At 34.9% G+C, this 72,089-nt stretch overlaps 7 protein-coding genes and 3 pseudogenes across 7 annotated transcripts; 4 read left to right on the top strand and 6 right to left on the bottom strand.

Moving 5' to 3' along the window:
* Positions 1-2,397: 2,397 nt before the first annotated feature.
* Positions 2,398-4,835, top strand: LOC120201268 (chorismate mutase 3, chloroplastic-like). Its single transcript, XM_039201908.1, has 6 exons — positions 2,398-2,658; positions 3,112-3,340; positions 3,434-3,520; positions 3,889-4,032; positions 4,266-4,358; positions 4,465-4,835. The coding sequence occupies exons 1-6, from the start codon at positions 2,483-2,485 to the stop codon at positions 4,705-4,707; spliced, it is 972 nt and encodes a 323-aa protein (XP_039057839.1). The 5' UTR covers positions 2,398-2,482; the 3' UTR covers positions 4,708-4,835.
* Positions 4,836-5,143: 308 nt separating this feature from the next.
* On the top strand, positions 5,144-8,710 carry LOC120201253 (annotated as a pseudogene).
* A 318-nt stretch (positions 8,711-9,028) lies between these two features.
* LOC120201256 lies at positions 9,029-9,961 on the bottom strand. The gene has a single exon (XM_039201899.1). The coding sequence runs from the start codon at positions 9,959-9,961 to the stop codon at positions 9,029-9,031; it is 933 nt and encodes a 310-aa protein (XP_039057830.1).
* A 1,511-nt stretch (positions 9,962-11,472) lies between these two features.
* On the bottom strand, positions 11,473-12,366 carry LOC120201257. The gene has a single exon (XM_039201900.1). The coding sequence runs from the start codon at positions 12,364-12,366 to the stop codon at positions 11,473-11,475; it is 894 nt and encodes a 297-aa protein (XP_039057831.1).
* A 298-nt stretch (positions 12,367-12,664) lies between these two features.
* Positions 12,665-13,541, top strand: LOC120201258 (annotated as a pseudogene).
* A 2,665-nt stretch (positions 13,542-16,206) lies between these two features.
* On the bottom strand, positions 16,207-19,783 carry LOC120201269 (protein argonaute 7-like). Its single transcript, XM_039201909.1, has 3 exons — positions 19,357-19,783; positions 17,915-19,151; positions 16,207-17,811 (listed from the first exon to the last, which is right to left on the bottom strand). The coding sequence occupies exons 1-3, from the start codon at positions 19,688-19,690 to the stop codon at positions 16,353-16,355; spliced, it is 3,030 nt and encodes a 1,009-aa protein (XP_039057840.1). The 5' UTR covers positions 19,691-19,783; the 3' UTR covers positions 16,207-16,352.
* Positions 19,784-37,769: 17,986 nt separating this feature from the next.
* Positions 37,770-41,338, bottom strand: LOC120201259 (annotated as a pseudogene).
* Positions 41,339-42,956: 1,618 nt separating this feature from the next.
* On the bottom strand, positions 42,957-44,523 carry LOC120201270 (alkane hydroxylase MAH1-like). Its single transcript, XM_039201911.1, has one exon. It carries the CDS (start codon positions 44,410-44,412, stop codon positions 43,000-43,002), a length of 1,413 nt encoding a protein of 470 aa, XP_039057842.1. The 5' UTR covers positions 44,413-44,523; the 3' UTR covers positions 42,957-42,999.
* A 994-nt stretch (positions 44,524-45,517) lies between these two features.
* On the bottom strand, positions 45,518-46,313 carry LOC120201254. The gene has a single exon (XM_039201898.1). The coding sequence runs from the start codon at positions 46,190-46,192 to the stop codon at positions 45,731-45,733; it is 462 nt and encodes a 153-aa protein (XP_039057829.1). The 5' UTR covers positions 46,193-46,313; the 3' UTR covers positions 45,518-45,730.
* Positions 46,314-48,671: 2,358 nt separating this feature from the next.
* Positions 48,672-50,187, top strand: LOC120201271. The gene has a single exon (XM_039201912.1). It carries the CDS (start codon positions 48,687-48,689, stop codon positions 50,100-50,102), a length of 1,416 nt encoding a protein of 471 aa, XP_039057843.1. The 5' UTR covers positions 48,672-48,686; the 3' UTR covers positions 50,103-50,187.
* The last annotated feature ends 21,902 nt before the right edge of the window (positions 50,188-72,089 follow it).

The raw sequence follows: 72,089 nt of genomic DNA on the forward strand, positions 1-72,089 counted from the left end.
ATTTGTATCTGTGGTATTTTATTGAGTTAATTGCATCATGCATCCTTCAATTATGACATTCATTTTAAATTAGTCCCTAAACTTGCAAGCATTCCAATTTCATCCCTATAATATGACAATCACTAAATTTTTTCTCAAACTTTGAACATTTCATTTCCATCCCCAAACTATGATCTTATTCTAAATTGGTTCCTAAACTTTTTGAACATTTTGATTTCATCTCAAAGTATATGTATACACTAATTACATCCATCGTTAATAAAATCGTTAGGTCAAATTATATTATTATATGTTTGAGAAAATAAAATTTAGGTTAAACTATGATTGGAATTGATTACATATTTGCAGTGGCATATCCATAAATTTAAGAATAAGGGTCTAAAATTTAAATTTTCTTTTTTAAAAATAATGGTATGCAAATTATTTTATTTTTTTTCCCTTAACACATTAAACTAAATTTAACCATTTTTCTAAAATAATGGGGATGCACTTGGCCCTTATGGGGGCTTAATGCATCTACCCCTACATATTTGGATGAGCTTGGGGGATAAAATTAGAAAATTCAAAAGTTTGGGGACCAATTTAGAATGAGAGTCATAGTTTGAGGACTAAATTGGAATATTCAAAAATTTAAGTACCAATTTAGAATGAGATTCATAGTTGACGATGAAAATGGAATTTTTTTAGAGTTTAAGGACAAATTAGAAATGATGGTCATAATTTAGGGGCATTTTTTGCAATTAACTCTGTTTTTATATATACTTATTTTCCCTTTCTTTAAATTTCAACAGATACACGTGTTGAAATTAAAACCGTGGCAAATCAGCACAATCGTTAACTTCCTCCAGGTGTCGAGGTCCCATTGAGTAGCCTAATCAGCTGCAACCGTTCCTATATTCGCTACGATCTCTGCACGATCGACGGCTCCACTATCTTGGACGCCGCATCCTGAACATTCTTTACAGCAGACCCCACCAGTTCCGTCCACGTGGAGAAAATCGAGCCATACCCGAGAAAATACGAGGATTACATCATGGGCCAAATCAAAGAGCTTACTCTAGTCTCTGGCCCATCAAGCCCAAAATGCACGATCCGACACGAGGCTCCGGCCATTGTATTCAGTGTGGGAGGGTATACCGGAAACTTATTCCATGCCTTCAATGACGGATTCATCCCCCTCTTCATCACCGTCAATTCCATCTACCCCGATCGTGATTTCATCATCGTCGTATCCGAGTACCATGATTGGTAGCACAGTAAGTATGCAGAATTACTTAAGGTCCTTAGCAAGCAACGGATTATTTCCCCCGAAATGGATAACGTCACCCATTGTTTCCCTTCAGCCACACTAGGCCTCATATCACATGGCTTTATGACCATAGACCCAACATTGGTCTCAATGTCTAAAACACTACTGCATTTCCGGGACCTCCTAGCAAAAGCCTATAGCCAAAACCCTATCCCCTCTCCTCCCCTCGGCCCGAAACCCAGACGTCGGCCCCACCTCGTTCTGACATGCCGGGGCAACGACGTGTGCATCGCGAAGGATATTGAATCAAGACGAAGCGATTCGAGTGATGAAAGAAGTAGGGTTCAACGTCATCGTATTCAAATCGAACCGTTACATGTCTCTTGATAAGGCATGTGCATTGTTGAATTCGAGTCACATGATGACTGGGGTGCACGGATGCATTTTACGGGAGAATAATTAAAGGGATAACTCGAAGTACTTGGAGTATATTAGGGTTGAAGAAAGTAGCATGATTGAGAAGTATGGGAAAGATAGCGTACTGCTGAAAGATCCTTCGACACTTCAGAAGAAGGGGTGGCCAACAGAGATTATGGACATGTACTTGAATAACGAATGTGAAACTTGATTTGGTTAGGTTTAGAATAAGCTTGGAGAGTGTTATTTGATGGCAAAGAAATTCAAGCTCAAGGAAGATATTTTTTTTTTCTTTCTAATATTATTTTTATGCAGAAATAATTTAAAATGTCATTAAGTACTTGATTCAATCGGTCGGAGTTGTTTTAATTTGAATAAACGACTCGGATTTGAGTTATTGAAAATGTTATAATGTTAAATATTTGATGAGAAAATAGTCATTTTTATATTCATAACGATTAAAGGGCCACTTGAGAATACTTATGAAAGCATTTTTGATAGAAAAAATTATTCGGAACACAGAAACTTTCTTAAATAATTCATTTTCAGTCAAAAATTCATATTTGAAAAGTCATTATTGACTTAAATTATGAAGCTGAAAAAACGGTGTTTTCTACGAAGCCGTTTTGTTAACCAAAATAGTAGAGGGACGGAAATAGTAATTTGACCTATTAATTAATAAATAGATAAATAGAAGGTTCCTAGGTTCGCACTTGAAAAACTGAGCTGAAGTCATTCGTTATAAACGAGTGAGTGAAGCTGTCCAAAAAAAAAAAAGAGAGAGGGATTTATCAGACTGTTCTTTCGTGCGCATCAATGGAGGCCAAGCTGCTTGAGTTACCGTTTTCTTCCATTTTCAATCAAAATGCCGCAAAATCTACAAGACCCATTTCTCTTTTCACGCCCAAAAAAGCTCTCAAAATCACTGCATCGAGTTTCGGCTCAAATGTCTATCGCTCTATCGGAACTTCTTATTCTTCTTCAAACATAAGGTAAGAACTACCATCAAAAAGGTAATTTTTTTCCTTCTTCTTTGGTATTTGATTTTGTTCATTCGTTCTGGAATTTATTGAATAGTTCATGCAAGTGAATTTATAACTGTTAGATCGAAAATGTTTCCATCTTTCCCCCCCTTTTTTGTTGAAGCTTTACATTTAAGTCTGGATTAGGAAAATTCCAAGCAGAGTTTTATTGATTAACATATGCCAAGCAAGGGAGAGCTTTGTGAATTGTGATTGTTCATTCGTTTTTGTTGCATTTTTTGCTTGATTGAGTTTCAAGTAAAAAGTTACTTTAGTTTTGTTAAGTGGAAAATAAATCCTAAACTTTATAGTTTATGATTAATCAGAGGAAAATGAGATAAATTTAGCCGAAGATAGTCGAATTTTGTTTCAATCACCATGGTTACTTGTAATGCATATGCTTGCATATTTTTTCCCATACAGGTTTTCGAAGAAGCCTAGGGTGGATGAGAGTGAAAACCTTACTCTCAACAGTATAAGACGGTCCTTAATTCGACAAGAAGATAGCATAATATTTAGCCTTTTGGAGAGAGCTCAGTACAGCTATAATCCAGACACATATGACCATGATGCATTCTCCATGGATGGATTTAAAGGGCCATTGTCTTTGGTCGAGTTCATGGTCCGGGAAACCGAAAGGCTACATGCTCAGGTTGTGTTCTTTTATGTGGAGAAGATGTTCTGTGAATGCCTGGATGGATTACTTTATGTGAATAACATTCTGGTTATTTTTCTATGCGAATAGGTCGGCAGATATAAAAGTCCCGATGAATACCCTTTCTTCCCATCATATCTACCGGAGCCAATGCTTCCACCGTTGCAATATCCAAAGGTCAGATTTATAGATGCTAACATATAAATTCTTCTTCAGCAATTATCCAACTTTATATTATTTAGGCTTTGTGGTCCTACTTTATAATAAATTTGGAGTTCAATGTTTCGTGTCCTAATGCCAGCATCTTGTGCCTCACGAAATCATGACTGATATCATCATTTTAAAGAGTACATCCATTCATAACGTTTTCCTAAGATTGAATTACAGTGTTAAAGTAGTCCATACCTGAAAAACTATCAATTGATTCAATATAATGAGCTGCCATTGGATCTTTTAAATATCTTGATACCTTATTGATTGTTAAGGCTGTGTGTGTTAATGGACATATCCATTAACTGTTGGGCATTTCTTCCGTTTGATACTAGGTTTTGCATCGCTGTGCTGGTTCAATTAACATAAACAATAAGGTTTGGAATGTGTATTTTGCGGAGCTTCTACCGAAATTAGTTGAAACCGGAGATGATGGTAATTGTGGTTCTGCCGCTGTATGTGACACAATGTGCTTGCAGGTATACCTTTAAGCCATTCCGTTCATCATCTCTTAGCTTCTCTGACCTCCTCTCTCTTTACTATCGTGGAGGGTGGAATAATTCAGAATTTCCTTCATTTTTCATTATAAGTCTCCTTTGTTTACTTTGTTCCTATCATAGTTTTAGGGAAGCTTCTCCTTCTCTATTCGTGCTGAAAGGAATTTTCTTTTGGAAGCCTTGGATATTTTCAACCTTTTCACTCTTTTTCACAGGTTCTTTCAAAAAGAATTCACTATGGAAAATTCGTAGCAGAGGCGAAATTTCGAGCATCACCTGCAGCGTACGAGGATGCCATCAGAGCAAAAGTGAAGTTTCTTTCACATTTCTACCACACCATCCTTCTTGTTTGGGATACTTCGTATTCACAATTAACAATTTTCCTTCATTTCCTTTGGAATGTGCACCTAACAGGACAGGTCTCGATTGATGGAGTTACTAACGTACGAGACAGTAGAAGCAGCAGTGAAAGAGAGAGTGGAGACAAAAGCTAGAGCATACGGTCAAGAGCTAAACTTTCCGCTGACCGGAGTTGCAGCATTTTCAGATCCTGTATACAAGATCAAGCCAAGTTTAGTAGCCGATCTCTACGGCGATTGGATCATGCCGTTAACGAAGGAAGTTCAAGTCGAATACTTGTTGCGACGGTTGGACTAACGGAAAGCTTCAACCACAGGGTGTTTGAACATCATTACAACTTTATCATGTTAAATAACAGAGTTTCAGTTTTCTAATTTATAGCACAGATTTCTCAGGAAATTCCCAGTAATGTTCATCTAACAGCAAGGGGCAACCTCTCTTTCCTAGACTCTCAATTTTAGTTGGATTTACATAGTTTTTCAAAGCCTTCTAGAACAATGGTTGTCATTGTCAACTTTTGAGCTGGAGAATGAATAAAACTTGATCCCACCATGAGAGGCTACATTCATCTTCTAATCATAACATCATCATATTATTAAGCATCTTTGGTCCTTTCCTTTCCAATTTTCAATCTTTTTGGCTGCTGAGAAAGTGACTGAAGTTATAACATTGAAGACTTTGTGTCCCATTACAATAAATTCATTTTAAAATGGGATGGTTATCACAAATAAACATGAAAAGCCTTCAAATAGCAGAAAATCTGGGGGAAAAAGACTACATATTAGCACTGTTATTCTTCAGCTTCTCGTTTATCGGTTTCAAAAGAAAATTTTCTGGATGGTCTTTGTCTATCGGTTCTGCATTACATGAAAGAAGACAGAGTTCTAGTCTGGGAGGAAGTGTGGCAATTGAAGGCTATAAATCCGACAAGGTGTGGTTCATGCTGGAGTAAAGAAGTCAAGGCCCAAGGATGCTTACGAAACACCCCGGATGTTTTTTCATCACTGCATTTTTATTCTGGGGATATAAGGCTAGGGATGTAAACAACTCGAGTCTAGTTCAACTCGATTCAAAATATTCATAACTGAGTTCGATTCGATTCGGAAACTCGCGAGTTTAAAATTATCGTGTTCGATTCAAATTCGAAATAAAAAATTGAAACTCAACATGATAGCTTGAGAACTTAAAATTTTCAAGCTAGACTCTAAATCAAAATTTGAAGATTGTCTCAAGCTGGGGAAAAATTATACATTCTCAGACTTAGTTTGATTGAAAGTTTGAAACTCAAACTCGAATAAAATCTTAAATACATGAAAACATTATATTGTATTTTTCTTAAAATAACATATAAATATTAATAATATTGATAATTTAACTTAAAAAGATTAAAACTTAATATATTATTTTTTCTACTTACTTCAACCTTTATTTTGTGCAAGAATTAGAAAGGTGAAATTGTGATTTTAATCCCTCTATTGTGTTAAAATTCAAGATTTATTCTATGTGTTTTAGTTCAGAATAATTGTGAAAAACTCATATTTATGCATTCATGGAGCTAACGATTTCGGTGTTAAGTATGCATGGTTTAGTCATTTCTATAGTCTTGTCTGCAAGTCCTACCTAATCCTATAATTCCATGAAAGTGTTCATGGTGTAGTCGTTTCCCAGGTCTTATCTATACAGTCTAAGTATGCAATGTTGAGTCATTTCCCGAGTCTTGTCGACAAGTAATGCTGTATGTAATAGCAAGATCAGCCCTTATCACCTTGGAACTTTAGTGACTATTTTTTCCTTTTAGATTACATGTTGCTTCGGCCTATATATTTGGTGTTTGGCAGCTGATCCTGCGGATCCCGGAGTTGTCAAGTCGAAAAAGTATCTCAAAATTCCTGAAAATAGAAAGTGTTCCGGCCTAGGTGGGGATTCAACTGCGTCCTTGCATGGTGACGCCACTACTTCAGCTGGAGGAAAAACTCTGGAAAAGGATGCCGCAATGTTGAAATCTAGAGAAACAAGGCTTCGTCGAAACAATCATCTCGTTTCCTGTGGATTTTCTTTCCCTGCGCTTTTATCTGCAAACGCTGTAGCTAGAACGGAGAATCTTCTGAACAACAGATGAGCGAAGATGGCATGTTCTATTGCAGTTTGTGTGAAGTCGAGGTAAAGAAGCATCTGGCATCTTCTAAATTCTATCATTTCCTTTTCGGCCTTTATCCGATGAATAATTACATTGCTTTAGTTTATGTTTATTCAGTTCATTACTCTTGGCAGGTTTTCAAATATAGCAAGAACTGCAGAGTCTGCGACAAATGTGTCAACCGTTTTGATCATCATTGCAGGGTAGTGCGGGATCTTCATTTGCAGGATGCGTTATCCACTTCATCAATGATTCTGCTAATGCTTGTTTTTGTTCACCTGTGGTTTTCAGTGGCTCAACAATGGCATCGGCCAAAGGAACTACCGACAATTTTTCACTCTGATGGCTTCTGCTCTTCTATTGGTAAGCTTGTTACTCATCTTCACCATTTGTATCAAAGCCCAAATTCATGAATAATACCTGTGCCACATGACATCATGAGTGATCCCTCAGTTGCCAGAAACGAAAAAAACCCGGAGTAAACCTTTTATTTTCTAGCCATTTTCATTTTAACTGATATTGACAGGTATTATACATGATTTGTCCACATTGGACTTGAGATTGCAGCTTATTCTACAATGGTCGACCTGAATCCTTGTAGTCGTATGCTGTTCCATCGATCGGAAGCAGTTTTCTGCGGATATTTCAACAAAGTTAGGAAGCAGTTTCTCTTTGATTCTATTCATTATCGTGGTTGTAAGTGTTGCGTTAATATTAATGTTAATCTTTATTCCCCGGTATCGTTCGATGCTATGCAATGCCGATTCTGAATTCTTATTATTTTTAGCCGTCATGAGATTCATCAAACGAATCTATAACTATTAGCATATTTCAATTCAAAACATTAAGCTAAGCAGTAAAATTTCTTACTTTTACAGGCATTATGCACTGTTTTGGCTATGGTTGCTACGTTACCTATTGCACAGTTTTTCTTCTTTCACATTCTACTCGTGAAAAAGGCAAGTCTTTCGACCTTTTCCCCTTACTATGTGAAGGATGTCTTTGTTTCGATACTCTATATTCTTCGTAAGTCGAATCCTAATGAGTATAAAGCTAATTTGATGGTTCTTGAATGTGTTTCAGGGAATCAGCACATACGATTATATAATAGCTTTACGAGAGCAGGAGCAAGAGCAACAAGGTGTTGGTGGTCACCAGAGTCCGCAAATGTCCCCGGCTAGCTCACTTACTGGATTAAGTAGTGCTAGTTCCTTTTCGACTTTTCCATAGGGGTGCATGGTGTACACCTCCACGGCTTTTCCTCGAAGATCAGGTGATTTTAACAGACCGTTCCTTGTCAAGAATTAATATAGATATCGAATTTTATGCTATATAAAATAATTTACTTTTAGCTGAATCACTGAATCAGGGAGCTGTTTGTATCTTCGACTAGTTTGATATTGTTCCTCCCGATACTGGATCTGTGAGTTCATATGGGGAAAAAATGGTAGGGGAGGAACCTATTAAGAAGAAGAATCCGGGAGCGGTTCAGATCAGTCCATGGGCATTGGCACGGTTAAATGCAGAAGATGTTTCGAAAGCTGCGGCTGAAGCTAGGAAAAAGTCCAAAATCCTGCAGCCCCTAGTGAGACATGAAGCCCCTTCGGGGGTAGAAGCAGAAAGTAGCTTCGGAAGCAGTGGCCGACAAGTGTTCTCGGGAGCTGGTAGCAGAAGGCGAGCATCCAAGCGGGTTCGTCTCCCAGCTGACCTACCCATGGAGTCCTTAACGAGCATTTCCTCTAAAGCTACTGACAAAGGTTTCAACGACACATCGAGCTTGGCACCTTCAACTGGAAGCACGAAGCGCTTTCCAAACCAGCCGAGCGATGTCAAGCTATCCTGGGATCGTTGCCTCTTCTCCCGAGCGCAGTATAGACTCGCCAGATATTCATCAATTTCGGGTCTCCTCATCGGGAGCTGAAGAATCAAGACGACTAACAGGTTTACCTGCTGTCAATATGGCTGCTCTACCTGCTGTCAATATGGCTGCTCCCAAGGGATTTCCTTTGTCGAGGTCTACTAGTGACGGGTATGAAGCATCGGGCGGCGAAGATAGTGATCGAGTTCCTTCGAGAATTATACAGAGATCATCAACAAACTGGAGCAAATGTTCTTTTCGATCCTGAACAGGATGAGAGTTCATTCTTTGATTTATGGCTGTAAAGGGCAACACTGATTTCCATCAGAGGCAAGACTAGCTACGACGAATCGAAGAGTCGGTCTTTCGGTACTTGCATATGGGATGACGAGAAGGAAGAAGATGGTTTTCGATATGTACTTTGCTGTAACACTTCATTGTACTTAACTATTGAACATTCCTAAACTTCTGGTAAAAAAATGTGCAGATGTTTCAGTATATGTGGAGTTTTCTTACAGATGCAAAGAGAATCATCACACAATTTTCTTACAGAACAGTAAACAAAACAGCAACAACGGAACACAAACAAAACTCAAGAATCTCCTCTCTTTTTTTCATAAAGCTTAAAAGATTGAAGCAACATGAGGAACTTTCCCATCATCAAAAGGCAAACATACATACTCTCCTGCAAATTCTTCAGCAAGCTCTCCATGTCGAGCCTTGGAATATACATAAAAAACTGTATACGCAGCCAAAATATAAAGCAAAAGCACCATGTAGAAGGCGGTAGTGACGACAATATTCAAAATAAAGCCCCAATTTTTCCATTCATCACCAGCTGAGCCTGAATTAGCAATACCATATGCCATAAATGATTGCAACATATTGATCGAAATGAAGAAGCCAAAAAACAGTAAAATCTTAAAAGCAACCCCTTTCATTCCCTTAACTAAAATTTGACTTCGCTTTAAAGGTTCAAGTCCCCAGCTTGATTCAACTACGACAATAACATAAGCAAAAATCCAGTTCACTTTTAAATAAAGTGAAATAGACGTGAGGATGATCAGATAAGCAAGACAAAGGAGGATTAAGAAAGGTGAAGAGTGATGAACTTTGAAGCCTAAATTTTGGGTTGTTTTGACTAAAGCAAAAAATACTAAACCAAGAACCAAACTGATCCCAGAAACGATGAGGGATTCTACAAAGGCAGTTGAGATGAGAGGGAAGAAGGAAGTAGAAGCTGCTTTAATGGCGGATAGAAGCTTGACGGGTTGACCATAAAAGCCGTGGAAAACGCTGTGAGTGATGGAACCGACTGCGAAGATAGAGAAGAGGGAGAGGATGAGGGTGTAAATGAGAATGGAGATGAAGGGTTTAATCGGAAAGAAGAAGAAGATGGGGGGATTTTGTTGATATATAAAAGGATAGATGGATAAGAAGAAGAGAAAGGGAGGAGGAAGAGGACTGAGGGAGCTTGGAAGTGCCAGGTGTGGGCTCTGAGTATGCGCCTGGATTCGGAAGCCGATATTTGAAGGTGGAGGTGGTGGCGCTGCCATGGAGGAAGAAGGAGGATGATGTTTGTGGCAAAGCAAATAAGATGATTTTGTCTTTATTCTGAGTTTCCATGGGAAAATTGGCTTTGAGAAAAGTCAGATTCCATGCATTCAACGTAGGAGAAAAGTCAGGATACGCCATTACTGGCCCACTTAACAATACTTATTACATATAAGGTATAATTATACTGTCAATCCCTAAACGCTTTACGTACTTGAAATTTAACCTTGCTTTTACTTTCAAAACATTTGGGCAAAAAACATAAGAGGTCCTTGTACTTTTGATAAAAACTAATTGACCCTTATATATTCTTTCTTTAAATGTAGCCCTCCAACTCAGAAAACAAATCCAATGTGACCCTTTGACCAACATTTTTTGTCGTTGACCGTTACGGTACTGATGTGACAATTCACGATGTTGACGTGGTAATCCATTCTGATATTAGTTTGATCATATGCTCACGAGCTGCTCAACTCATCAAGTACCCCTAGATCATGCTCTTGTTTTTCCTATAAAAACTTGCTATTTTTTTTCTTGAATTTAATACATACATTTTATTAAAAAATAACAAATACATGTACTAAATGCATAATGTTTGACAAATATAGATGTTAAATTGATTAAAAATCACATATATCACATTGTAAAAGTGAAAAATTCAAGTACCAAATGTGTAACATTAGAAATATAAAAACCAAAATGATTAAAAATACATGTACCACATTTATAAAAAAGCGATAAATTTTGTTCCCAGTATTTGTACTTTTTTTAATATTTGAAATTGAACTTCTTTATTTGTATTTACATAATTTTCTCTTAAAGAAAAAGTAAAAACAATCAAAGGTCCTTGTAATTTTTAAAAAAAATTAATGTGACTCTCGTATTATTTTTCTCTTAATGGAGCCTTCCAACTTAGAAAATAAGTTCAATGTGGTCCTTTGACCAACGTTTTTTGTTGTTAACCGTTACAATGCTTGCATGACGATCCACGGTGTTGACATGATAGTCTATAGTGGTTGATAACGTGACAATAAGTTAAATTAGTAACTCATACATTACATATAGATTGACACAACAATACCGTGAATTACCACGTCATTACCGTAATGATTAAACGACGAAAAACGTTGTTCAAATGATCATATTGAGTTTATTTTTTAAGTTAGAAGACCATATTGAGAGAAAAAATAATACGATGGCCATACTGATTTTTTTCAAAAGTACAGAAACCTATGATGCAATTTTTTCCAAAGAAAAATCACCGACAGAAAAATAGAATGCATTTTCCATAGAAAACCATTCCTAAAAGATAAGTCAATCGCCCTCATCCTCCACCACAATGACATCTTCTCCGACGACTCATTCCATTAACATTTTATTAATTTCTTACAAATCCGACGCAATTTCGTGTTACATTTGTCCACACATCTGTCCTTGCACAGACATAAAGTAAAACCAGAAAACAAATAAACAAAACATAAATGAAACTGGAAAATCTCCAGTTCATCAAAGCTTAAACGTTTGAAACGACTCGATCAGGGACTTTCCCATCATCAAAAGTCGTTAAACTTACACACTCTTGAGCAAGCTCTCCATGTCGAGCCTTGGAATACATATAGAAAACTGAGTTTACGACCAAATTATAAAACGAAAACAACATGTAGTATGAGGAAGCGGGAAGGGTGACAATCTGTATAAGAAATGTCCAAATTTTCAATGTATCACCGGCAAAAACAACCCATCTTAACATCGAGCTCCAGGCACCAAGCCAACAGAAGATGCTCAAAACCAGAACAATCTTAAAAGCAACCCCTTTCATTCCTTTGACCAGAATCTGACTTCGTTTCAAAGGCTCAAGTCCCCAGCTTGATTCAACCACGACGATGAGATAAGCAAATATCCAGTTCACTTGTAGATAAACCACGATAAACATGAGGATGATCACGTGAACAAGACAAAGGAGAGTGAAATAAGATGAAGGGTAATCAACTTGGAGGCCTAGAAGTTGGGTTACCTTGAATAATGAGAAAAAGGCCAAACCAAGAACTAAACCGATCCCAGAAATGATAAGCTGGGTTACAAGCCAAGTTGAGAGGAGGGGGAAGAAGGAAGTGAAAGCTGCCTTGACAGAGGATGAAAGCTTGACGGGTCGACCGTGAAATCTGTGGAAAACGCTGTAGGTGACGGAACCGGCGGCGAAGAGAGAGAGGACGGAGATGGTGAGGGTGTAAAGGAGATTAGAGATTAGGGTTTTGATGGGGTAGATTTGACAGTAGATTAAGGTGGAAGAGATGGGGGAGAGAAAGAGGAATACGAGAGCATTGAAGTGGCGGAAGTCGGCGCTGAGTATGCGGTTGCTTTCGGATCGGATGGTCCGGAGGTTGATGTTTGACGGCGGCTTTGCCATAGCTGAAGGAGGAGGAGATGATTATGGCCAAGCAAATGAGATGCTTCGTCTTTATATTGTATGGAAGATATGATCCGGAGAAAAGTCAAATGGGATTGTTTCAACATAGTGGGCCTTATTAACATTATTTTTAATGAGTTCACGTGATCTATTAGAATTATGATAACCTAAGTCGTTCTAAAATGTTTCGATCAATCGTCAATTATAGTTATCCATCGAAATTAAAAATGATGAACCGTGGTAACTCATTTAATCCTATCAACACAATCCAATTCTTCCATCTCCCTGCAGCAGTCGAATGGTAACTTGGCAAGTGAATCCAGGTTTTATGATCATTGCAGCTTTGTTAATTTGCCCAGTATCTGCAGTCCTCGTGTGACTTGTTAGTTGATCATTCCATTGTGAAGAGATTAACTGTTAGGCTTTTGTCAGTTGCCAAAACCTGTGGACTCCCATTGAGGCTTTTTATCAAACAGTCGTCGCAAAGGTTTGCCGAGTCGGCTGTTTCCGCGGAAATTTGCTTCCCATTGTCTTCGTTATCGAAGGCCGCAGTGATTTACTGTGTAGACTGTACTTATTCGAGGAAATCAGCCAATGCTTCGAAGTTATTCGTGATAATTCTGAAATTTTGGAGGCGGCTCGTTCTCACATACGTGTGGATGTGTATGGTTATTGTTGCTTGTGTGACCACTTTGTTTGTTTTCCTTGTTGCGGCTTGTAGCCTACTATCTGTTCTTGGCTTTACACCTGATTTAATTGTGTATGTGATGATACTGATGAGGTTAGTATTCTCGGTTGCTTTGGCCTATGCAATTGTTGTCTGCAATATCGGAACTGTAATCTGTGTGTTGGAGGAAGTTTCGGGACCACAGTCGATGCTTCGGGCTGGTGTTCTAATCAAAGGGCAGACTCAAGTTGGTCTTTTGATATTTCTTAGATCTACAATTGGTTTAGCATTTGTAGAAGGGTTGTTTGAACTTAGGGTAAACGCATTGAGTTATGGAGATGGGTCTTATAGGATCTGGGAGGGGCCTCTGCTGTTAATAATGTATTCGTTCGTGGTGCTAGTCGATTCCATGATGAGTACGGTTTTCTACTTCAGTTGCAAATCTTACTCTATGGAAAACTCAGACGGGGAATGTCAATCGACGTTGGAAACATCATAACCGCGTCCGGTGGATTGTGCGGCGTTCAACGACATCATTGTGTCTATTGTTATGTCATCGACCAATATTTATCGAGTTGCTAACGAGAACACAGCATACTCGCCTACTCGGAGTACCGACAAAGAGTATTGTTTCTCATTAGAACTCCAGCAAGAAGGGTTTTGCAGCTCATGATATACTAAAGATGATCCCTCGAGCCACTAGGCGAGCCTTATACCTTTCGATCGAACCATTGGGCCCTTGTAAACCCACTTGCAAGATATGAGTTTGGGTTTTGCAGCTCATGATATACTAAAGATGATATTCCAACTCTTCCAAAGACATACAGGGTTCAGGTGCATAAAATTTCTCGTGACCTACAAGCTCATATACAAATAATTTCATTCAAAATAAATGCATATTAAGTATTAACCAATTGATGTAAGATAGAATTTCTTTATTTGAATGGTTCCATATCAAGTTGTTGGACCTCTTTCACGCTCCATTTTCTCTCCTTGTTTTTGCTTTTAAAATGCTTAATAAATAGTGAAACAATAGAGCCTGGGTTATTGATCGAGGAGGTAGATATTGAGCACTGAGAGCAACATTGGAACCATAGGTGAAAATAAAGACAATATGGGCTTATTGGCCCATATGAACCATATGCTACCTGCACATTTGAACCATAGGTTACTGAATATCAGGAATCTTAGGGGGGGGGGGAAGGAACATTCAAAGACTGAAGGGTGGTGTAATGTTGTAAGATTTAGGGACAAATGAAAGAGGGTTTGGGGTGGATTGATGGGACCACTAATTTTGTTTTGTGTTGCATACCTAATTTTGATGAACGAGTCTTTTAATATATATTTTTTACATATATAAAAATTAAAACTCGAAATTTTATCTAAACGATATCAAACTGATTATCATTTAAATCAAACACGTTAATACGACCGCTATGTTTATTTGATTTGTTTTGTAAGATCAGCAGAGCAATAAGGGGATGGAATCAGTGACCGACACAATCAAATTCCACTGTTCCACTCCAGGACTCTACCCTATCAGAGCATCAAACCATCAACTCACCTCAATTATCGCCTTTCTTATAATTTCAACCTTCAATTATGCTACAAAATATAATATATTCCTACTGAACTATAATCTGTGTTTAATATTGACCACGTATATAATTTTAGAAGGTATATTTAATTAAGAGAAACGAAAATTCTTTAAAATGTGACCGATAAAATTGACAAATCTGTTATTATTAGTAGATTTTCTAATAAGATATTTCGTAAGAGACAATTTTAAAAATAAAAAAGACATATTTAATGAGATAAAAAAAGTATACTAAACTTTTGTCGACTCCAGCAATGTTGTTTGATGTCTCTAAAGTTTAAACATTATAAATTTCATCCCTTAACTTTAATTTCATCTTTATTTTGGTTATTAACTTTTTTTTAAATTACTCTTTAATTTTTGGATCCATTTCATAATTTTTAAAAGAAAAATGTATAGTTAAAATGATTTAAGTATTTAACGCCGGAGTGATAAAAAAGAGTAAATTTAAAATTTAGTACCTAAACTAATATAAAATTTAGTGGATAAATTAAAAAAAAATAACTTTAATGACCAGAATAAGAATGAGAAGAAAGTTGAGTGATAACATTGATATTTTATCGAAAAAGAATTATTGTCGTTCCGATGAAATGCATGCTTCATTAACCTCACACGTGAAGGATATGGTGTCCACGTGTCGAAATCTAGTGATTTACAAGGGGCCCACATATGTATTATTTCTTCATGAAGAAACCCTCCTCATGTCCGGTTTCAGAGGGCAGTGTCCTTTCTGTCTCTTCTGCCCAATGGTTTAGCTATATTATGAACTAAGAGGTCCCACCGACGGGTTCATACCTGATTCAATCTGATTGGATCATATCTTTTCAAAAAGTTTTAGGTTTGGTTTGGGTTGAGTTTATTTTAAATTATGTTTGGGTCAGATCGGATTTAAATTTAGGATAAAAATATCTTATTAGATTGAAAAAAAGTTATAATTTTACTTTATATATTTAGAAATAATTATAATAATATACATCTATATATTATTTTCTTTTAAATAAATTCATATTTTTATTGAATAAAAATAATATTTTTAATAAATATATTATTTCAGGTCAGATCGGATCGAGTTCGGATTATATAAATAATCGGGTCAAATTCATGTCGGGTGGAAGTGGCATGTTTTTTGTCTCGGGTTAGGTGAAAGATTTAAAATTTTCAGGCCGGGTGGACCGAAAATCCTACCCGACCCATACCCCTCCCTACTATGAACAACAAAAAATGGGCATTACAAAAAATATTATAAAATTTTTTATAGCATTTTTAATCGTATTTTTTTTATCTTAAATTAGATTGTCTTTTTTTATAACTCCCCTATTTAATTAGTTAATTAATTGGTTTTTTTATTAAATATTCAGTAAGTTGGATGATTTTTGTGAAATTTTTTATGTCATTGGTTTTTTTTATTATAAAAAGACATGAACAAGTCGTATAAAAAGGATGAGTTGTCTTTTTTGTACGTTTCTTCCTCCCATGTAAACAATTTCACAAAAATCATTTTTAAATAAGAATAAAATATACTAAAGGTCATTGAACTACTAATACAATCATTTTGGTCGATAAACTTTCAAAAATTATAAAATGATCATTGAGCTTATCCCTTTTGTCTTGCTGCTATGATACATATACATACATGCATACATAAACCTTATATATTGTTGGCCTATATATATATACGTAGATTTTCATGCACTGCACTACACATGCAAGGAGTCTGATAAGCTAGCAGTAAAACATGAGCTTCTTAACATTCTCACTTAGTTTCGGTAGAGGTGTAGCCTTCGGAGGAGTTGCACGCGACATTGCTTTAGAATTTCTAGTGAAAGCTACGGTTTCCGATCGCTCGAGGTACAGTCTGCCTCTATATGCAGCCAAGTGAGCGTAGTATGCCGGAGGCACCAAGGAAACTGGTTTGGTACACCTTGCAAAAGTGTAGCACAGATTGTAAACCAGCTTCTGCAGTTCGTCCGAAGTGAATTGGTTTTCATCCCACAATGTGTGGTAATGTGTCGGTCGGCTAGTACCCTTTACTCCCCAATGACTACAGAGATAGAAATCGAATTCCCTAGGATGAGTTATCACCGTATCGACTACGGTCCCGGGAGGAATGTTTTCTTCGGATGGTTGGTTCTGATTGGAAGAAGGATCGGTTTCGGATTGGAACAACCTTGTGTGATGCCTCTTCTGAACTACAGAAAAAGTAATGGGAGGATTATAATCCGGAAATCTTGAACAAGCCTCTTTAACAGCTTGTAGTTCCTCTTTAAGCACCTTATAGAATTGTGTTTCGCTTACACCGTCTCGAAAGAAGATTATTCTCTCGGGTAGCTTGTTTACTTCTTGGTAGAAATCATCGAGTAGCTCCCCTGCCATTGCAGCAAGATCCTGAATGATTTCTTGCCGATGCGTTTGTGATCTCATTCTCGATACATACTTGTTCGCTGCGGGCCAGTTCATGCTACCAACCACAGCAGCAACTGAGGGGCTGCAATCATCGAGCGGGTGAGGATGAGTCACGTCGGCTCCCATGAAGATCACAGGCTCATCTGGCCTGAAAATTCGTGGAATCTGAGAAGGTAATGAGTTGTACAATGCAACAGTGGAACCTCCGACTTTGGCATTGATCTTAAGGGCTAAATTTGCCAGAAATTGTGAACTCAATCTCCCAAGGTTCGGGTACAAGCAACACTGGCTCACGATTCCAACGCTTGTCTCGGCTATTCGCTTCAAATCCGCATACCCTTTGTGCTTTTTCTCCATTATACATATGAGCAGTTGGAGATTGTTCGAGGCAGCTCTATGGATTTTCTCGAGCTTAGATTCCAAGAGGGTCACATTGTTAAGCACCTGTGTTGATTCAAACCGGGGGCTGACAACTGTGCTTTTGTTAAGGAAGATACCAAGCTGCTCACACCTTTGAGATAGCTGGTTTGTGAATTTAGGAATGTTGGACTTTTGTTCTTGGCTGCCTCCGAAACTTATAAGTGCCCAACGTTCGATCCTCGTACCCTGAAAGACATGGCTGTTGAGAAGGTTCCACTGCCGGTCCCGGCGGGAAGGAATGATATCTCTTATGTGTCCACCGTCGCCGAGCTTAAGTTTGGGAGGTTGAAGAATTCTCCCCTTCAACCGAGTCATTTCTCTCGAAACATGGAGTTTGAATTCTTCAGCCTGGTTGCCACTGTCAATAAAATGTTAAAATGCTTAGAAGCATACAGTAAGAAAACACTTATACAATGAAGAAATCTAATGAATCTTTCCCAAACTGCAGGCTGTAGCATTACCTTGTAGGCCCTGCCGGTCCCTTCACGATTCGTTCGATCATGGCTTTTCGTTCTTTCGGTGTCTGAGAACCCATCTTAAGAATCCTTGCAGTCTGATCATCAGAAAGCATCCCAAGAAATTTCTGGCCTTCACAAATCATACAAAGCTCCATTGGAAGATAGCATGGTTTGCTCCTACTGATCTGCAAGCATGGCAAATTCCGGAATTGTATATAGTAATTATAGTGATCCTTGAAGTAATTCACAAGCTTCAATTTCTTCCCATCCCTGTCTGCAAAGTAAAGGTTTTCGGTAGCTTCTTCTGTTAAGCCGTAAACTCGATATCTCTGGACCGTTTCTCTATGGCAAACGAAAATTCGGATATTCCTCAATGCCTTCTCCACTTCTTTCCTTTCTTCATTGGATAAGCTCCTCGTTTTCCATTGAGTAAGGTCTCCAAGGAAGTCTATACGCTTCTGCAAGTAAGGGATTACTCCAATACTCTCATGGAAGGCAGTGATGGAGGAATCAACATTGAGAACGAGCCCTTGTTGTGTCGGTCGAAGACTCTGAAAGAAACCTCTGCATCCGATAGCTCCTCCTCCGATTTCCTTAGTACCTGCCATCGAACTCGAATAAAACGATCTACCTACAGATATACACTTCTCCATTGGACTCTCCCTAAGAACAACGTCCAAAGCATGTAGATAATCTTGAGGGAGTGGGATCCAATCGTCACATTCATTGCTTATGTAGCTACTCAAATCCTTTCCATCAAACCTGGAGACATGCCTGATATTAACTCGAAACACTTTGAGCTGATTCCGGTTCCGTTCGAAGCCGTTCGTTTCCCCGAGAGGCAAACCCGAATTCACAGTGGGAATCGGAAGACTAACAAAGAACTCGAGCTTATCACTTTCGAATTCAATAGGACTATATAAATTCTTTCTACCGTCATATGCTGGACGAGCACCAGAAAACAAACCAGAGTTGGTTTCCACCAGTTTCTCTTTGATCATTCTAGCAACATCCTTGGAAGGATTTGGAGATATCTCAACATTGTAATGGTAAATTTTCAGAGAAGGATCAAATTTTACAAGGAAATGGTTGGCAAGGAGAGAAATGACTGGCCCTTCTACACCACCAAAATCTGGTCTCTTTACAATCACCAGTGCTGCCTTTTTAGTACTAGTACTCAACTTTCTTCCATCACTTGCTTTAGATGGCAAATTTTTCCTCCATTGAATCCCCTCTGGAGCTGCTGAAATTTATTAAAATAGACAAGTTAAGGACTTGAATACAAATACTTGTACATGAAGTTTAAACAAACAAAAAATATCTAAAGAAGCTTCCAAGAAATTCAAATATAATATCATTTCCAGCTATAAAGTATTCATTTTTGCATCGAACTTTAAATGGGAAGGCCAAAAAATATCCATTTTTTTCAAAATCTTTAGAGTCACCTGGTGGTGCCATTGTTAGAACTGGTAATTGTGTATCAGAAATAGAGGAGGTGGCAATAGGAAGACCATTAGCCTCACATGAAAGATCCTTCAGCAAATGGGGTTTTGTCCGAAAGGTTTGGTTTTGAAAGAGAGGTGGGATTAAAGCAAGCTGCAAAGGTATTGGAGGAGGCAAAGGAGCAGGATAGTAAGAGTAGCCATGGAAGGGATCAGTTGAGTATTGCAGCAATGGATGCCCATGAGGGTTGTTTATCAAGCCTTTGAAAGCCCCGGATTTGGTATTGTATTTCTTGCTGCCATGGTGCTCTCCTGTTTCTTCCATTGCTTGATTCATTTAGTTTCATGAGAAAGCTTGCTTCTTGATGATGATGGTGATGAAATTCAAACACGAAAAAGGAAACAGCTGGGGGCTTGGGTCATAAAAGGAAGTGAAAAGGGCATAACAAAAAAAGGGTAAAAAAGCTATTTGGCCATTTGTATTTGTACAGAAGGATCTGTGTATGAAAGATCATTTGCAGAGATTAAGGCTTCTGATATTATACTCTTAAATGATCCCATTGACTACCTATCACACACATTAATCTAATTTTTTAGCTCTAAAAAAAACAATCTATTTTTTAAAATTAAATCCGGACATGATCTTAGGGTGTGTTTGGTTCAGGGAATATAAGATTATCAGTGGGAATAAAAGATTATCAGGGAATAAGATTACTGAGAATGTTGTATTTTGTGTTTAGTTTAGCATGAATGGAAGATTACTGTATTTGGTTAAAGGAATAAAAGATTATTAGAATATATATTTGACCAAATTGTCCTTATTATATATTTGTATAATATTTCAAATTGTAAAATTTTTATATTTTCTTTAAAAAATTAAATTCATAATATTTATATAATTTTTTTTACAAAATTAAAAATATAAAAAATGTTTAATGAAAGGGTAAAATTTTTTTTAACCCCTGAACTTCATATAAAATTTTAATTATAGATTTTTTTTTGTAAATCTAAAATAATTTAAGTATAAATTTGTAATTTAACCTTCGTAGAATTTTTATTATTCAATGACAGAAGAAGGATATTTTTGAAAAAAATAAAAATTTAAGGGCATTTTAGTCCAAAACGTCGGTAATGTTACAATACCTAAGGGAAGGGAGGTAATGACATTCCCGGTAATATATCCCAAAAATCTACTATTGGTAATAAAACATTACCGGGAATGAGATTCCCGGCCAACCAAACATGGGAATATGGGATTCCCATCCCATGTGAATCCCACAGTCCTTGAACTAAACATCCCCTTAGGTTATTTATGGGATGAAGTATAATGTAATTTTCCAGACGTTCTGAGAAGACTCTAAGGAAAGACAGATTAATTTAAAGTAGAAAAAAGTACGGTTGAAAATATTATAAAATTTATAATATTTTAGATTGGACGAAATCAAAAATGTTTATTTTTTTTAATATTTTTCGATTGAAAAACCTTTCTCATAATATTTTTAATTCAAATAAAAATGTTAAAAAATTAACATTTTAAATTACTTTCAACCTAAAATATTATGAATTTTATAATATTTTCGACTATGCCCATTTTTTTTACCGTTCTTTAATCTTAAATTAGATTATCGTAGTAGATAATTACGTCGGGTTTTAAGGTTTAGAACTTTAGATACGATAAACAACTTTGACAGTGTATTTCTTTTGTCAGCAATTATAGCATCTTTTGTCAGCAATTATAGCAGCATGTTGCGTGATTAAGCTTACTGAAACGATATTGGATGGATGAGAATTAGAATAAAGCTTAAAGTCAACTGGTTGTCTAGTTCGAAACATTAGCAATCAAAACTCAATTAATAAAAATTCGATTTTTTATTTTTTTTGTAAAATTTAATTATAATATAATAAATTTTAATATTTTATCTTATTATAAAATATTTTAAGAGTCTCGATTTAAAAAGTAACACATGACATTTACTTTTTTAATACGTGTTCTATCGAGAATATGATTTGAGAAGTTGAGGATGCAGAATATCGTTTCACAATAGGCACTTAGAGGGTTTTTGGATAAAGGAATGTGATATTTCTATGGGAATGAAATCTACATTCCCATGTTTGGTTTGCCGGGAATCTCATTCTCGGTAATATTTTATTACCAATAGTAGATTTTTTGGGGTATATTACCAGGAATGTCATTACCTCCATTTCCTTAGATATTGTTGGATTACCGGTGTTTTGGACTAAAATACCTTTAAAAAAAATTTCTTTCAAAAATATCATTCTTTTGTCATTGAATAATAAAAATTCTACGAATGTTAAATTACAAATTTATCCTTAAAATATTTTAGATTTACAAAAAAAAATCTATAATTACAATTTTATATGAAGTTCAGGGGTTCAAATAAAATTTTACCCTTTCATTAAACCTTTTTATATTTTCAATTTTGTAAAAAATATATATATATATAAATTTTATGAATTTACATTTTTTAAAGAAAATATATAAATATTTTCTAACTTGTTAAAAAAATAAATATATAGTAAGAATAATTTTATCAAATATACATTTCAATAATCTTTTATTCCTTTAACCAAACACGGTAATCTTACATTCCTGCTAAACCAACCAAACACAAAATACAATATTCCCAGTAATCCTATTCCAAGGTAATCTTACATTCCGTGAACCAAACGCACCCTTTAAGACAATGAAAAATCATGTATGATTATGTTTGCTGGTTTTGGGGGTTTTCATAACCTTGTTTACTCTCTTTGTTAAATCATAATAAGAGTAGATTGTATAGCATGTTTTTAAAGTATGACCTTTATTTTAAGGAGAAAACAACCTCAGTGACTAAAAATCCCATATAATATACGATTTTAATCAATTTTTTCCGGATTTGCCAAAATGACCAACAAAATCACAATGCGATCGCTAATTCGCAACGCGATCTCCATTATCGCAAATCAGTTTCCAGATTCGCAACGCGATTATGACTATCGCAATGCGATTTTCCAATTTCGCGTTGCGATTTTCCCAATTCGCAATGCGAATAAGTAAATCGCAATGCGAATTTGGAAAATCGCAATGTGATACTGACTATCGCAATGCGAATTTGGAAAACCGCAATGAGATACTGACTATCGCAATGCGATTTTCCTAATTCGCATTGCGATTTACGTATTCGCGTTGCGATTTTCATAATTCGCAATGTGAATACGTAAATCGCAACGCGAATTAGTAAATCGCAAAGCGAATTAGGAAAATCGCAATGCGAATACGTAAATCGCAATGCGAATCTTACTATCGCAATGCGATTTACATAGCGACATTCGTATTAACGCGTATTTTTTTTTCAAATTCCAAACACGAATTTTTCTTAATAAATCGGAAACTGAACCGTCCACAGTAATCGCAACTCATAACCTCAAACCCAAAATCACAACACTCAGTCCCATCTCCATCTCTCACTGTTACGGCGAAATCCGTCCCCATCTCCGAAGATTTCCGTCCCCATCGCCGGCGAAATCCCTCACAACCATTCACAGTCAAAAATCCCTCACAATCATTCAGAAATGGAAAATCAACCTCCGAGGGTTAGTTTTTTTTATTTTTATTTTGAAATTTTTGCATTATTTTAGGTTTTTCATATTGAGATTGATGATAAGTTTACTGGTAATTTCAATAATAGATTAACCATTTCACTTAGATTTCTTATTAAATTCATTTGATTGCTGCCAATACTGCTAAACTGTTTAGCTTGTGAAGTTAGTATTTGTCTTTGTTTTGTCTTTTGGTTGAAGTAATGCAGAAGAAGAATAGTTTCGAGAATGAAAATCGCAACGCGGAAATAACTATCGCAACGCGAAATAAAAATCGCAACGCAAAACCAAAATCGCATTGCGATTTTCATTTCGCGTTGCGATTTTCATTTCGTGTTGCGATTCTCTCGTTGCGATAGTCATTTCCGCGTTGCGATTCTCATTATCTCGTTGCGATTTTCATTTCAACCAAAAGACAAAACAGTGTTGCAAATTTTAGTTTCAAGAATAAATTACTATTTATATTTATTGTTTTTGGTATATCTTGACAGTGTAGTTTTTGATATATCTAACTTGGTATGTTTATTGTTTTGTAGAAATTTTTTTCGGCTTCATTGACATTAAGGAATAAAGTTAGCCTAGCCACTACAATTGCTTTGAAGCTTTCACCTGCACAAAGAAAATTGTTTGAGGAAACCTGCTTCGGGCCATGGCTGAGAGTACATCATCCAGGTGGAGATGCTAATTTGACCCATTTGTGGCTTCAGACCATGACTAGCGATCTACCCGACAGTATACAACGTGGTGAGGAAGAGATATGGTTTCATTTTCCACCGGCGTATACTTGTTTTGGGCGGAATGAGTTCTGCTTAATCACTGGTCTACGATTCGGACACGATGATATAGGCCGGTACACTCGTCATATCACCCGCCCATCATGGTTATCCAGGGTTTTTTCTGATGAGTCAATAGAGAAGCCGAACTTACACGTCGACGACATGAAGAAATTGTTTAATAAGAAAGATGGTTTTACTCGGATGAATGACGTCGATGTTGTCCGAGTATGCCTTCTACTACTTTTGTATACTGACTTTTTAGGCAGAGAGGCCAGACAACCTATTTTCTCAGGAGCTAATATTATTGGTAGAGGACCTAAATGCATGGAATCTGTTTCCGTGGGGTTCGTAAATATGGAAAGCTACCTGGACTAAGTTGTCGTATGCCTTTGATGACCGCAAAAGTTTGCGGGGCGATGGGTCGAAATACACTTTGTCAGGCTTTGTTTGGGCCTTTAAGGTAAGAATTTCTATATAATGTTTTCAAAATTATAATTAATTATTTAACAATTACTAATGTTTGTTATTATATTGTTTGTAGATTTGGATATTCGAGGCCTTTCCCGCCATGAAGACATATGCAATAAAAACTTCAAATGATATTCCCAGGGCTATTTCCTGGAAGAGGAAACGTCTGTTGGATTGAGAAGACTTAATACCATATGCGAAAATAAATAATGTAAGTTAACACAAATACTATCATATATAAACAAGTTATTAATAGTAGACGTTTAACTTTGTTTGAGTTTTTATATTTTTAGGAGGCCAACATTCCATTAATGAGACTGACACCCACGGAGGCTGAGCTTGCCACTGATTGGTGGCAAGCTAGTCAGCGTTTTCTTGATGGCACGAATGATGAGCAGCCTCCACTTCCTCCACTTCGAGAGCCATCACCTCACCCAGAGCCATCACCTGATCGACCCGACTATACACCTCTACAACGAGAGCCATCACCTATCCCGTCACATCATCGAGCCTCTTCTCCACCATCACCTCATGATAGGCGACCGGCAAAGATGCCACGACTTCTATCTCCCTGTTCTCCACCTCCACGGGATGAGTCAAGGGAGTTACGTGATGAGGTCAATGCCTTACGTGAGGAGATCGGTACTCTACGCGATAACGATGGGTGCATGGCGTGTGGAGGTGTCTACTTTACGTGGTGAGGTTGCCGCTCTACGTGAGATGGAAGTATCGTTGTAGAATGAGGTTCATACTCTACGCAACGAGGTAAGTTTAAGATTTTCCATATTTAACTTGATGATAAATTTACTCGTAATTTCACTTAAATTAACCATTTCACTTAGATTGCTTAGTAAATTTATTCGGTTGCTGCCAATACTGCTAAACTGTTTATTAACACTGTGAAGTTAGTATTTGTCTTTTTGTTTTATCTTTTGGTTGAAGTAAATTTATTCGGTTGCTGCCAATTCTGCTAAACTGTGTATTCTTTAACACTGTGAAGTTAGTATTTGTCTTTGTTTTATCTTTTGGTTGAAAGTTTGAAATATATTTGTCTTTGTTTTCACTGTTTAAATATCATGTCTATATATTTACTGATATTTGTATTTAATTATTTAGCGGACCGATAAGGTGGATGCTTTACGTCGGGTTTTTCTTGCACGACAGAGTTCACGCATCAGACGGCGTGCACGTGCTATTAAGTCTCCGTATACCCCAATAGTGCAAACACACCGCAAGAAGAAGCCCGACTCGCCTGTCATCCCTCAAGAGTCCACTCCTATCGTTGAAGAGGCCCCTATCATTCCTCGAGAGTCCCCTCCCACCGTTCAAGAGGTCACTGTCATCGTTGAAGAGGTCCCTCCCACCATTCAAGAGCCCGATTCACATGGCGTCATATGTAGGATTCTTGAGAAACCCTCTGACATGCCGGACATGATGGATTCAAGTTGGCTCTCATATGAGTTACCGGCCAGTACCATACCGGTATCTGAAGTGGAGAGGAAACAACTACCGGACACAATTCTGGATAACACCCTTTGGGCTAAGACCGCAGTTGATTTTTATCTACATGAGCGGAGCCAGGGGTGTTTCACTGACATATGCAAGCTCAACGATGATATCTATTTGTTGCTTGATCGGTCTTGGTGGGGCGTATTATTAGGGGTCGAAGACAATGGCTATTTCGATGGAGGGGTAAGTCTTATATTTTAATTTGATTATTTTTTTTAAAATTTATGTAAGTTACTAATATATGTCTTTTTTTGTAAAACAACATATCGATGCGTGGGTGTCACGTCTTCTAATAATTAGGAAACCTATGGAAAATAAAAGAAATACACGATATACAATTATGCCGACGTCTTTTAACGCCGTTCACTTGAAGAATCAATGAGATGAATCATTTGTGTTGGGCAATGGACAATCTAAACTTTATCCTGCATGGTGGGAGGTCGATAAGGTTAGTGTTTATTTTAGATTGAGTTTAAAGGTATTCATAAATAAGTGCGCAAATGAATGAATTATTACTTATGATTGCAGGTGTTTATCCCTGTTTTGGAACGTAACCATTGGCTGCTCGTCGAGCTTCAGATCCCATCCCTTAAGGCAATAGTATATGACAGCATGATAAATTACATATCATTGGCTGATTTAAGAGATATTATTAAGGGATGGAGCTCTTATTTGGCTAAATTCTTGGATGCGATAAATTATTGGACACGTTCTGGAAACAAGAAGCCAAAGAAGCTCAATATTACAGTTAGCAGAGACGAGACCGCACCACAACAAACGAAAGGACCCAGAGGGGATTGTGGTCCTCTCGTATGCTTGGCGTTGGACCGTTTGATTACAGGAAGTATAAAGTATCTACCTCCCACCGATAGAGATAGAGCTGCAGTAGGCTTGTGGTTTCGACATTATATGGCTAGATCGATATATACGAGACGCTGCCTACCTGCATCCGCGTTATAAAAATGTCCATAAACAATTGGTATGTTTATAGGCTTGTGGTTTGAAAATGTTTGGTTAAGTACCTAGAATTCAATAATTTGCTGTTTGTAGGTTTTAGATGTGTAGAAAGTGTTGTTTGAGCAAATGTTTGGTTTATGCATGTTAATCTCATAAGTGAGCTGCGTGAAAATGATGTATGGCTGCAAAAGTTGATTCAATAGTAGATGAGGAAATAAGAATTATTGCTTATTTTTTGATTGTTTAATTGATTTGTAAAAGGTGATTTGTAAAAGTTGATTTGTTTAATTGATGTTAACATAATATTTGTGCTTGTTTAATTGATTGAAATGTAATGGTTGATTTTGTTGATTTCAATCTGCATTATGTTGAAGGCAAAAAGTACTATCGCAACGAGAGAATCGCAACGCGAAATTAAATTCGCGTTGCGATTTTCATTTCGCATTGCGATTTTCATTTCGCATTGCGAAATTCGCGTTGCGATTTTCATTTCGTATTGCGATTCTCTCGTTGCGATAGTAATTTCTGCGTTGCGATAGAAATTAAGATGATTGCCTATTAAGTAATAACAACTGAACATATCATAGTAATTTTCAAACTCAAGTTACTAATACATGCCTAACTGAAAATGTTAAAAGTTCACACATAAAATCTACATAATACAACGTTTGCATTTAAAAATCACCTAAGTTAACAGTCCCAAAAGGTGAAGCTAGTTGTGATTGGGATTTTAAAGATGATTGCGATTTTGATTGCCTTTTTCTTGACACCATATGAGCTTTGGATTTTGATGATGATCCATATTTTGGTAGAGGAAAAGATGATTGTGATGGCACTGGTGATCCACATGTCAACCTTGTATGACCACTTTCCTTGCACCGACTACATGTCGATCTCTTCTTCTCTTCACCCTTAGACGGTATACGATCGTGACTTTTTGGTCGGCCAGGTAGCCTTCTGTCCATGGCTGGTGGCAAAACTGTTTGTAAGTCATCTGGTATGTCCCACTCAGAAGGATGTGGAATAGGGTAGATAATCTCGGCATAAGTATGTCGATATACTTCTATAGTGTAGCAATCCATAGTGTATGTGCTTGAATCATCTTGGTTTAGATGAAGAGCAACTTTTATAACATGGCCACACGGATAACCAGATGTTTGCCATTTCATACAACTACACGTCCTTGCATTTAGATCGACAAGCCCATTTAAGTTATTATCCAATACTTCAAAAAAAGTGTTTGAACATGGTTCAACTCTCCATGGCGTTGACTTCACAACACGTTTCATTATCTTTTTTTCAGTCCATGGTGTAACATGATGTTCCAATGTTCCTGTAAATTTAAATAAATAATACTTAGTAAAATATATGATAAGTTACGAATTCAAAGAAATAATACCTGCATGGTTTCTTTTCTTGTAGTACCACTGTTGAATAGAGGCTCGAAAAAACTCCATTAACATAGTAATGGGTAATTTACGGGAATGACGACTTAGAGCGTTGATTGATTCTGCACTATTAGACGTCATGAAACCATATATTGCTCCAAGTTGATGTACTCTTGACCATCTTTCAAACCCAACATCTTCTAGTGTTTGAGCACACTGAGGCAAAACACGTCTTAAACAGTTTATATGCTTATTGAAATCCACTTCCCGATAAGCTTTTACAGCCTTCCAGTATGTCCATTTGTGCTTTTTTATACCAGCAGACCTTGATTTTAGATTTCTATACAAATGAACACCACAAAGTCCATAAAAAGCATATGGGAAACACCTTCTAACAGCGTTGTCAATTGAGTTTGCCCTATCGGATATGATTGTCAGATTGCTAATAGGACCTATGCAATTCCTAAGATGCCCCATAAACCATGTACATGAGTCAGAGGTTTCAGATTTGCCAACCCCGTAAGCTATTGGCAATATCCCATTGTTAGCATCCATGGCTACTGCTAATAAGTTTACTCCAAGGTATCGACCTTTCAAATGTGCTCCGTCAACTATAATAACTGGGCGCATGCAAGTAATAAACGAACGAATCAACAAAATAATATACACAAGAAATATAATCATTTAAATGTGAAATGCATGTAACTAACAGAAATGAGTCAACAGAATTATATTGATTTACTAACTGCAGCACCAATGGCGATAAACAACAACTCAAAGCGTCCATCTCTATCTGTTTTGATATGAGTGACCGACCCAGGATTTTTCAACATTAAATTGTGACAATAAGCCGGCAATTGGGCAAACGATGCTTCTGGCGACCCCCTCAACAATTCCAAGGCATAACATTTGGCTCTCCAAGCTTGAGAATATGATATACTAATCTTGAACCGAGCATTCATGTCAGTCATAATTTCATGTCCCCGATATACCCTACCATTCAAAAACATTAACTCAGCCAGAAAACCACCCAACACCTTTTTGTTTGCCTATCTATGGTGAGGAAAAACTTGGGTTCTTGAACATGTATGTTTATCAATAAAAGTCCTAACTTGAAACATTTCACAATCTTTTATCCTCTTTGTAATCATACGCCACATACAGTTTTTGTCAATCATACGCCTTGTTTCGAAACGATCTTTGCTTGATTTGTTAACTTTTAGTTGATAGCCATCTTCCACACATTTCGTATACAAAGCTATCTTCAAGTCTTCCTTTGTATCAAAACAATCATCTTTCTTGATACGAATAACTTTTGTGTAACAATCAACTGCTTTCTTTACCAACTCTTCTTCCGGTATCTGAAGTAATTCTGGCATATTCCAGTTATACTCCCGTGGCATTTTCTTTTCTTCGGGGACTTTTTCTTCGGGGACTTTTTCTTCTTCTTTTTCTTCTTCAGGATTATATGAATTACAGAATGGATGTTCAACATGTTCATTCACATCCTCCACTTCCTCCTCATTATCATCAACAACATCTTCCTCGGCAACAGTTGTTTCATCATCAAATTTCGGGTATTGACCAATATCAAAATCATTACACGCAGGGTCTGTTGGGGTATTGACCAAGATCAAATTTCGAATACTGACTAGTACTCACAATTTTTTCTATTGGCTCATCATCGTCTAATTGGTCAATACGAAAACCAGAATTTGGTGCTGAAAGTTGATTGGGATTTGGATTAGAGAAAGGTTGTGGGTTTTGAGAAAAACATAGTTGATTACTACCCGCTACTGACCCAACAATACTACTTCTAGGTTCAACAACATACAATGTAACATCATCACTTGAAACACTAATGTAAGCAATGAATCGTTCAACATCTTCATTGTCGGTTAACAAATAAACTTTATCATTCCTCTGATAAGATAGCCTAAATCAACTTAAGGGCTCTAAATTCAATTTCTTTGAAACACGTAACATTAGAGTTTCATAAGTTAACTTTTTTAATGACAGTTTTAGTTGAAGATTCATGGGTAAAGGCATATATTGTAAAACACCATGAACATTTTCCCATGACCCTCCAAAACACAAATCTATCCAAACATGATCAACATTAGATGATTTCATGGTTGTAAATTAATTTACTAAACAAACGAGCTGCGAAACTAAGACCTGTTGCCGGATTGGGAAGGATGTAGGAACGGATATAGGAACGGATGTCACCGGAGAGAGTGATAGATGGAGATGGAATGAGTTGCGATTTAGGGATTTAGGTTATGAGTTGTTGCTTCTGTGTAGATATATACACAAAAAATTTGTGTTGCGAAACTAAAACCTATTGCGAACTTTGAAAATCGCATTGCGATTCTGTATTATCTCGTTGCGAAAGTAAGTATCGCGTTGCGATTTTCCTAATTCGCAATGCGAATATAAGTAAACCGCAATGCGAATTTGGAAAATCGCAATGCGATACTGACTATCGCAACGAGATAATACAAAATTGCAACAAGAATCTGACTTTCGCAACGAGATTCTGAAAATCGCAATCATCTTTAAAATCCCAATCACAACCGGCTTCACCTTTTGGGACTGTTAACTTAGGTGATTTTTAAATGCAAACGTTGTATTATGTGTATTTTATGTGTGCACTTTTAACATTTTCAGTTAGGCATGTATTAGTAACTTGAGTTTGAACATTGCTATGATCTGTTCAGTTGTTATCACTTATTAGACATTCATTTGACTATCGCAACGGGGAAATCGCAACGTGAAAATGGATATCGTAATTCGAAATGAAAAATCGCAACGCGAAAATGGCTATCGCAACTAGAAAATCGCAATGCAAAATGAAAATCGCATTGCGATTTTCTCGTTGCGATTTTCATTTCGCATTGCGATTTTCTCGTTACGATAGTCAGTTTCGTGTTGCGATAGTCTGTTTTGCCTTCAACATAATGCAGATTGAAAATCAACAAATCAACAATTACATTTCAATCAATTAAACAAGCACAAATAAGAATTATGTACACACCAATTAAACAAATCAACATTTACAAATCATTTTTTACAAATCAATTAAACAATCAAAAAATAATAATAATTCTTATTTCCTCATCAATTATTGAATCAATGAATCAACTTTTGCACCCGTACATCCATTTCACGCAGCTCACTTAAGGATTAACCTGCAAAAACCAAACATTTGCTCAAACAAGACTTCCTACACATCTAAAACCTACAAACAACAAATTATTGAATTATAGGTACTTAACCAAACATTTTCAAACCAAAAGGAGTATATATGTTAACAAAACTTGCATTTGACTTACCAATTAACAATGGATACTTTCATAACGCGGATGCAGGTAGGCAGCGTCTAGAATATATCGCTCTAGTCATATAATGCTGAAACCACAAGCCTACTGCAGCTCTATCTCTATCGGTGGGAGGTAGAAACTCTGTGCTTCCCATCATCAAACGCGCCAAGCACATGCATACGAGAGGACCACAATCCCCTCTGCCTCCCGGCGATTGTTGTGGCACGGTCTCGTCTCTGACAACTGTGACATTGAACTTCTTTGGCTTCTTGTGTCCAGAATGAGTCCAATAATTAATCCCATCCAAGAATTTAGCCAAATGAGAGCTCCATCCCTTGATAATATCTCTCAAATCAGACAGTGATTTATAATTTATCATGCTGTCATATACTATTATCTTCAGGGATGGAAGCTGAAGTTGGACGAGAAGCAATGACGACGTTCCAAAACAGGGATAAACACCTGCAATCATAAGTAATAATTCATTTATTTGCGCACTTATTTATGAACACCTTTAAAAAATTTAAAAAATAAACACTAACCTTATCGACCTCCCACCATGCAGGATAAAGTTTAGCTTGTCCGTTGCCCAACGAAAATGATTCATCTCGTTGATTCTTCAAGTGAACTGCGTGAAAAGCCGCCGACATTATTGTATATCGTGAATTTTTTTTATTTTTCCTAAGCTTCCTTATTATTAGAAGACGTGACACCCATGCATCGATATGCTGTTTTACAAAAAAAAGACATATATTAGTGAATTACATTAATTTTTAAAAAAATTAATCAAAATCATATATAAGTCAAATATAAGACTTACCTCCCCATCGAAATAGCCACTGTCTTCAACCCCTAATAGCACACCCCACCAAGACCGATCAAGCAACAAAAACATTTCATCGTTGAGTTTGCTTATGTCAGTGTAACACCATTGGCTCCGCTCATGTAGATAAAAATCAACTGCGGTCTTAGCCCAAAGGGTATTATCCACAATTGTTTCCGGTAGTTGTCTCCTCTCCACTTCAAATACCGGAAGGGTACTAGCCGGTAACTCATACGAGAGCCAACTCTCATCCATCATGTCCGGAACCGGTGGGGGTTTCTCAATACTTCGATATATTACCCCATGTGAATCGGGCTCTGGAATGGTGGGAGGGACCTCTTCAACAATGACAGTGGCCTCTTGAACGGTGGGGGGGACTCTTGAAGGAGGATAGAGGCCTCTTGAACGATTGGAGGGGACTCTTGAGGGATGACAGGTGAGTCGGGCTTCTTCTTGCGGAGTCTTCGCACCATTGTGGTGAACGGAGACGTAATAGCACGTCCACGCCGTCTGATGCGTGAACTCCGTCGTGCAAGGAAAACCCGACGTAAAGCATCCACCTTATCGGACCGCTAAAAAAAATTAATACATAAATCAGTAAATAAACAGACATGATATTAAACAAAGACAAATATGTTTCGAACTAGCATTGTATTCACCCAAGTCATTATTCTATCATAGTTCACAAAATGCTCAGATAACATTCCAGAAGTAAGCACTTATATAAACATTTAAAAGGACAACATATATAAACATTCCAGAAGAATAATAGTTTACTTTCGCAACATGAAACTTAAAATCGCAACGCGAAAATGACTATCGCAACGCGAAATGGCTATCGCAAGGCGAAATGCAAATCGCAACGACAAAATCGCAATGCGAAATGAAAATCGCAACGACAAAATCGCAATACGAAATGAAATCGCAACGACAAAATCGCAACGCGAAACACAAATCGCATTGCGAATTTCATTTCGCGTTGCGATTTTGTCGTTGCGATTTTCATTTCGCATTGCGATTTTGTCGTTGCGATTTTCATTTCGCATTGCGATAGCCATTTCCGCGTTGCGATAGTCATTTTCGTGTTGCGAAAGTAAACTATTCTTCTTCTGCAATTTGAAACTTGAATGGATTGCATTACTTCAACCAAAAGACAAAAACAAAACCAAAAACAAATACTAACAAAAACAGTTTAGCAGTATTGGCAGCAACCGAATGAATTACGAGTATGAAAAATCTTAAACTTACCTCGTTGCGTAGAGTATGAACCTCATTCTGCAACGATGCTACCATCTCACGTAGAGCGGCTACCTCACCGCGTAATGTAGACACCTCAACACGCCATGCACCATCGTCTTTGCGTAAAGTACCGACCTCCTCACGCAAGGCATTGACCTCATCACGTAACTCCCCTAACTCATCCCGTTGAGGTGGAGGTAGAGAACAGGGAGATAAACGTCGTGGCATCTTTGTCGGTCGCCTATCTTGCGGTGATGGTGGAGAAGAGGCTCGATGATGTGACAGAATAGGTGATGGCTGTCGCTGTGGAGGTGTATAGTCGGGTCGATCAAATGATGGCTCTGGGTGAGGTGATAGCTCTGGGCGAGGTGATGGCTCCCGAAGTGGAGGCTGCTCATCAACCGTTCCATAAAAAAAACGCTTACTAGCTTGCCACCAATCAGTGGCAAGCTCAGCTTCCGTGGGTGTCAGCCTCTGTAGAGGAGTGTTGGCCTCCTAACAATATAAAAGCTCAAACAAAGTTAAACGTGTACTAGTAATAACTTGTTTATAAACATATGGTAGTATTTATGTTAACTTACATTATTTATTGTCGTATACCGTAGTAAATCTTCCCATTGCAAGGTCCGTTTCCTCTTCCAGGAAAAAGCCCTGGGAATATCATTTGAAGTTTTTATTGCATATGTCTTCATGGCGGGAAAGGCCTCAAAATATCCAAATCTACAAACAATATAATAACAAACATTAGTAATTGTTAAATAATTACTTATAATTTTGGAAACATTATATAAAAATTCTTACCTTAAAGGCCCAAATAAAGCCTGTCAAAGTGTATTTGGAACCATCGCCATGCAAACTTTTTCGATCATCCAAGGCAGACGATAACTTATTCCATGTAGCTTTCCATAAATACGAGCCCCACGGAAACAGGTTCCACGCATTTAGGTCTTCTACCAATTTGATTAGATCATTTGGAATATGTTGTCTGGCCTCTCTGCCTAAAAGCCGGCATGCAAAAGAATTAGAAGGCATACTCGGACAACGTCAACGTCATTCATTCCGAGTAAAACCATATTTCTTATTCAACAATCTTGTTAGGTCTTCTACGTGTAGATTCGGCCTCTCCAGCTCAAGAAAAACCCGGGATAGCCATGATAGGCGGGTAATGTTCCTAGTGTACCGACCTACATCATCGTGTCCGAAGCGTAGACCGGTGATTAAGCAAAACTCCTCCCGCCCAAAACACGTATACGCCGGTGGAAAATCAAACCATATCTCTTCATCACGACGTTGTATAGTCTCTGGTAGATCGCTAGTCATGGTTTGAAGAAACAGGTGTGTCAACATCGCATCTCCACCGGGATGTTGTACTTTCATCCATGGCCCGAAGCATGTATCCTCAAACATTTTTCTTTGTGCAGGTGAAAGCTTCGACGCAATTATTTTGGCCAGGCTGACTTTATTTCTTAAGGTCAATTGAGCCGAATAAAAGTTCTACAAAAACAATAAACATACTAAGTTAGATATACCAAAAACTACACTGTGAAGATATACCAAAAACTTAAATTTGCAACACTGTGAATTTCGTATTTGTCTTTGTTTTTTGGTTGAAGTAATGAAATTCATTCAAGTTTCAATTTGCAGAAGAAGTATAGTTTCTGAAAATGAAAATCGCAACACGAAAATGACTATCGCAACGAGAGAATCGCAACGCGAAACTAAAATCGCGTTGCGATTTTCATTTCGCGTTGCGATTCTCGGTTGATTTAATAAGCAATCTAAGTGAAATGGTTAATCTATTATTGAAATTACCAGTAAACTTATCATCAATTTCAATATGAAAAACCTAATAATAATGCAAAAAATTCAAAAAGAAAATAATTTAAAAAACTAACACTCGTTGGTTAATTTGGTTGATTTTCCATTTCTGATTGTGAGGGTGGCTCTGAGAGATGGAGATAGACGGATTTCGCCGGAGATGGGGACGGATTTCGTCGGAGATGGGTGAGAGAGTGAGAGATGGAGATGGGACTGAGTTGTGATTTTAGGTTTTAGGTTATGAGTTGCGATTACGGGATATACTGTGGACGGTTCAGTGTTCCAATATATTAATATTCGTGTTTGGAATTTAAAAATAAAATACTTGGCCAGGATACTAATGGCGCTTTGAAAATCGCATTACGATTATGTATTATCGCGTTGCGAAAGTCAGAATCGCGTTGCGAAAGTCAGTATCTCGTTGCGATTTTGTATTATCGCATTGCGATAGTAAGTATCGCATTGCGATAGTCAGTATCGCATTGCGATTTACTTATTCGCATTGCGAATTGGGAAAATCGCAACGACACTGTAGACCATCGCAACGACACTGTAGACCATCGCAACGACACTGTAGACCATCGCAACGCGATTTTCAACTATCGCAACGCGAAATGCAACGCGAATTTGCGATAATGGAGATCGCGTTGCGAATTAGCGATCGCATTGCGATTTTGTTGGTCAGTTTGGCAAATCCAGAAAAAGTTGGTTAAAATCGTATATTATATGGGATTTTTGGTCACTGAGGTTATTTTCTCTATTTTAAATTGGTTTTTAAATTTTTAAATATTTCAGTTTCATCCCTTATTATGACTATCATTTTAAATTAGTCCTTAAATTTTTGATCATTTCAATTTCATCCTCAAACAATGACCTTCATTCTAAATCGGTCCCCAAACTTTTAAAACATTCAAATATTATCCCGAACTATACTTATTTACTAATCACATCCCTTGTTAATGAAATCACTAGGCCAAGTTATATTATTATATGTTTACAAAAAAAACAAAATTTAGGTTATTATGATTGAAACTAATACATATTTGGATGAATTTGGGGATGAAATTAAAAGATTCAAAAGTGGGAGGGCTAGTTTAAAAAGAGGGCCATAGTTTAGGGATGAAATTAGAATGTTCAAAAGTTTAAGGACTTATTTAGAATGAGAGTTATAGTTTGGGATGAAATTGGAAAATTTAAAAGTTTTAGAATCAATATAAAATGAGGGTTATAGTTTAGGGACATATGATGCAACTAACTCTCATAATAATTCACTTATGTTTAGATTATTTAAATGTATAAAAAGCATAAACCAAACGATCTCGGTGGTAAAAGAATTGTTGGTGTTCCTTGAGGTTCCGAGTTCAAGCACCATGAACACCAAATGTGAGAGCCTTTAATCTCAAACAATTGAGAATTATATTTGAACAGATCATGTCTTGTACTTACCACGATTAATAAAAGCTTATTTATAATCATCATTTTTTTAATTTTGTAATATTGTCTTTCGATATAATTATAATGCCATGGCAGTACATTTGAGCAAAAGTATAGCTAGTTATAGTTTATAGTAAATTAAAATTAATCATATGATTTAGATAGATTCATTTTCTTTTTTGTATATAATTTTACTAATCCTCTATTATATTAGAATATTTTTATATCTTTTCAAAAAAAAATGACAAAAAATAAAGAAAAATGTATAATATTGATCTAACTGGAAAAAAAGTTATATATATAAATGAGCGTTTAATGAGTTGAGCAGTTTGTGAGCAAATCGAACTCGACTCGATGAAAATTTGATAAAAGTTCGACTAGAGCTCGACGTGAGACCTTAACGAGTAGAGTCAAACAAAGTCCAACTCGACTGAATAATTTTACGAACAACTCATTAATTTTTTTTATAACTTTTTAGTAGTTATCTTAAAAATTTATTAATTTACTAATAAATAATAAAAAATGATAAATAACTAATTTATTAATTTTCTAATAAATAATTAGAAAATTAAATTATCAATTAATATTTTTTTAATACAACCAACAATCAAATGCTAATTATTATTTTAATGTACTTATGGATTGTTATATTAGTGTTTATACTTTAAATTTGTTTCGTACCTATTCTGATAATTTTTTGATTAAATTTATTAATTTATGTTTATATTAAGTTTCATATAGTATTAGTAGATTTTATTTATATTTAAAAAATAAAATAAAAAAATTCAATGATCAATAAGTCAAGCAATAGATTTTCATAACGAACTCGAGTTGAGCAAAATTTTAACGAGTTTAACGAACAACGAATCGAGCAATAATTTTTCTTAATGAGCACGGGTCGAGCAAAATTTTAACGAGCTTAACGAATATCGAGTCGAGCAACAAAATTTTTTTAACGATCACAAATTAAATACTGCCCAACTCGTGATCGACTCGCTCGATAATCACCCTATATATATATTATCCCATGTTTAACGAAATTATGTCGATGAAAAATTGATCTCTTAGGTGAAACTGCACATTTAAAAAAAAGAATTTGTGTATAAAATATGATCAAATATTTTCTCATACCTTTGATGGCTAACAAACATAATTAAGTTCCAAGCACACATTTTCTCATACACCTTTGATAGCTAACGTTGAAAACCATACCTTAACGTTGAACTTGAGCAGAAGATATAAGAGGGCTCCTAAGACAGTCAGTGCAAGGTTGGGTCCTGATAGGCAGTCACCAAGTTCTCATTGAATTCTGCCATATTCGGATCATGTCGGTCCTCCCTGTCTCTCGTACTCAAAACCTGAGAGATTTTAAATCCGAGCCAAGATCACTATCGAGGATTCATGATACGATTGCGTAACTTACGAATGGCACATGGTGATACTTACCTCAGCAGGGTAAGCGATGAAATTCGGCAAGAAACGTTTCCGGCAGTACTCGTTGAAGAGAAATATGAGGATAGGGAGAGGGATAACCAAAGTGGATGCTAATGGGAGTTTCTTCAGTGTGAAGATTCCAAATGCAATGGCTTGCATAAGTAAGAGAGAATGTAATTGAATTGTGAACAACGAGCCAAAACTTCCCTGCCGTCTCATACTTTGGTGCATATACATTAATGAACTGCAAAATAAATTTGTCAAAGAATAACGCAAGTTGTCCAAAATTGGTACCAGGAACTCAAACCTACGAGCTTGTGGAGGGCTTCATATATTATAATTTTCAATCATCAACTCAAACTTCATACTTAATCATACAAAGATGCGATAATACATCTATGATATGGATATGTACGAATATAACGCAAGTACGTTTGTTATCTCCTTAATAATCTTACAAAGATACAGTCGTCTGCAATCTACTAATAAAAGTATCCTACAGTGGTAGGACCAAAGATCAACACTACGGTATTTTCTTTAGATCTATGTCAATTTATCCCGATGTAAGAAAGTCGCTTGAAATGACTTGCTTGAAGATGACAATTAGAGATCGTAGGTAAAAAATTGGAGCACGGATAGCTAACTAACCTGGTTGCGATAGATGGTATAAGCAAGACAGAGGTACACCAAGAGGAATGGCAGAAGCAATGCCGAGCCTGGCAGGAATATTCTTGGGATCAAGGAATATAGAAACCTGATATAAAACTGGTCCAGAATATACAGTTGCAAGAAATATGTTCCATATTGTGAACCAGAGCACTTTGTTACATGCACTCTTCTCAATTTCACAGTGGCATGCGTATCCTTGAATGGAGGAAAGGAACTCCATTATTGGAGGCACAATCTTGAGAAACAACCGAAGAATAAGGCTGGGAAGGTACCCTGTAACTACCTCATTGACAAATGTTCTGCAAACATAACACAGTGATCAAACTTTGTGTTACTAAGAAAATGAAAAATATGGATAAATAACATGAAAATGCTTAGGTATCATACATTTTCCACACGAACGATAATAGGATGAAATATTTATATGAAAAGCAACAAATTTATTATAATTGGCAGTTACTCTGCAATCTTCTAATTAAAAATTCCAATGATCTAGCTCTGGTTGATATTATAAACTGAAGCAACAGAAATAACACATCAAGATATGCTCAACTTCACTATTATTTATTTCTCTGAGATTTTTAATCTCCTTTATGAGAAAAGGAGAGAGATAGTTTGGTAGAATATTGGAAGAGTTTTCCATGAATTTTAAAGGCCAAAGCTTTGGCAGCAACACAAACATACATCAGTCAAAGAAGATAAACAACAGGAATGATGCTGAAATGAAATAAGCTGGAGCTTTTAGTCTACACTTACACGGTTAGAATGCTTTTCAAGAACGGAAACCAAATTTCCAACTGATTTAGGTTAGTAAGACCTTGCACAACCAGAACAGGGATAAGAAATAGAATTGTCAGGAGTACACATGCAACAACAACAACAATTTTAGAAAGCCATATTTTCATGAATGTTGATGAGAAAAAGGGCCAGTAGACATCATGTGGTTCAGGAGCTAGCTCTGTGACCCACTCTGTTGGGTTAGTCGATTGTTGCATGTGGAAGGCAACTGCTGCACCATACCTAGACTTGAAAGAGAAAAGCTGCTCGAACTTCCTTTTACATTGCACAAGAAATTATCAATAGGATGCTCCATTCACCACAAAATAATTTCAAACCAACTTAATTGCAAAGGAAAGCTTTAATTTAGAAGGCTAGACAAAAAGTTGGAAAATATAACGAACAGAAAAAAAGCAGGTATGAACACATACTTTTGCTGCCAATGAAACTTCAGATCGCTCTAATCTCATATTCTCCTCTATGTCTTCTAATTTCTTTCCATAATGATCCACCAGATCAACCTTCTTCCGAAACAACCCAACATGTCTATACTTCTGCTGACTGGATTCTGATTGCAAGTGTGTAAGCCTTTTACACATATTTTTTGCATCCTTCTGGAAGAAAAAGTAATGAAATAACAGTTAGAAATATGAAACTGAGCACCAGACCCATTTATAACAGAAGAAAAAGAAGACAGGATTCACTTTAGTACCACTAGCATACACTTAACCATACATAGAAACAAATCCACGGGCTTAAGATGAAAATATTGCTCATTTATGTTAATTGATCACACATAAAAAAAGAAATAAAAGAAGAATTAAAGAGAAAATATAAAAATGGGTAAATCAGAACTAGAAGCTTAAAGAAATGAAAACATTAAAATTAATTGCTTACAATGAGACTTCGGAGTTTACTTGATCGATGAACAACCATATGTGAAAGGTATGTAGAAGGATGGTATTCCAGGAAAAACCTTTCAACACTCTCTCACACTATTCCCAGCAGAAACAGGGATACTGCGCACCTATATTGTGAACTGATGAGGCTGAGGTTTAATTGAGTGAAAAAAAAATCAATCCTTTTTGCAGTTATATATTTAAATTCCTGCAGAAAAATCACCACTTGGTACCCAGTTCAATATACTCGCTTAAATAACTCCACATCATTTACAAGTAAATGAAAACAACGATCGATAACACCTGCTAAGTTCTTCGCATCCCTGTGTCATTGAGATAGATAATACACTGTTCAAACAAACATAAGACTTGAAATTTCATATAAATGACTAAGGACTTTCATGCAGTTGAATTCTGTTAATCGAGTTTCTTTGGTGCGTAGAACTAGAGGTGCATAATAGAGCAGATAGCAAATGAATGCAGTAACAAGATACACAGCACTAAAGTGAGCCCATAACCTGCCAAAAAAGATAAAACTATTAAGTTCCGTTTACACTTGACTAGGCCCTAATCATATGATAAAGCTAAAACCTCTCAGTTCTAACAGATGATCACCAGCTCTTAAAGACTTAAGAACATAAAACATGATCTTTCTACGACATTACTTATCTCTCTTAGGTTCCCTCAAAGGTACCACAAAACACTTTTTCTTGAGGAAGCTTAAAAGTTAATTTTTGAAGGTAGTCATCTATTTCACAACATTCAATCAATCAAGTGAAAAGCAATTTTAAACTAGAACTTACCTTTTTGAGCCTCTGCTTAGATTTGAAATGGTAAACACATCCAAAGAATTATTTGACAAATCAGCAAATCAATATCCTGAAGCTGATCCCCAGAGCAATTCAGTGGGAGAAGAACAAATATACCAATAACCCCAGCAAACAAAAATACTTTCAAACTGCGGTATCAAGAGAAAATAAACAAACACAAGGTTGAGTCAAAAAGGCACTCGATAAAACCTTACAAAAATGCTAATATAAAGAGTCTGACAACCCATATGTATAGTGATTCAAGTCATTAATTGCTTTACAGATCTTAGCTTTACTAAGCTCAGCCCAAAAGTCTAAAAGCCCAAAAATCAGCAAAGCGAGTTTCGTTTCGCCGTCGCCGAGGTTTCTTGTTGCAAAAGACAGACGGCTCGGACCGAAAGTAAAAGCCGGAAGGTGAACTACTGAAGGAAAAATCTAATAGGGAAGCCTCTGATTTGAGGTGAGAATTTCACCATTTTTAGTTTTCTTTGTCATTTTTTACCTCACTTTTGTTTTGCTTGTTCCCCTTGAGATTCCCCACCAGATTCAAGACATTTCTGCTAATTTTCTTTAGTTACTGAATTTTGTTTGCGATTTAGTTCATTTTGTGATTATTTTTAACCCAAAATCTTTGTCGTCAAAGTGGTGCGACCGCCATAGATTTGTCGTCGGCGGTGTTGTACCCGTTTATTCATGTTTACTTGAAATTCCGGCGGTGGTAATTTCTTCATTGAACTATATCTTATGGTCGGTCGAGTTTTCTTATCACAGACCGTACACAGTTTGTTTGGAATTCTGAAGGAAAACCGGGGGGAGGGGTAATGAGTAGACAAGAAAAATAAGAATAGGAAACAAAGGATGAGTTATTCAGGAACAAAAATCGATAAGTCTCTTAGATCATCGATGTAGTTTCGAGTGGTAGAAAACGGAGCATGAAGTAAAATTTTCACCAGTCTCCTCTCTATGTTCGAGCCAAGAGGGATTAACAACTGAAGTTTCAACGTGATTTCGATGAGCTTCTACTTCATCTTACCGCCAACCCTTGGCTCTTTATTTCAACGTGATTAACAAGGAGTACCAAGAAGCACTTAATCTCCTTTCTGGCCTGATTAAGGAGGTGAGAAGGTTGGATGACAAGCTACTTCTTGTGGACATAGATTTGTTGGAGAGTAAGCTTCACTTCTCTCTTCGAAACCTGCCAAAAGCCAAGGCATCTCTAACAGCGGCAAGAACAGCGGCAAATGCAATTTATGTCCCACCAGCTCAACAGGGTAATATAGATTTGCAGAGTGGAATCCTCCATGCAGAGAAGGACTACAAAACTGCTTATAGCTATTTTTTTCGAAGCATTTGAAGCTTTCAATGCTCTTGAAGACCCTCGAGCTGTATTTAGCCTCAAGTATATGCTGTTATGCAAAATAATGGTGAGGAAATATGTAATTTACCCTATTTAAAATTATAAATTTAATCTTTGTTCATCTTTTAAATTGTCTAGTATTCTTCTATGGATGTTATATTAATTTCCGGGTATAAAAATATTTTATTGTTACATAAACTTATTTAATTTTACAGTATCATAGAAAAAAAGTTAATTGGTAAAAATATAAAACATTAAATTTAGTAATTTTTTTCGAATTAAGATCAAGTAAAAGATACAAATTTAAGATCAATTTGTCACAAGCAAATAAACAATAGATAGAGATGAGCAGCATGCAAGGAATCATCAAGTCCATCTGTTATTGATTCTAGCCATGAGTCCATGCTTCATGTGGAAGACGACGCTGTTCTTCGGCTCAGCAGGGTGTTCCTTCAGAATCTGAATGTCGTAGTTATATATCATCGTTGCCGCGGTCGCCTTCATCATCGTGAAAGCTAATTCCTTCCCTAGACAAATCCTCGGCCCTGCACTGAATGCCGTAAACTGGTAATGTGGCACGCGTTTGATCTCTCCATGCTCGGTGATCCATCTCTCCGGCTTGAATTCATGGAAATCGTCTCCCCAGACTGATCTCATCCTTCCCATGGCGTGTACTGCAATCACAACAGTCGTGCCTCGCTCGATTCTATGGCCGCTCGGGAGTGTGTCTGCTTCGACAGCTGTTCTCGACAGCAGTGGTCCTGGTGGGTACAGTCTCAACGTTTCACATAGTGCTGCATGTAGGTAAACTAATTTATTCAATTCTTGCGGGCTGCTTTCAGATATTTCATCTCTGATTTTAGCTTCAACGTAAGGATGCTTGGCGACACTATAGAAGAACCAGGTGAGAACCGAACTAGTTGTGTCTTGCGTGGCAAATATGAGACTGACAACGTTGTCCCTCATGCCTTTACGTGTAGTGGCTGATCCGAAGGTCCGGTGATAAAAGGCTTGGCAATTGAAGCCATCCTCGTCTCTCTTAGAGATGCAATCTGCAAAGACATGATCAATGGTTTCCCGAGCATGTTTAAGTTTCTTTTCTTTGCCGATTCCCAGCCACCTATGTAACTTCCACAGATTATGGGGCATTGAAAAACGAGTAAATGCCGCTTCACAGAAATCTTCGAAAGCCTGGGAGATCATGTCTTTTCGAGATTCGGTGCTCAGAGAGTTGGGATTGTAGCCGATGGACATAATCCAAGCTATGTCCAGGATGTGTTTTTGGAACAAATCTTGAAGGTCGACGACTAAAGCCTGTTCGGAAATATGTCGAAGGACAGGGACGAGGCCCGTCTGTATTCTGTCCCAAACAATCTCAGTCATGGCATCATGGAATTTGTGGTGACTAAGGAAACAACGAGCAAGTTTTCTTTCATGTTCCCACTCTTCCATATCAGCACTGAAAAGGGTCTCCCCCAAAACATCCATATGCTCCCTCCATTTAGACCCTTTGGGGTAATTGGCAAAGTTTGTGCTCATCACATGGCGCACATTCGCAGGGTCACTGGTGATCAGGATTTTGGCGCCCGTGAGCCATGAATATTGATGGAAGTGAATCGTACTCTCGCTTCGTTCGAGGATTTCAGCCATTCTATCGTGAAGAGATTCTTCCAGGTTCGAAAAAAATATCGAAAAAGAGGATTTAGAAGCAAAAAAGAGGATTGTTATAGTAATAGAAGCTAAGATTGAGATGAGAATACTGCAAGTAAAGGCATCCATATTATTCTACTGTTGTATTTCAAACATGATTTTGAGCAGTATTTATACTCGGGTTTCAATGGTAAAGCTGTAAATAGACTGATAGGACATTCAATAAGGTAGCTTAACTTTTTCACGCAGTTTTAATTGAAGGTATCGGCTATTAAATAATGCTACGACGGCACGTTGCCTAACTTTTCTTATCCCAATATCCAACCTTCCCCTACACCTCCTCCCTCACCTTCACCTTAGCAGCTATTAAAATTCATTTTGTCCAAGTTTAATTCGAACTAATAGTAATATTTTCCCTTGCCATCACTCCCAAAGGTAGATTACAGATTCGAGACCAAGGGTCGAGTTTGAAAAATCAGCCTGCTTTGGCAATGTCCCATTATTGACCATGGCCCTTCTTTTAGGGCTTTCTGCATCATACTCGGATTCACAAACGTTCAATCACAGGCTTACAATGTATCCAATCCATAAAATAATAGAAGGAAACAGATAACTTACTGATGTAATAAGAGCACACTGTAGATCGTCTGTATTGCAGACAGATTCGAATGGAACGACCGAAGATTTAAGTGCTGCAATAAGCTAAACTTCAATTAGAATGCCTCATAACACGTCAGTCTGCGGATTCACACAGAAAACAACCAAAACAATTCTTTGTTATCTTTCAACTGAAGAATGGAGTAAAACATGTACCTATATAGTCAATAAAGCCTTGAGTGTTCTTGGAAAGCTATGAAAGTGTCATTGGCTATCCAGAGCATGAAGAAAGTCATATTGTTGATTCAAAACTCGAATCGAGCAGTGACTAAAATCAGTAATACCTTGAGTGTTCTTGGAAAGCCATAAAGGAGTCATTGGCTATTCAGAACACTGAAAGATTTTTCTCTTAAACAATTCATGGTGCTAAACTTGAATCAACCAGTGACTACAATCAATAAGGCCTTGGGTGTTCTTGGAAAGCTATGAGGGAGTCATTGGCTACCCAGAGCATGTCGAAAGATCGTTCTTTCAAGCAATTCAAGCCTCAAGGTGCAAAATTTGAATCAACTAGTGAATAATTAGCAACCTCAAAGATCATTCTAAAGCACTACTAGCAATATTAAAGCAATCTGAACAAACAAAGATGATTCATAGACAAAAATTGTTAGCTTTAGTGACTTATCACCAGCATTATTGTACAATTCTCGTCAATTTCCAACCTTTCCTCTCTTTAAACATTCTCTAAAAAATAAACCAGTACCCAAATAAGTATCATCCTTTGCCATCAAAATGGGCCAATTCACCACGAAAAAACACTTAAAATTTAAAACCCAAAAAAGCAGCCACCTCAATTGTTCTTCAAATCCTCCTCGGACTCCAATTGTTTTTCAGAATCTTCTACAGCTGCCTTTTCTTTTTCCAACTCCCTAAGGGCTTCTTCATGAGCTGCCTTCTCGGCTCTCAAAATCGGCTCATAGTAGCCTGGATGATCCTCCATGCATTTCTTCAAAGCAACTGTTACTTCCACGCATTTGGCGGCGATGTCGTCGGCGCCGTTCTTCTCGGCTTCATCCACGCAATTTTCCCAAGCCACGAAGCTCTCCTTGCAGCCGCCGGATTTCATGAACAAGCAAAACCCACACTCTCCTTCTTCTTCTTCTTCTTCTTCTTCTTCTTTCCCTCCTGAATTCGAGGAATCGCCGTCGGGTCGATCAGGCTCGGTGTCAACTGGCTTGTGCTCTTGGGTTGAGTGATCTGAAGGGAGTGCTGGGGTTTGAGGATCCGAGGATTCTGGGTTCGGAGAAGACATTGAAGAACTCGGTGAGCTGGAATCGGATCGAAATCGATGAGTTAAGAGCTTGTGTGAATCGCTGTTTGTTGTTGGAAGATAGCATTCGAGGCAGCTCCGCTTAAAACCTCCTAAAACCCTTCAGAAAGTTTTGTTCTTTTGACTTTTCTTATTTTATTTTAAATAATAGGCTTAATATGAGATTAAGTATCCAAACTATATCTTTTTTATCAAATAGGTGACTAAGCTATTTTTTGAATCATTTTAATATCGAATGTTACAAACGTTATCACTTTATGTGTAAGGACCGTCAAAAGTGTTAATTTCTCCTGTTAAGTGATAGTAGTCAAAATTTAGAAATTTTAAAAATTAAAATTATATATTTCTTGAAAAGAAAACACAATTTTTTTTAAATGACCCAACAACTTGGAAAACCATTTCAACCCCTAAACTCACGTCACATGCCGCCCTTTACCGTCGATGAAGCTCCACCTGACCTCACCTCCCCTGGCGACCAAAACCCTTTATGAAATCGTGATCGATCAAAGACCGTTCGATGAATCTATGTTTTATACCCTACAAACCCTAAGATTAAAATCACGATCTCACGCGATTTTGACAGCCAATCGACGACAACTACAGTGGCGTATGGCCAAGAGAATGACAGAGACTATATTGGCGGTAGTGGTCGTAGTCGGAAAGGATGATAGCGGTGAGGTAAGATTAGGATTTGAAGATTTTAGGGATTTTGGGCTATTTTATAATTAAAGAGAAATTAATTTTTTTAAAATATAATAATATTTTTAATATATTTAAAAAAAATCAAAATAACCAGATAGAGATTGTGACACATGTCACTGAACAGAGAAAATTAACGATATTGACTTCCCGAGTACCTCAAATGAAAACGTTTGTAACGTTAGACACTTGGATGAGTAAAAAATAATTTAGCTACATATTCGAGAAAAATGATATTGTCTAGACACTTATTTTGGTATTAAGCATAAAAAAAATATAAAAACAAGACGGACTATTCTACTTGAAATTGGGCTGGTCAACCCAAATTTGTCCGGGCCATATCGTAGATCATTATTTTTTGTTTAAATATGTAAGTGTCACCCCTTTCAAACTTTTAAACTTAGTCCATATACTTTAATTTTGTTATATTTAGTTATTCCTCTATTATATTTGATATACAGATCTTGATCTCTCATAACTTTTGTTTACTTAGAGGGTTTCTAGTGAGGATATACTGAAATAGAAGCTTCACCCACAACTGTATATAGCGTGGGGGTTCAAGTTTTTCTTTTTGATTGACACGTAGATTGCTCATAGTATCAAATGATTTGATATTGATGGTTTATTATAATTTGAACAAAAAGTCGTAATTGACGATAGTTGGTCGATGTCAATAAATTCTATCTCCATGAAAAGTAGAGAAAAGGAGAACAATGGTGAGATGGTTTCATTGAGACCACAATTGTCTCTCGATTGTTCAAGAGCTTTTATAGTGGGTTTTAGTGTATGTGTTAGCTAGTTGTAGGGTCATAATGACAACTCATAGGTTAGCAATCTATATAGAAATGATCAGTTGACGATAGATTTAGTTCTAGTATATCAGGTGAACATGTCATATGTCAGGTCAATTAGCCATAATTTCTTAAAGAATGTTAAATATTCGAGACTCTTCTTTTAAGAAGTTCTCTATATCTTTCAGAGTTTCGAAGTATCAGATATTTAAATATATTTTAAATTGCTCTGATAATTATGATTTATGAAGTACGAAAATGATATATACATCACATTTTTGGAACATAAATCTTTTTTTTTTTGTAGTTTTTAATGTTCAAATACGTGAAGGGTTATATTTCAGCATAGGGGAGAAGTTGATGTTAGAGGATTCGTTGTGAATCCATCAACAAACTCCAAAGTGAAAGCTGTTTTGATGACGACTCTGGTTCATGGGTACTATGAGAACATGAGGAACATTTATCGGGAGCACCCTACGATGAGTTGATGACCGGTGAAATAATCGGGTTCATCAGCCAAGTCACGAAGATCAGCAACAGAGTGACAAGCCATTGCACAACATGAAGGCATTGGCAGAAATGTATTCGCTGAGCTTCACGGATGTATTAGTCACAAGTGCTTGGTCGACATTAGGGTATGCAGCTCAGGGTCTTGGAGGTTTGATTATTGAGCATCGACTTTACTTTTGTAACTTTAAAATGAAGATTTGGCTCAAAACCCTAAGCATACGTTTCTTTAGGACGAGGTAAGTAATCTCCCCTTTACATCTCATGGGTCTAAAAGATCAACAAACTTTCGCTGTTCATGTTTGGGAAGTGCCTTTACCTTTGGACATTAGTTGGGTTCCCTGATATTTTTAAGACCGAACACCTAAGGCTTCCATGTTCTGTCTCTTTCCAGAGGTTAGCTCAACGTGTCGCGGTGTGACTGGTTGAAAATCCAACAAGGCCACACCCCTACCTAATCTTTTAACAACTCTCCAGCCATGGAAGCTGTATCAGCTGCTTCTAAATCAGCAGCGATGAAAGCCATTAACTTCCCTTCAACTCCCACCGTCCCGATTATAGCTTTTTCCACTACCTCGGCCTCACCATGGTCACAGGTCAAACTCAACATGCTCACCCGTCATGCTCCAAATCCAAACACCAGATTCGGTTCGCTCTGTCTCAGTCGTTGTTCCACAAAACCAAACATCGAAACTGACCAAAACTCAACTTTCGAACCCAATCCCAATCTAAACACTGAAAACCCATCAAAAGTTGTTTCGGATGAAGCAATTTCCTCTTCTTCTTCTTCAACGCCCTCTTCTTCTCTTTCTAGAGGTTTGGTGCTTGATTTGGATCCTGTTGGTTGTTGGGACTGCAAAGAAATCGGTTCACCGGTGGTGAAAAGATTCATCAGCGATGAGGAAGAAAGATGGTATATGTGGTACCATGGGGTTTCCACCCAAGGCTCAGATTCCATAGGATTAGCGGTTTCGAGCAACGGGGTTCACTGGGAGAGAGGGAAAGGTGGAGTGAAATCAAGTGCAGATGTGGGTCTGGTCATGAGTTGTGGCAATGATTGGTGGGCTTTTGATACACAGAGCATTAGGCCTGGTGAAGTAGTCATCATGTCTAGTGCTAAAGTGAGAGCCTCGAGCGCTGTCTACTGGCTTTACTACACAGGCTACAGCGCCGAGAAGGTGGATATTTCAGGGTTTAATTTGCAGAACCCTGAAACATTGAGTGTCGAAAGTGGAAACATCTTGAGGTCTTTACCAGGCTTGGCAATCAGTCAAGATGGAAGACATTGGGCTAGAATTGAAGGGGAACATCACAGCGGGGCATTGTTTGATGTAGGTTCCGAGGGAGACTGGGATTCATTGTTCATCTCATCACCACAAGTTGTTTTCCATGGAAACGGCGATCTAAGAATGTACTATCACTCATTCGATGTCGAAAATCGGGCCTTTTCCATTGGCATTGCAAGGTCTAGAGACGGGATGAAATGGATAAAGCTGGGGAAAATACTGGGTGGAGGCAAAAAGGGCTGCTTTGATGAACTTGGAGCAATGAATTCCTATGTGGTGAAGAACAAGAGAGATGGAAACTACGTAATGGCATACGAAGGCGTCGGCGCAGACGGAGGCCGTGCCATAGGGCTGGCGGTGTCGGCCGACGGATTGAAAGATTGGAGAAGGGTTGAAGATGAGGCAGTGCTGAAGGGGGCAATAATGGAGGATGGATGGGATAGTAAGGGGGTTGGATCACCATGTTTGGTGGAAATGGACGGTGATGTTGATGAATGGAGATTGTATTTCAGGGGAGTTGGCAATGGTGGGCGATGTGGGATTGGGATGGCCGTCTCTGATGGAAGTGATATTACTAGGTTTAGAAGATGGAAAGGATTTCAAGTATAAAGTTGAATTTCAATGCTGTAGTGTTCTTGTTGTCCATCTTTGTCCTAATTTTCATGTGATAATGTAGTAAGAATTTGTTTGATAATGTATTCAAACTTTATGTGTGTTATTAATTATAGAGTAGTATATGTTATAAAGATTTTAAATCATTTAATAATAAATATGCTTAAATATATCTATTTTTGCATATGTTGGTATTCGAACTTAGGACCTATAAGAACGATAAACATCCCTTTAGCCACTTAGATAATTTGGTTTAAGAAATACTTTTGTCCTTATAGGAAATTCAATTTATCATTTTTGTCTTTATGATTTTTCACATCAATTTAGTTCTCGAAGTTGTTTGATTGTATAATCTTAAAATCTAACCTAACTTAAAACTTTAATCTATAAACCTTAACTTAAAACTCTAAATCATAATAAATATTGATATAATTAAATAATTTTGAGTGCTAAATTAATACGAAAATACTATAAGGGCAAACATGATAAATTAAGTTTACTGTAGGAATAAAAATAGCCTTTAAGCCTTATATTTTCAGCTCATCGTTATTGATTATTCATAACCTATCATCAACTGTCATTTATGGTAAAATTGATATTAAAATATTCATATTTCATTCTTAAAATTGATATTTCACGAAATTCATCTATATTCGATAAAATATTATCTGAAGATTTGAAGTTTTAATACTAAAATATTTTTTTGATATTTTATGATAAAATTAATTTTGAGATATGTTGTTTGTATTATCGAATTTTTTCATTATATATATATATATTCTTTTGTAAATTTAACGATGAAAAGAAAAACAAAATTTAAGACTGATCATTTATTCATTACAATGCCCAACCCAAATTTACGTTCCCCGATACTTTGGGATGGCAAGATGCCGAGTTCGAGACGGGTATTGGTCCTCCCATCCTAGTTTCCATTTAAAAGCCCGTACCTGTTCCTACTAAAAAAATCGCGGGGATTTAAACGGGATCTCCATCGAATAATCGGAGGAAACTGTGGGGAAACAAGTATCCTCGTTTAGCATAAATGGTTATTTAAACAAGTATCAGGTCGGATATATATATTTAAATTAAATATATAAATATTATATATATATTTTTAATTTAAATTAAATTTATTAATATTATATATATAATAATTATTTTTAATATTTATCAGGGCGGGTAATCGAGGCGGGGATTACCAAACCCGTCCTCGTCTCCGTTTAGCATAAACGATTTTTCTCTGTCTCCGTCCCCGTTTATAATCCCAAACCGACCCATTTAATTCGATTTTCAATTTTTCCCGTCGGATTCGAGTTTTTTTTTTTCATCCCTGATACTTGGCAGTTGGCACATAAGATAGAGATTTAATAATAGGTAAAATACACTACATCCCAAAACTACAATCAAATAATATATTTTTGCTACTAAACTTTTAAAAGTCGTAAAATAATCATTAAATTTCTCCATTTTTTAGTAAATGATCATACAAAATTATAAAAGTTATCATTAAATTTATCAAATTGTTATAAAATGATAACTATATTTTATCACACTATTAAAAAATAATTATTATATTTACACTACTTTCAGAAAATGATCATTAAATTTATCAAAACTTCACAAAAAGAATATTAAATTTATCAAATTTTATGATCATAAAAATGTTACAGTGATCAATTTAGTGATCAATTTTTTATTTTTAAAGGTTCAATGACCAAAAAGATCGATTGAGCATAATTTAATAATCTCTTGTGTACTTTACCCTTTAATGATTAAGGGTCATGGCCTAGTTAACGGGACAATTTCACTTTTAGTCCCTTAAAAAATAATAATTAAATTTTATCATTGTTAATCACTTAAGTCAAATAAAATATTATTTTTAACCCCCTCCTAAGGGTTAACAATTCAATCGAAGACACTCTAGTATTCAAAATTTCAGTCTTGAAATTCGGAATTTATAATATATCACGGCTCTCAAAGTCTAGAAATTATTTGATGGATCTGATTCATCACGTCATCTATGGTTCTAATCAATAAGATTCATCCATTTAAAAGTAACTTTCAAATAATCACCCACTCCTTATTTACACGTAAGAAAGAGGTGAAGATTCATCTTGAAAAAATGAGAAAAAAAGATTTTTATTGGTTGAGGCACATATGACGTGGTGAATCGGGTCTATCTAATAATTTTTCCTCGAAGTCTTTGCATTTTATATTTATACAAAGTTTTAAGCACAGACAAAAGTAAGGTTTCATGACGGGAGTTCAAACTTAGGAATTTATATCGTAAATTTAGGGGTACAAAGTTATAAAATTCTAGAGGTATGAAATTCGATTGTCAAATAGGAATACAAAAAAATACCTAAATTGTGTAAGAATTTAAAATTTGCAAGGGTGCGACTGCATCCCCAACACCCCTCGATCCATCATTGATTTAAAAAAAAAATCTATATTATATGTTATACCTCCGGATCTCTAAAAACTACAAGCTCTCAATAAGTTGAGAGACTTAAGCATATCACTTTGATTATCAAAGCCTCCAAAGAACTTGGCTCCTTTGAACATATACCTTCGAGCTAGCTATAATATATAGACAATACCTTTATCAGACTTATGTGATTTGTTAGAACAGAATCTGAAATCTGACAATTATATCTATCTAAGTTGTTGACCTATAAATAGTTATTATGATTTCACAATTAACATACACTAACGACGATTGTTATAACACTACAACAAATTTTCTTATTTGTGGCATCTAGGTTATTGTCACTAAAACTTCAATTTACGTCACTAGATATATTTTGTGACGTAAAAGTCAATGTCACGACGATCGTCACCCTAGGTATGTCACTAAATGTCAAAAGTGACGATGTATGTTATCGTCATGTATTATTAAATATATAGTGACACTAATGGATAACGTCACAGTTTAATTTGCATTCAGTGACAATTACTTTTGTCACCAAATGATGTATATTTTCATCATTAATAAATCATATCGTCACCAATAACACAATAATTTCATTGTATACATGACGAAAAGAAAATTTTCACATTGTTAGTAACGTAGTATATCGTCACCAAATAGTAGCATGGATGCCATTTATATATAACGTCACTATATAATTAATATTCAATGACAACTAATTATGTCACTAAATTATGTAAAATTTCGTTATTGATGATTTATATCGTCACGGATAATACATTAAAATCAACTTATATGTGACGAAAGAGATATTGTCACATTTTTAGCGACATAATATAAATGTTACCTAATAATATTATGAATGACGTTTATGCATAACGTCATTTTATAATTTATATTCTATGACAGTTGGTTACGTCACTAAATTAAATAAGATTTCGTTATTGATAATTTATATTGTCACAATTAATGCATTAAAATCAACTTATATGTGACGAAATAGATATTGTAGCAAAACACAAATAATTTATATTCTATGACATTTTAATGATAATATTTATTAAAATAAAATTATTTATACAAATCTAAATAAAAAATAAAATAGTTCACTTATTACAAAATAATAAGATTTAAACAAATATTTCACTAAATACATAATAATTTTATTTCTATAAATATAAAAATGTTTAAATGTTTACAGAAAATAAAAATAATATGACTTGTGGAATATTTCGTTGTAGCAATCTCAATCCAAACCTTGAGTCGGTTGTGATTCTGTTGATGTTGAATTCGTGGTATCATTTGAAGCTACAAATTAAAATAATCAACATTAGTTACTACTATTAATATTATATAATAATTTTATTTGATTAACTATATTGTTTACCTGAAAATTGAAGTGATGGCACTTGAATTCCAACAGCTAACAAAGCAGATCTCATAGCTTCCATTTGAGTTTGAATCAATTCAAAATTGAAGTGATGACACTTTTTGAGTTTCATTTTCTTGTGTTTGAATCATTTTACGAGATACTTTGTCTCGTTCCATCCTAAAACATATAAAAAACTATTATAAATACTTTCACCAGCTTTTGCAATCAATTGCTCTTAGATATTAGAGGGAACCGCAAAGGCGCATTAAACCACAACCAAAATCATCAATTATTATAGCACAACTGCTCTCCACTGGCAGAGCATTCTACAACTTAATCATAAACACAACAGTTCGATTACACTGAGAGAATGATTCATTTACAATCTAACTACATTGATAATTATGCTAAATTGCAGAATTTTGCAAATTTACACTGAAATGATGCTAATAACAATATTTTCAATTAGTTTAAACGGAAATGTAAATAAATTAACATAAACAAAAAGAAGGATATAAATTCAGAATTCACAAACACATGCACCTAAAGGAAGCATAAAAACATTGCAGAGTTTGAGAATACCTTGTGAAGGTGAAATTTTACATCAGCAACGTTTATTTATTAAATCGAAGTTTAAGTCTGCAGCAGTTATGGCTAGCCTATGGGAAAACAGTGGGAAAGATTTAAAAATTCTTTTGGTAAAATAAGTAATGTTTTTCCTTTTGAAGTTACAAGTAATAACTACAACAGGAATCAATCATGACAATGTACAGTTAGATTGATGATAGGAACATATATACATACCTAAACCAGAATGAATCTGGATAATGCCCATAGATGGTGGGACTTAAACTCTATAATGAATTTGGAATTGAACCCATAGTATTTAAGCATGGTAGGACTTGAACCTAGGATGTCAAGGTTTCCAGATATTCAACCTTCCCATTAAGCCAATGCCTCACCGGCAGATAATTTACTGCAATGCATTCATATTATTAGAACATCTAATACACCTCGGTTAATACACATTGTCTTTGGTATATTACATGGTGAAATCAAGCCGCTCTATATATAGCCTCAAATTTAGTCTATCACAATCGAGCCAAACACATTGAGATTGATTGTTACTTTAGTCGTGATAAAATCCTAAACAACTCAATCCACTAGTTATGTAAATACATGAGCACACAGCTTATTAATTCGTCCACCAAGACACTAAATGAAAATCGAGTTTATTTATGTAACAAGCCAAGTATAATTCATATTTATGCCCCCCAACTTGAGGGGGAGTTTTCGATTATAATGATGGCATATAGGAAAATTAGCATAATCTTATGCCAATTATAACGACGGAGACCACTCAATGAGTTCATGTAAATAGTATATATAGTCTAGGCTTCTATATGAATAAATCATATTTTCTCCCATCTTCTATGTCTCTTAACATAAAGAGAAAGAAAGAGATCTCATTATTCATTCAATTATGGATTGAACCAAACTAATTAAATTAACACCTAATATATAATTTACATAAGGAATTAAATATATACACATTGAAACGCACTTGAATTTGATTAATATAGCTCGACACTTGGTTTATAAATCCTCGATGTTTCTCCGGCCTTGTCGCTTCATGAGAAATACAGCTCGGGGATGGGGATATTTCCAACTTTTATTACACCTTTCAATGGAATTCAATCAAAGAAAAGTTCCCATGAAATTCAAGTCAGAACCAAGTCCAAATAAACAATGGGAAATGGGACTGGGCAGCAGTGGTAGCCCCTGCAATGCTACAAGTTTGTTTGCAAATGCGAGCAAACGAGGGCATTGCAAGGGACTCAAGCAAAAGAAACTACTGCAGGAACAGCTTCGATAAAGCAAGCCAAATAGCAAAGAATATATGAAACACATAATTTTCACATTGATCACAGTCTACTAATCTTTGTTATATTGACATACTAATCATGTGAAAGGATTAAGGGCCAAAACACAGGTCTGTAGCATAATAGCAAGGCAGTTTCCCCTGCCAAAAGTCTTACGCTTTCCAGCTACCCAAAGAGCGGCATCCTTTTTAGGGGTCGGCCCATGACGACAACTATATATACTCGAGAAAGAGCGAACATGTTCTGAATAGCTACGAGATCGAATAGTTCTGATTTGCAATGCTAGTTTGGTTTTTCCCAAGGAAATCACCAAACAAGAATATAAAGAAGTAAAACAGTCATGATGCAGGAAATCTAATCAGAAAACATGTAATAATTGCAGGAAAGAGCAATGCATTGCTAAGTTCACCATGTAATATACCAAAGACTATAAACGCAATATCCATCCATAGATTCATAGACAATATCAAAAAAGAAACAGAAAATAAATTACCTAGTTGGATCCATAGATTTAGCAAGGTTAATACACCTCGGTATTTTTCTCCCCTTGTTGAATTCCCATCCTACAACATTGGGCACACATTGTCTTTCTCTCCCTCCTAAAGAGACATTGTAGGTCAAGAAAGATAGTGTAGAATGAATTCATATTATTAGAACAGCTAAAAATTGATCCAAAAAATAAGCTATTACCCAAAATTTGTGCCACTCTACCTGGTTGAACAGAAATCAAACAAGTGACAAATTCAAATCAACAAAACCTCGATTCTCTCTATAACACAAAAAGCGAACAGTTTTCAGATTCCATCTGGAAGAAATAAGTGCAAGGAAGTTGCGGTGAGGCCAGCCAGGATTGTTCGGTAGATGACATGGGTCATAAAAAATAATTATAAAATTAATAAAACTATAAAGCAATATTATGAAAATCAAATACACAGATGCTTTTATAAAATATAGAAAATTAATAAAACTATAAAGCAATATTATGAAAATTAATATAAAATATAGAAAAGAATTTTCTTATTTCACCTACTTATTTAGGATAGTATTCTTAACCCTAAAGGAAATCAAATACACAGATGCTTTTATAAAATGAAAATCAATGAATAAGGAAATCAATAATGATTCATTATGAACGAGAAAAATCCTGCTATGAATAAGGAATATTCAATTTTATTAGAGAGAAGGTAAATTTTATTTGGAGGGAAGTTGAAAAATTACCTCCGATATATCTAAACATAATTATTAAAAATTAGAAAAATATAGAAATTTTAGATAAATTAAAAATAATTTAAAATAGTTATTAAAAATAAGGAATATTCAATTTAAATAATTATTAATTTAGATAAATATATTTATTTATATGTATTTTTAAAAGAAAATGTCTTTTAATATATATTAAATAATTTTTGAATATATTTTAAAGAATTTATTTTTGGATTGAATATTAAAGATTTTTTTTATTATTAAAAAAAGTTGCAATTCCTAAACTTAAAAAAAATAATGGGTTCATGTGTAAAGCTTCTCCAAACAGAATAAGCAAGCTAACTTCAAAATTAGCAATCCCTAATTCCTATTTCATCATGTAAGTCACCTCTCTCACAATACCATTCTAATTATTAGTTTTTTTTATATATAAAAGAGTAATATTTTATATTTTAAAATTATTGATGTTATATGTATCTAAATATACTAAAATTTTATGGGTATTTCTATGATCAAGTATAAATATCTATTTTTTTCTAAACACTTCGATGCAACATCATAGAAATTATAGAAGTATAATAATATATAAAAAACATCTGGTCATTTCTTTTTTACGATTTATTATTTTATTTTTTACTCTAAAAAAACTTTGAATGTGAGATAATCTAATATAGAATAATGTCAATAAAATAAAAACACAAAAAAATCTATAAATTGTATTATTTAAAAAGGTTGTTAAATTATATCTATCTAAGTTGTTGACCTATAAATAGTTATTATGATTTCACAATTAACATACACTAACGACGATTGTTATAACACTACAACAAATTTTCTTATTTGTGGCATCTAGGTTATTGTCACTAAAACTTCAATTTACGTCACTAGATATATTTTGTGACGTAAAAGTCAATGTCACGACGATCGTCACCCTAGGTATGTCACTAAATGTCAAAAGTGACGATGTATGTTATCGTCATGTATTATTAAATATATAGTGACACTAATGGATAACGTCACAGTTTAATTTGCATTCAGTGACAATTACTTTTGTCACCAAATGATGTATATTTTCATCATTAATAAATCATATCGTCACCAATAACACAATAATTTCATTGTATACATGACGAAAAGAAAATTTTCACATTGTTAGTAACGTAGTATATCGTCACCAAATAGTAGCATGGATGCCATTTATATATAACGTCACTATATAATTAATATTCAATGACAACTAATTATGTCACTAAATTATGTAAAATTTCGTTATTGATGATTTATATCGTCACGGATAATACATTAAAATCAACTTATATGTGACGAAAGAGATATTGTCACATTTTTAGCGACATAATATAAATGTTACCTAATAATATTATGAATGACGTTTATGCATAACGTCATTTTATAATTTATATTCTATGACAGTTGGTTACGTCACTAAATTAAATAAGATTTCGTTATTGATAATTTATATTGTCACAATTAATGCATTAAAATCAACTTATATGTGACGAAATAGATATTGTAGCAAAACACAAATAATTTATATTCTATGACATTTTAATGATAATATTTATTAAAATAAAATTATTTATACAAATCTAAATAAAAAATAAAATAGTTCACTTATTACAAAATAATAAGATTTAAACAAATATTTCACTAAATACATAATAATTTCATTTCTATAAATATAAAAATGTTTAAATGTTTACAGAAAATAAAAATAATATGACTTGTGGAATATTTCGTTGTAGCAATCTCAATCCAAACCTTGAGTCGGTTGTGATTCTGTTGATGTTGAATTCGTGGTATCATTTGAAGCTACAAATTAAAATAATCAACATTAGTTACTACTATTAATATTATATAATAATTTTATTTGATTAACTATATTGTTTACCTGAAAATTGAAGTGATGGCACTTGAATTCCAACGGCTAACAAAGAAGATCTCATAGCTTCCATTTGAGTTTGAATCAATTCAAAATTGAAGTGATGACACTTTTTGAGTTTCATTTTCTTGTGTTCGAATCCTTTTACGAGATACTTTGTCTGGTTCCATCCTAAAACATATAAAAAAAAACTATTATAAATACTTTCACCAGCTTTTGCAATCAATTGCTCTTAGATATTAGAGGGAACCGCAAAGGCGCATTAAACCACAACCAAAATCATCAATTATTATAGCACAACTGCTCTCCACTGGCAGAGCATTCTACAACTTAATTCATAAACACAACAGTTCTATTACACTGAGAGAATGATTCATTTACAATCTAACTACATTGATAATTATGCTAAATTGCAGAATTTTGCAAATTTACACTGAAATGATGCTAATAACAATATTTTCAATTAGTTTAAACGGAAATGTAAATAAATTAACATAAACAAAAAGAAGGATATAAATTCAGAATTCACAAACACATGCACCTAAAGGAAGCATAAAAACAGTGCAGAGTTTGAGAATACCTTGTGAAGGTGAAATTTTACATCAGCAACGTTTATTTATTAAATCGAAGTTTAAGTCTGCAGCAGATATGGCTAGCCTATGGGAAAACAGTGGGAAAGATTTAAAAATTCTTTTGGTAAAATAAGTAATGTTTTTCCTTTTGAAGTTACAAGTAATAACTACAACAGGAATCAATCATGACAATGTACAATTAGATTGATGATAGGAACATATATTCATACCTAAACCAAAATAAAATCTGGACAATGCCCATAGATGGTGGGACTTAAACTCTATAATGAATTTGGAATTGAACCCATAGTATTTAAGCATGGTAGGACTTGAACCTAGGATGTCAAGGTTTCCAGATATTCAACCTTCCCATTAAGCCAATGCCTCACCGGCAGATAATTTACTGCAATGCATTCATATTATTAGAACATCTAATACACCTCGGTTAATACACATTGTCTTTGGTATATTACATGGTGAAATCAAGCCGCTCTATATATAGCCTCATATTTAGTCTATCACAATCGAGCCAAACACATTGAGATTGATTGTTACTTTAGTCGTGATAAAATCCTAAACAACTCAATCCACTAGTTATGTAAATACATGAGCACACAGCTTATTAATTCGTCCACCAAGACACTAAATGAAAATCGAGTTTATTTATGTAACAAGCCAAGTATAATTCATATTTATGCCCCCCAACTTGAGGGGGAGTTTTCGACTATAATGATAGCATATAGGAAAATTAGCATAATCTTATGCCAATTATAACGACGGAGACCACTCAATGAGTTCATGTAAATAGTATATATAGTCTAGGCTTCTATATGAATAAATCATATTTTCTCCCATCTTCTATGTCTCTTAACATAAAGAGAAAGAAAGAGATCTCATTATTCATTCAATTATGGATTGAACCAAACTAATTAAATTAACACCTAATATATAATTTACATAAGGAATTAAATATATACACATTGAAACGCACTTGAATTTTGATTAATATAGCTCGACACTTGGTTTATAAATCCTCGATGTTTCTCCGGCCTTGTCGCTTCATGAGAAATACAGCTCGGGGATGGGGATATTTCCAACTTTTATTACACCTTTCAATGGAATTCAATCAAAGAAAAGTTCCCATGAAATTCAAGTCAGAACCAAGTCCAAATAAACAATGGGAAATGGGACTGGGCAGCAGTGGTAGCCCCTGCAATGCTACAAGTTTGTTTGCAAATGCGAGCAAACGAGGGCATTGCAAGGGACTCAAGCAATAGAAACTACTGCAGGAACAGCTTCGATAAAGCAAGCCAAATAGCAAAGAATATATGAAACACATAATTTTCACATTGATCACAGTCTACTAATCTTTGTTATATTGACATACTAATCATGTGAAAGGATTAAGGGCCAAAACACAGGTCTGTAGCATAATAGCAAGGCAGTTTCCCCTGCCAAAAGTCTTACGCTTTCCAGCTACCCAAAGAGCGGCATCCTTTTAGGGGTCGGCCCATGACGACAACTATATATACTCGAGAAAGAGCGAACATGTTCTGAATAGCTACGAGATCGAATAGTTCTGATTTGCGATGCTAGTTTGGTTTTTCCCAAGGAAATCACCAAACAAGAATATAAAGAAGTAAAACAGTCATGATGCAGGAAACCTAATCAGAAAACATGTAATAATTGCAGGAAAGAGCAATGCATTGCTAAGTTCACCATGTAATATACCAAAGACTATAAACGCAATATCCATCCATAGATTCATAGACAATATCAAAAAAGAAACAGAAAATAAATTACCTAGTTGGATCCATAGATTTAGCAAGGTTAATACACCTCGGTATTTTTCTCCCCTTGTTGAATTCCCATCCTACAACATTGGGCACACATTGTCTTTCTCTCCCTCCTAAAGAGACATTGTAGGTCAAGAAAGATAGTGTAGAATGAATTCATATTATTAGAACAGCTAAAAATTGATCCAAAAAATAAGCTATTACCCAAAATTTGTGCCACTCTACCTGGTTGAACAGAAATCAAACAAGTGACAAATTCAAATCAACAAAACCTCGATTCTCTCTATAACACAAAAAGCGAACAGTTTTCAGATTCCATCTGGAAGAAATAAGTGCAAGGAAGTTGCGGAGAGGCCAGCCAGGATTGTTCGGTAGATGACATGGGTCATAAAAAATAATTATAAAAGTAATAAAACTATAAAGCAATATTATCTCAATATAAAATATAGAAAAGAATTTTCTTATTTCACCTACTTATTTAGGATAGTATTCTTAACCCTAAAGGAAATCAAATACACATATGCTTTTATAAAATGAAAATCAATGAATAAGGAAATCAATAATGATTCATTATGAACGAGAAAAAATCCTGCTATGAATAAGGAATATTCAATTTTATTAGAGAGAAGGTACATTTTATTTGGAGGGAAGTTGAAAAATTACCTCCGATATATCTAAACATAATTATTAAAAATTAGAAAAATATAGAAAATTTAGATAAATTAAAAATAATTTAAAATAGTTATTAAAAATAAGGAATATTCAATTTAAATAATTATTAATTTAGATAAATATATTTATTTATATGTATTTTTAAAAGAAAATGTCTTTTAATATATATTAAAGAATTTTTAAATATATTTTAAAGAATTTTTTTTGGATTGAATATTAAAGAATTTTTTTATTATTAAAAAAAGTTGCAATTCCTAAACTTAAAAAAAATAATGGCTTCATGTGTAAAGCTTCTCCAAACAGAATAAGCAAGCTAACTTCAAAATTAGCAATCCCTAATTCCTATTTCATCATGTAAGTCACCTCTCTCACAATACCATTCTAATTATTAGTTTTTTTTTATATATAAAAGAGTAATATTTTATATTTTAAAATTATTGATGTTATATGTATCTAAATATACTAAAATTTTATGGGTATTTCTATGATCAAGTATAAATATCTATTTTTTTCTAAACACTTCGATGCAACATCATGGAAATTATAGAAGTATAATAATATATAAAAAAATATCTGGTCATTTCTTTTTTACGATTTATTATTTTATTTTTTACTCTAAAAAAACTTTGAATGTGAGATAATCTAATATAGAATAATGTCAATAAAATAAAAACACAAAAAAATCTATAAATTGCATTATTTAAAAAGGTTGTTAGATTATCTTATTTTTTAACATTAAGTGACATAATTCCATGACATCTTTTAAAATCGTCATATAAAAAAGAGAGATAAAAACAATTGACAAATAATTGATTTCGTTGTGCTAAAACTATTTTTTGTGACGATAATAAAATGTCACTTTTAGTGTCTTATAAAACATGACAAATTAAATTGTCACGAATAAAACTTATTAGTGACAATTGTACAACGCCACTAATTCAAATTGAATCGTCATTATAATAAATCGTCACTAATACATGTTTTTCACTGGAGACTATTTTATTTAAATGTCATTAAAAGGTTTCCCACCAAAATATTTGGTGGGAAGATTTTGACGCCAAACATATAGTGACAAAAATCAATGATAATTTTTAAAATTGTCATAAATGATATACTATTAATTAATAAATATGACGAAAATAAAAAAAAACGTCACATTATAGTATGTTTTGTGACGATATACGTAACGTCATATAGCAATTTTGTCATAAATTGACAAATTTGTTGTAGTGTAAATACCTTCAATACAATTGAGAAGAGGGTTAACACCTTTATCAAAGACCATTTTCTTTCTTCCTCGTGACTTACCGTATGCAATATAAAAATATCGATTAACCGATCGACTCCCCCATCTAAATTAAAAACCGTGAACCAGTTACATCCAACAAGACTTATTTGCACCCATCAACGTTATATAACCTCAAAATAAATAAATAAAATACTATATTATACAAAGTTCTTACATATTTTCGTAACAAAAGTTTTAATCATGTTTATCACATTCCCTTTTTTCAGACATCATTCATTGTCTGCAACGGTTGCAGCTCTGCAGGCGGTACGTTTAGCTACGCAGACCAAATTAATAAAAAGGCAACCAAATTCCATCTTACAAAGCTTCGTCCTTCCTCACTGTCGTGCTCTCTAACTACTTCCTGCCCATTTAATTAATGTTTCCAGAATTATAGGGCAACACGCATGCATTCATGTATACTTTTATCTTTTTATCTTCATTTATTAACCGACAATGGTAAAAAAGTATGGTAATATTTAAATTGTAAGAAAAATCTGAGGAGGGGGCCGAGCTCTGACGTGATCTGTTAACTTTGCATCGCTTTAATTTTCATTTACAATGCACCAGAAACTGTCCACCTCCTTAAAAACGTGTGTCTCTACTATGTTATATATATTTGATTAAGTTAAAAGGTTATTACAAAGTAATATATGTTCTAAGTATTCTCAATTATTTGACAATAAATACACAATCACTCCTACTATAATTGCTAGTGCTCGAACCGGTCATCTCTAAGAACAACAACGATTCATTTTAACCATTGAGTTAAATTGATTCATGCAAGCTCTTATATATTTATGTTGAATTCAACCTATGTTTATCTAATATGCATAAGGATGAACTTACACGGAGCGGGTGGGGGCGCTCGTCTCTTTTAAAAATTTAAAATTATTATATTTTTTAGATTTTATCTATGTATTTTCTATGAAAAATTTGTTTTCGCCCCCTAGAATTTTATGTTGAAGTTTGTCCTCCTAAAATTTTATAAGTTCAAGTTCACCCCATTAACATAAAATCGTGCGTTCGTACCGAAGACCCATAAGTCTCAATAAGAGATTTGGTGGTTTTGTTAAATGGATATTGACTCCCCAATCTCTACCGGGTAATCGAAATCATGAACGGAGATATCTGAAAAACCCTCGACGATATTTCGATCCATTGCAAGACCATTCCAATGATACGTCGTACCACGCAAACACATCAAGTTATCAAATCATCCAACGGATATAGTTGAACCAGCTTCAACTAGATCGAGCTCGTTAGACCTCTGGTTTGACCCAAATATAACCAGATTTGAGTTGTTGTTGTTGGTGGAGATGTTTAACCCACCTTCACACACACACAAGAATAAAAAACTACGTAAAATTGTCTGTGACTTATCAGAACAAGGGAACAATTGAATGCATGCATGCATGTGATACCAAACTTTCCCTATCCGTAAATGGAATGCTTCTTCATTCCTCAACCTAAGATTTAGGGTAAAAGATACTTGAGCATCATGGACAAAGGTCACGAAAATCGATATAAAATTATAAAATTTTAGAGGGATTAAAGGTTCAGATGTATAATTTACCCAAAGTGTTAAAAGGTTTAAGTTAATTTTTTAATATATAAGAGGGATCAAATTTGAAAATAGCCCATTTATCCCAAGGCTCCAACGAGCTCCCTAGCTTCTTCTCTGATTAACTTATAATTATAGGTGATAATTCGATGGCAATTATAATTTTATTTTTCAAAAAAAATAATAATTTGATCCCTCTAATTATAAGTTAAAAAAATTAAAGTTGAGGTCGAGTTTAGATTTAGGGTAAACAATATTTTATACGACTGGATCTAATATAATAACATAATTTGATCATATGTTTAGGGATAAATTGTTCAGATACAAGCTGTAACCTATAGACAAGTGGCGTTGGCCGACAGTTTCTCAATAATGTTAAATTAATTCATCGAGCAGCTCTGTTATTATTGTTATTATCACGAAAGAGTCTATGAAATTAGTGTTTTCAACGGCACAACTTGTAACCGAACAATTTTGGTCCCCTGGATCATATGTCACCAAAGAACGAAATGCCTGCAATCGGCATAAAAAAGGGGTTGGGCTATAGTGTGAAATGCATGCACATGCAGGACTGAATGTACAATCACGATTCACTACTACCCGACTGAATTCACTTAAAAGGTTACTCGTATATAGTAGATAAAATATTATTATATTTATAGACGATGTTAAGATAAAATATTAAAAGGACTAAATCATCAAAGGTAAAAATAATAGAGCTTTTATTTTAACCTAAACCCATAGGTTACGCCTTATTCATTCTCAAAATCCATAGATGTCTAAGATCCAAATAGTGCACAACTTGTTGCTATAATGGAAGTGTTATATCTTAACCTAAATTATAATTAATGATTAAGTTGAATTTTTATTATAATTCTAGTGGTTAGGACCTAGGAGTGGTCTGCCCAGTTCAAATCAGTTTGGTTGACTGCTTCTGCAGCAGCTCTGTGGAGTATTTGGTTGGCGAGGAATGAGTTGATCTTCGAAAAAAGATTTACTTCCCAAAAAGATACCTTGTTTTGTGTTAAATTGAGGGTTTTACTATGGATTAGAGCATCAATGAGTCGCTCCCCATAGTAGAAGCAAGCTGGTGGAAGAATCCTCTAGAGTGTCTTGATTCAAACCTGCCTCAAGTTGACTGGGCTCCACCATCGGCTAGAAATCTAAAATTTAGTATGGATGGAGCTTTTAAAAATTCAGTTGCAGGCTGCGGGGGAGTCCTTAGGGATGACCGGGGCTTTATTAAGGCAATATTTTCAGGTCCGGTTGAGGCAGGAAGTCCGGAGATGGCTGAACTCGCAGTCATTAGAATGGAGTTGGAGTTGTTTGTGGAAACTGGTTGGCATTCACATTGGAGCTTGATCATTGAATCTGACTCAAAAGTTGTTTTGAATTGGGTTAATTCAGTTGTATCGAGACCTTGGAGGGGGTGGGATTGCTTGGAGGAGATAGATGTCTTAAGAAGAAAGCTGGCTCATTTATCATTTGTGTATGGTCGAGAGAAAATGGTATGGCTGATCAACTTGCAAAATTGGGGATGTCCCGTCCTATGATGTTCAAGGCTTGGTGGGATTAAAAAATTTCATTTTCATAGAGGCTTGGTGGACTCACTCGTTCAAGTAAAAAGGGAACTGTTTGAAGTGTCGTTACTAGTCGGTTCGTACTTTGATAGGTGAGGGGTGTGTTTCTTATTGCTGAGCTTGTGCGTGAGGATTCTGTTGTTCTACTTTATTAATGTTGTATGCAGAATCTTTGAGTTTGAAGTGAAGATTGGGCGTGGGTTTTGTTGGAAGGGTGGAGGTTTAAGTTTTAGATTGTTTTGTTGGTCTTAATCTCTTGTAGGTGATTTTCTTTGTTCAATCTGTCCTTTTTGTTGAGCCCCTTGAATGAGTAGTTACAGGTAGTATTGTCTATTGCTATTGTTATTCGGCAGGTCCCTCATTTTCTATTTTGGAGGGTATGTGAATGGTTGTGTTTGGTGCGGTTTTTTGTTGGGTCTTTTCCTTTTTCTCCCTCATTTTTTCTTTCTTTGTTTTCTTTTTTTTCCCACTATCTCTTTTTTTTTTTAATTCCCTTTTTGTTTTTTGTTCGAATGACCCCTCTCAACTTGCATGTTTGCATTTTTTTGTTCGGTTTGAATGATTTCCTTATATTATTCCCGATTTTACGACATTATTTTAATTTTTTATTAAAGGGTTTTGGTTTTGATTGTTTTTTGACTGATTTTCTTCTCTGTTTGTACGAGATGATGATGTTGAGTGGTTGAAACGGAGACTAGTGGATGACGAGACTACGTAGTTGGAATAGTGGTGGTGATGTGACGGCAACCGCTCCCTAGGGTTAGGTCAGATTAAGGTTAGGTTTAGAAACCTTAGTTGGGTCAGGTCAGGTTTGTTATTTGGGTCAATTTAGTTGGGCTTCAGGTTTATTGACTTGGGTCGGGTCTAACTTCAGTCTTGTAAATTGAGCCACAATTATAGGGTCTACAAAATGTAAAATAAAAAAAATTAATAATAATAATATTAGATAAATAATAATAATAATAATAATGTATAAACTCAGATAAAAATGAGTGTCTACGTGTAAAAAGATACAATTTGGTAAGGTGATGTATCTTATTTTTAATTTTCAAACATGATCAGATTTTGCATTTAGCTCGTGTACTATAGGAAACTTTAAATTCACTTTAATTTACTCAAATTTGGTACTTCCACTTTTGAAAATGTAAAAATTTGGTCTCTCAATTTATTTTCTCTTATCCCTGTTAATGGAATTGGTATGTCACGTGTCATCAAATATTTGGTGGGGGAAAAAAAGAATGGGAATGCCATATGTCACCAAACGTTTGATGTTAAATCCACAAATTTCCTATAGTACAGGGGTGAAACACAGAATTTGACCTTCAATCATCTAATATTGTACAATTGAAGGAAAAGTTGCACTTTAGTACTAACCAATTAATTTCGAACTTATCAAGAATAATTACTTCTGAATAAAATAATTCTGGAAAAAGACGGGACTGCAATTATGCAATATATTTATTTGGGGGGTCCAGAAGAAATTTATTCCACCAGATTAAAAAGACGAGACTTTCACACGGGAAAAAGACGGTACGAATTTATTCAGGAAAAATGTTTATAGTATAAATTAAGCGGTTTCGTGATAAAAAAATTATTATTATTTTTTGAAGATTTGGATTCGAGTATTATAGATATTAGGGGTGTCCACCAATCCATTTACCCCCAACACACACACACATATATATATATATATTAATTTGTTCATGCTTTAGATTGTTATATTTATGTCACGAAATAAATTAATTTAGTGGTTAAAAAAATATTTGTTATTTTAATAGGTCTTAGGTTTGAGCACTAGAAATTGTAGCGAATTTGAGTTTTCATTGTCAAATGATTGAGAGTCTTTAGAACATATATTACAATTTGTAAGCATCGCAAACTAATAAAAAGGGCTAAACTACTCTTTAACACCTAAACTATCAGCTTTGGTCAGTTTAAGTACCAAAACTTTTAATTTTTCAAAATCATACCTAGACTTTAGTTTTTGTTTCATTCTAGTATCATGCGTTAAAATCTTTAGTTTTGTTTTATTTTAGTACCCTATTCAAAATTCATCATTAAGTTTTGAAAAAAATGTAAATGTTTAAGTACTAAACATGTTAAATTTTTAACGGCGGATACTAAAAAAATGAAAACTAAATATTAAATATGATTTTAAAAATTTCAAAATTTAGATATTAAAATAAACTAAAATTAATAATTTAGTTATTAAATACGTACCGTAAAAGTTTGATACATTTATGGGCAATGGAGAAATGAAGTAAATGTAAAAATTGATAAGCACCATTACTCAAAATTAATATGGACCGGTGATGGGTGAAGTGTGAAATCCAATCCCTCCATCACGTGCCACCCTCAGTTTCTCTTTCATATAGAAATTATATTTTTTTATTAAAAATTTATTTTTTATCTTTTAAATTTTTATAATTTCAGATTTATTCGTTTAAAATTTTATAAATTTAAATTCATCACATCTAACATAAAATCATGTAACCGTTTTTACATGTGATTGATTGTGATAATGGATTTTATTAAGAGAACATTAAGTTTGCTGTTTCTGGTCATGATTGAGAACACGTCGTCGCTGCCTTCCCTTGGAAGGGGCATCTTACCTTATTAAACAAGGGCAGCCTTTGAAATTACTCCTTTTGTCGTGAGTGATTAATAACATAATATTAATGGGCTGCTACTGCAGCCTTTCGCAAAAGGTATTATGGCACTGCAACGAGATAATAACATAACATTATCGCTTGAAGGCAGCTTGTGATTTGAAAATTTTTTCTTTATTTATTTTAAAAATATTTTATCAATAAAAAATATCTAAAAATATCAAGTAGAGTTAAAGGTTGTTCTAGCTTTTGGTGAGTCAATATGATATTGGTTTTATTATTTTTTCAATCAATTTTATTATTGTTAAACACTTTATCGAAAATATTAAAAAATATTAATGTTTTAGGTAAAAATAATAATATTTTAAAAAAATATATCAATTTTTATTATTTAAATAATAACAAAATCAATAATATATTTTTTTAACTGTATGTTAAGAGTGCCGCACTGTCCCGTCAATAAGGTTGTTTCTACTAACGAGTGTTGGAGTTGTATTGGGGCTTTATTGATTCTACTTAGGTGTGGTGTATGCGTAGATTCCTTTATGGATCATTTTATCTTCATTATATTCATAGATTGGTTTCGATTTTGGTTCTCGTCCGTCTGTTATATATTCTCTTTGTTTTTTTTAATTTTTAGTAAGAATAATTCTATTTTTGGTCATTCTTTTATTTATATTTTCCTAGAGTGAGATTTGACGACGTCACGACTAATCAAGATGATGTTTATTTATAATAATGTTGATCTTCTTTGCTATGAACCCTTGGATTGATTTTGAATACGTGATTTTGTGTTCGTGGATAGTTCTCACGATGCTCGACTATGCTTTGCGATTTTCAGTGGTCTTCCAATAGTTTAATCCCTTTTTCTGGTTCATTTGTCGATACAATCGGATTTATTCATATCTATTTTTTGTTCGAGACTTTTGGTTGGGTGTGTAACATTTTTCATGTATGATCTTTATATGACCTAAAGTTGCTAGTTTCATTTTTATAGGAAAATGCTCAAATCATATATTTAGTTTGCGATGATAATTGTATACCCTTATTGTAATTTTAGATATTTTCACTTTTTAATAATATTAATTGCTTATATTAAAAATAATAATTCAATAGTATAAAATATTGGCGTTGATGTTAATTTAGTGGATCAATGTATTAATAACGTAGAGAGTGATAATATAAGGACTAAAGGTAAGATAGTATTAAAGCCCAAACAAATTTGAAACGTTGAGTCCTATTAATGTGTATCAAGAAAAAAAAAAGTTCCTCAAAATAGGCACAACAAATTTATAAATCTACATATCGTAGAATGACATGAACATTTTTAACCACTCGACCAATTGATAGATTTAAATATCAACTTTATTTTATTTGACAAATTTTTTTACCTTTTTGTTAAAAAAATAATAACAAAACTAATAGCGTCTTTCCTTAACTGTATATTAAGGTTGTCGCACGTGAGACTTTCCCGTTTTAATTACAATGATTATGATGATATGATTTGGTAAAATTATTAAGTGCATAAGTTGTTGGTCTTTCAAAAAAATATTTCTTATACGGTTAACGAGTGTTAGAATAAATGGTTGAAATTTAGGAATTTGAGTTTGTAAGGTCAAATTCGAATCTTACTATTGTCACTTTTGGTGGATAATCTGTAAATTCCTATATAAATTCTAATTGGGTCTTAGGTATTTCCTAACAATTATTCTTGAGATGTTAGAGTTAGTTGGATACAATTAATATTTTAATAATTTAACTGTTGATAGTAAAAATATAATTATAAGATAAAGTATATAAATGGTTCCCGATTATAAAGTATTATTTTATTAAGTTAATAGACTATTAAAAGTTATAAAATGATCCTCCGATTATAGAGTGTTGCTTTTGTTGAGTCCCTTGACTATCAAAAGTTACAAAATGATTCATTATTTTCAAAACACATCATTTTCTGTTAAAAAATTGATGTATTCTAAGCTAAACGTTAAATTATTGACTGTGAGATAGTAAAACATGATCACAGAATCTCAAACGACTATCACATCTAAGTCATCATGTTAATGACAAGCTTGAAGTGTTTTTACGCTAGTATAATTGCATTCTTCTAAATTTATATGCAAATAATACATCATATTAAGAGATATCATCCATATTATTGACCAAGTTGCATCTAATAATTCACTAGAAAGTAAGTTAGCAATGAATCTTAAATAGAGTTGATGAGCTACAAAATGAATTGCATAACAACTCCTCATAAAGCACGAGAGGTGCCATGAAAAAGTAGGTTTGCAGATTAAGCAACAGGAAAAACAAAACAGTTGAACTGAGAACACACTTGAGATAGATATATTTATGATCTTTTTGTTTACAGTTGCTGGTTTCACAATGTTTACGGGAACTTGTTGCGAGGAATTTGACTGCAAATGGCGAATGGAAATGGAAATGGCGATGATGAGAGTTGCTGATGCCAATGGCAATGATGAGGATCGAACCGACACTTAGCGTACAGTTATTGCTCATAGCTTTTACTGTTCAACTACACCCTTTATCCCGCCTTGAAGTGGCACTGATTTACATGTCTCATACTTCAATTCCCACTGTTCTACGCATTAATATATGCTGATACATAGCTGAAAATCAGCCTTAAATTCGATAGAAAGATATTACCGGGCGAATTTAAATTTAGGGGTGAACTAAAATTTTGAGGAGTAAAACATATTTTACTTTAGTAAAGAATAACTTTACGATATCGTACTTAAATAATTTTACCAAACATCTATACTTTAATAAGCAGTGACAATGGTGACACCACCAATCCAATTTGTTCTATTCGTAATGTCAGGATTCGAACATCTGACATTGCTTAAGGAATCTAGTGTCTCATCCCATTAGACTAATTAATTTATTTTGTAGTTTTCATCATATTTTTCTAAATTAAAATATTGTTTGTCGTCATAAAAAATCATGGCCAATAATATGAAATAGGATCGAATGTTATCATTTAACTTTTTGAGAATTACACAAGTAAATAGATTTATTTATTCATAACAAAATAAATTTATTTTTTAATATTTTTTTAATATTATGAAATAATTAATTATTGACAAAGCACAA

The sequence above is a fragment of the Hibiscus syriacus genome, unplaced genomic scaffold (genome assembly GCF_006381635.1).
Source record: "Hibiscus syriacus cultivar Baekdansim isolate YM2019G1 unplaced genomic scaffold, ASM638163v2 tig00007099_pilon, whole genome shotgun sequence".
NCBI classification, from domain to species: domain Eukaryota; kingdom Viridiplantae; phylum Streptophyta; class Magnoliopsida; order Malvales; family Malvaceae; genus Hibiscus; species Hibiscus syriacus.

Excerpts from the sequence above, each read along its gene's own strand:
- LOC120201268 (XM_039201908.1), top strand. The coding sequence starts at position 2,483 with ATGGAGGCCAAGCTGCTTGAGTTACCGTTTTCTTCCATTTTCAATCAA. Across the intron at positions 3,341-3,433 it reads CCGAAAGGCTACATGCTCAG|GTCGGCAGATATAAAAGTCC; the intron begins GTTGTGTTCTTT and ends CTATGCGAATAG. Across the intron at positions 4,033-4,265 it reads GTGACACAATGTGCTTGCAG|GTTCTTTCAAAAAGAATTCA; the intron begins GTATACCTTTAA and ends TCTTTTTCACAG.
- LOC120201256 (XM_039201899.1), bottom strand. The coding sequence starts at position 9,961 with ATGGCAGCGCCACCACCTCCACCTTCAAATATCGGCTTCCGAATCCAG.
- LOC120201257 (XM_039201900.1), bottom strand. The coding sequence starts at position 12,366 with ATGGCAAAGCCGCCGTCAAACATCAACCTCCGGACCATCCGATCCGAA.
- LOC120201269 (XM_039201909.1), bottom strand. The coding sequence starts at position 19,690 with ATGAATCAAGCAATGGAAGAAACAGGAGAGCACCATGGCAGCAAGAAA. Across the intron at positions 19,152-19,356 it reads TCTAACAATGGCACCACCAG|CTCCAGAGGGGATTCAATGG; the intron begins GTGACTCTAAAG and ends AAATTTCAGCAG. Across the intron at positions 17,812-17,914 it reads GGACCGGCAGGGCCTACAAG|TGGCAACCAGGCTGAAGAAT; the intron begins GTAATGCTACAG and ends TTTTATTGACAG.
- LOC120201270 (XM_039201911.1), bottom strand. The coding sequence starts at position 44,412 with ATGGATGCCTTTACTTGCAGTATTCTCATCTCAATCTTAGCTTCTATT.
- LOC120201254 (XM_039201898.1), bottom strand. The coding sequence starts at position 46,192 with ATGTCTTCTCCGAACCCAGAATCCTCGGATCCTCAAACCCCAGCACTC.
- LOC120201271 (XM_039201912.1), top strand. The coding sequence starts at position 48,687 with ATGGAAGCTGTATCAGCTGCTTCTAAATCAGCAGCGATGAAAGCCATT.